Source organism: Psammomys obesus, unplaced genomic scaffold, assembly GCF_907164565.1.
Source record: "Psammomys obesus unplaced genomic scaffold, mPsaObe1.curated_primary_1811, whole genome shotgun sequence".
In the NCBI taxonomy this organism is placed as follows: domain Eukaryota; kingdom Metazoa; phylum Chordata; class Mammalia; order Rodentia; family Muridae; genus Psammomys; species Psammomys obesus.
In genome coordinates, this window is record NW_026585895.1 from 18,009,768 (window position 1) to 18,081,856 (window position 72,089).

A 72,089-nucleotide genomic window follows, 5' to 3' on the forward strand; every position below is an offset into this window, starting at 1 on the left:
ACATGAGAAATAAATGGTAGCTATGGGCTAAGATAGTCTGATATCTGTGAAAAAAAGCAGACAGGGGAGGCAATACACAATATGCCTTCTAGGAAGACTAAAGAAGAAAGACTAGAAGACAGACAGGTGGTTGGCATGGCAGGGGAATGTCTGGACAAGAGAAAAAGAAAGAGGAGGAAGCCAAGAGAGATAGGAAGGATAAGAAGGCAGAGGAAGAGGCAGAGGGAAAAAAGAAGACAGTTTAAGCCAACTCAGAACTAGAGTAGAATCAAGGGTTTAGGGAGATGGGTTTCTCTTTGGCCACCAGATTGTCAATCTCTATTATAACTTCTGAAAACAGAGGCTGATCCACTCAAAAAGAGAGACCAACATCCTTACTCTTTAGAGTCCTTATTTTAAGAGCTGGGGAAATACTTTTTCTTCCCATTTTCCTACCTTGAGGGGAATCTCATAAAGTCTAATTTGAGGGCTTTAAAAAAATTTATATACCAAATGTCAAAGATTTCAGGTCATTGGTCTTCAAACTTAGGAAGATCAAAATCCCTAGGGTTGTTCCACTAGATTTAGCAATTAAAAATACAGCACTTGCTTATGTTTAACTGTCAAATCAAGAGCTAATAATTTTTACTATGTTTAAGTATTGCATGGGCCACACTAGATGTCATTCATTATTTATCTAAAATTCAAATTAATCTGGAAGTCTTTTATTTTATTTGGTATTCCTGTCTGGGGAGCTTGTTAAGATGCATGATCAGCCAAGCTGCTCATCACTGGCTGAATGGAAAAGAATGTGGCACATACATAGTAGGGTTTCATTTACCACAAGGAAGAATGAAATTATGTCATTGGTGGAAAAACAGAACTGAAAATTGCCATGGTGAGTGGAATAAGCTCATTTCACAAAAACAAGTATGGCACAGGTTTTCTCTCATATTTGGAATGAGTGAAAGAAACAGGAACATGGAATTAAAAGCAAAAAGACTAAGATGTGGAAGGGGAAATGAGTGGGACAAGAAGGAATAGTTGATCGAGAGTTGATAGGATCACAGTAACTGTATGGAAATGTTATAATGAAACCTCTTACTCCAAACACTTCCACATTTTGATTCTCTTCTTGGTTGAACAGGGGGAGGAGTAAGACTCTGGCTGATCAGAGTACAGCTTGTTCTCAGAAAACACTCGGATATTGGGTAAGCTTGGATAATGCTGATAGCAATGAGATTTCAGGACAGCAGGATACCTGGAGGAGGAGGGCTGCACAGCTGTGGTGAGCCTGAAGGAATGCCAGAGAGCTTGATGCTCAGATTAAAGTGAAGGGAACTCTAAATTCTGGACGCTACATGGAAACAGAAAACACACCCCCCTGAGGCTCACTGTCATTTACTCCTCTCAGTAGGGGCCAGATGAAGACAATCCTTAGGTCAGGAAACTTTCACTATTACTCTCATTTTAAATTGAGACTGTGTACAGTATGGTAAGCCCTCCAACATCATTTTTCTCACTAAGCATTCCTTTGGTTATTTGGGCTCTTTTTGCTTCCATTAAAAATTAGTATTATTTCCTTATTTCTGTAAGGAATGGAAGAGAGATTTTAATTGGGATTGCCATGAATATGTAAATTGCTTCTGTAAAAACAGTTATTTTCACAATATTAACTTTTCCAATCCATGAGATTGGAAGTATTTCTCAATATCTTTCTTCAGAGATTTTAATTTTACATTGTATAAGGCTCTTGCCTCCTTGGTTAGAGTTAGTCTCAGTTTTTTTTCTTATTGTTTTATTTTATTTTATTTTGGGCCATTGTGAACGAGATAGTTTTTCTGATTTCTTTCTCAGTGTATTTGTTATTGTTACATAGAAATGAAAGCCCAAGAGTTAATAAGCTTGACTGAAGTCATATGGGTAACACTTAGAGGAATTAGGGTTTGAGATAATGCCAATCACTTTCAAAACGGCATTCTCAACTAGTCCTATTCCATAAGAGAGTTGAAATTTTTCCAATAAAATATTTTCCTTTAAGTCAACAATTGATTGAAAACAGTCAAGGATCTGACATAGGCCCTCTAGAAGTGTTCAAAGACCTCTAAATTTTGATGTGTGTAATGATAGACAAAGAGACTGTGAGTTTGTAAGCAGCATGACCATATGAGATGAAGGGAAATTGGATGACAGAGCAGTGTAACACCTTGTTTAAGAAAAGCCTTTTCAGTCTAGAAGATTGATCCCTGCAAAAAGCCATCACCCTCAAATGGCTGTGTTAAAAGACACCCTCCTTTGGCAAACAAGCCTGTCTGTTCCCATATGGTAACACAAAACAACTGTAAAGGATCTGAAGTGAGACCACTAACTACAGTGAATAGGTCGGTAGAGTAAGGAGAGCCTTTAGGCTAGAGGAGAGACAGATCAAAGCAAGCATGGCTGGTCAGATTGCATAATATTTTCAGAGTTTGTAAAAAGAAGAGTTGATGAGGAAACACCACAGGTTGAATATAGTTAGGTAAGGATTTTGAAGATTATGCTATTCAAAGCAGCCTTGCTCTTTCTTTGGCTTGCCCTGACTCCTTGCCTCGCTTTCCTAGTGAGAGGATGTCAGGTGGCATGGGTTGGCACCGTGAAAGATGGAAACTTAAATGGCCACAAAGTGATTTCTAAATAACCTGACCTAAGACTGTGTATATTCTAGAAAGAGACTTTCTCCTCAGTGAGGATCTTAGACCAGAGTCAAGCGTTGCTGTCATAAGCACATAGCATAGCAGGAAAGAAGCCTTTCATGGTAGGTCCCTGACATTTTAAGAACACTTGTTACTGCAGAATGCCTGAGCCATCTTGAGTGGTCATTAGGAAAGAAATCTATAAATGTCAGAGTTGTACAGGGATGGAAAAAAGTCCAAGCTAGAGCTAGGAAACCAAGTATGGTCACAACCATTTTTGTTTTGCTTTCTTTTAAGTCTGGAAGAAAGGTGGGTTGAAATCTTGGATGCATGTTTGGACCTTAAGCTTTTTTCCCGTATCAGAGATTCTATGCCATATTAATAGGATGTGCAAGTAGATACAAAATAACGTCAATTTTTAACACCTGTACTCTAAAAATTACTGCAAGAGGAACAAGACAGTGTTACTTAGGATTCGCCTTAGCCTACTGTTCAAACTGATAGTATTAACCCAACCCCTATTTGAAAACAGGCTTCTGAAACATAACTCAAAGTTAAATATTTGTAAGGTTTGTCATTAACAACCAAAGGCCTTCAGGGCAGTTTAAGAACACAAGATTAGTGAAGAAAAGTAATTCAGTCACTGTCATGCCTTCCCAGGACTCTGCTAACTATTGATAGAGTGTACCAAGCCACCGACTTGGCTAGAGACCAGAGATGGCAGGGTCACAGCCCAGGATAATACTGTGCCAAAGGACTAAGAATACTAGAGATACACTTCATAATCCTCCCTTTTTGTCTTTTCTGTCTCTTATTTCTATAGTAGTCAATTCCTCTACCCTTTTATCTTAAATTCATCCCTCTTCATAACCTCATGTGGACGTAAGCAGTATTTCAACCCCATAACCAACATACCAAAAAATCAAAACAAGCAAACTTATCTGAGTGCTCAAAAAATCCAATCTTGTTTTTTTTTTCTACCCATTTATCAAAAGTCACCAGTGAGAAATCTAGGAATAACGTGGGGGTAGGAGTGAAAATGAAGCAGAAGTGTAAAGTGAGGGAAGCTTTTATTTGCCCCCACAAATGGAATCCGTGAGCCTGCAGCCGTACGTGTTATGTGCAAACATGACATACGCTGAATAGAGAAGAGTTCTGCTCCGAACTGGAGCTCCACGTCTGTCTTTGTTTGTTTGTTTGTTTTATGGCTTTTTCTCACTCTAGCTCAGACTGGCTTGAAACTCACCATGTAATTCACGTTGCCCATGAATCCTTCTGCCTTGGCCTCCTAGTTCTGAGGCTCAGCTTTCAGTTTTCCTATTCACAGTCTAGAGCTCATGACTGGTTGGGTTGTGGGGGAAATTAAATAAAGTGGGTCATGTTGTCAGCATGCAATAGTCATCAGATAAAAGATTATCAGATAAAAGATTATCTTGGGTTGTAGCTACAACTGCTTCATCTCTTCTAAAACTGCACTAAAATGAGAACTATTTTCTGTTGTTATTTTTCCAACAGCATCTACAGCTTTGTTGCACAATGCACTTATATATTTCCATATTATTTTTTGGTTATACTACATATTATGGACTATGGGTATAGGTCTTCAGGAATTGATAAGGTTTAAACTATGAAATGTGGATGGAATTGGATTTGAGTAAGAGAGCTCAGAGTAATTCTTCTGCACTTTGTGTCCAACAGCAGGATGCATGCTGCAATCTCCATAGAGGAACCCATCAAAACTGTAATCTGTCTCTGGAATGAGGAAAAATTTCTGCTGTTTAAGTTATCCAGGATGCACTGTTTTGCTAAAGCATGCTATGCTGAGCTGAGTAATAAAGAATATATGTCTGTCTATCTATCTATCTATCTATCTATCTATCTATCTATCTATCTATCTATCTATCTATCTACCTACCTACCTACCTATCTGTAGCCATATGGTTACCCTCTGGTTTTGTATATAACCTCTCACATTTGTACAACTGGGTGAGATTCGAGGATATTCCCCTGGTACGACTACAGTCCTGTATATAAGGAAGATAATAAATGCAATCCTAATCTTTAAATTTTTTACACTCAGGAGGCAGGCAGAGCTCTGAGTTAAAGGCCAGCATGGCCTACAGAGTGAATTCCAGGACAACCAGGGCTACACAGAGAAATGCTATCTTTAAAAAAAAACTTTTTATTTTTGTTTTTTTTAAGTTAGCATACAGAGTAATGGGTTTCATTATACCATTTTCATACTGTGTCATTATGCTTTGTTCTCATTAATTTCTCTCCCCACCCACATCCTCCCTTGTGCATCCTTTCCCTTCCATCTGGTTCCTTTGTTATCTCCAGTCCACCCTATCTTCTGCTTTCCCAAGAACAGATCTACCCCTCCCCCATAATCCCCTTTATATTTCTTTCACACACATATGTGTATATATTTAAATTTAGGTTTTGCATATGAGAAAAACATGAGTCTTTTCTTTTTGAGTCATGTTTATTTATTTAAACATAGTGATTTCATGTTGCTCCTAGTTTCCTGCAAATGCCATGATTTTGCATTTCTTTAAGACTGCAGGCATGTTCATTGTGTATATGTTGCATGTTTTTATTCATATATCTGCCGATAGGCATGCAAGCTAGAGATATGTTTCTTGCTTCCCTGGGCTCCTCTGAAGGCTGTGGTGACCTTAGGGTAAGGATATCGTTGAGGAAAAGTGGGGAAGTGTATTTTATTTATGGGATTAAAAGACAGATGTGACTAACAGTCTACACAGCTTCCCTTTACTGGGCAGGCAAGTATTGCTGCCTGTAATTTGTGTTTCTGATATGACAACCACGGGCTGGAGATGTGGTTCAGCAGTAGAATAGTTATGGGACATGCAAAAAGCCTTGTTCAGTCCTCAGCCTGGGGAACTGAAGAAGAAGAAGATAGTCTGTCTGACAGGCATCTGGTAGGAAAGAGCCAGCACCCTTAATACAAAGAGGTAGAAATACAGAAAAAGAAGTAAAGCCACAGATCATACTGGCACTGCCTAGTAATGGAAGCGACAGCAGAAGCTGCACAGAGTTGTTACATGAGAAAATAAACCCCTATTTGTATCAATATTTGTGGTCATTTTTTTTTTTTTACCAAATACACTCCGAACTAACATCAGGTAACTGGGTTTGTAAGAACAGTGAAATTTTAAGATAAAAAGGAATAGGATATTGAATATCACTGACATGGAGATGGCAGAAATGAGAAGTTTTTCTCAGAAGCTTTTTCTGGTTAAGGAAAAAAAAAGCACTATTTTATCAAATAAAAACACAAAGAGAGCTGTAGAGTTGTTTATAGGAGAAAATCTTGACCCTCAAGAAGTTGCTTTTCGAGACATGGTGTTGCTATGTAGATCACAGACAGGTGCCTGTCTCCGTTCCCCCGGTTCTGAAATTAAGTGTGTGCTACCAGTATGCCCAGCTCAAGAGCACATAGATTAGGAAACACAAAATTCTGTATTTTAATTCTAAAACGAGATACATTTAAATGAAACAAAAAGCAAAGTGATAGTGTTATGTGGCCCTCTAATGAAAATCGAGTTATCTGGGGAAACTTTTACAGGAATTGTTGGTTCTGTGAGGCTGGTGATGAATGCATACATTTTACCAGCTCTCTCTACACCTTCTCATACCGTACACTGAGCCACTAAAGCAAAGTAAGCATTGGTACATCCCACTTAATCCTTTTTTAACTGACTGTAGTCTCATTTTTTTTTCCCTTTCTGACTAATTACTCTCTTTCTTCCTGTAAGCTGTCTCTATGCCAACTGGATTGTTTTAAAGCACTTCCCTTACTGTTAATTTCTACTGAGACAATAGTATTCTCAGAAATAATAATTCAGCACTCTACATTTTTTTTGTTTTATAAATACCCATGCTTTTTATTTCCAGGCCTTAAAGAAATCTTGCCAGTTTGCAGTTTTTGATCCGGGGTGCAGCTGTACAATTAAAGCTGGACAGTTCGTTTTGAGTTCCTTCTCTTGTGAGTTCCTTTTAGACTGGACTTTCTACACTTCTAATATTTATTATTTGCTCACTAGAAAATTTTCTAATTCCCCTACCATTTTAATCTGTTATATTTGGAGATACCAGAGCGGAACTCAAATGAACCAAACACATCTCTCAATATGTGTGTATTTAGTCATGGCAGCAGTTCGGATTGTGCAAATACACGTGTAAAACTGTTTGCCTTTCTGAAATTTGACTGACAAGAATTCTGACACGGACTCATGTTTTAAAGAGTAAGTATATTGAATTGACTCATTGGTTAATTATTTTGTCCTCATAGAGAATGTAGATTATTAAGGGAAAGTGAAAAGAAAGCAAAGCAAAGCAAAACAAAAACCTCCTGAGAGTGGGAGGGGCCTGAGGGAAGAAATACTGTTATTAATGTTTGCTAAGGTTTAAACCCAGAGCCTGTGTATGCCAAGCATATACTATGCCAGTGACCTCAAGCTCAATCCCCCAACGAGCAATTCTAATTGAGACTGAGATAAATTTTCTAACTCATCATTATCAGAAAACACTGTCAATCTTTTTGAATATTGTAAATATGACTAAGTTCAGATTCATTATTAGAGTCTCTGAATAAAAAAAATACAGTACATTGTTTTAAAGTAAGCTTAAAATAGTAATAGAATCTAAAACTATTCCGAAACAAAACCGGCTTAGGGTTATTTTTGGATTATAATTACAATATTTGGCCCTTCTTTTTCCTCCATCCAAATACTCCCATGTGCCCCAACTTGCTCTCTTTCAAATTCATGGCTTCTTTTTCTGTTAATTGTTGTTATATACATAAGTATCCCTAAGTACAACCTGCTTGGTATGTCTAATGTTACTTATATGTATGTTTTCAGGTCTGACCTGAAATTGGCCACTTGGATGTACTGGACAAGCAATTCGTGTGCTCTTCCCTAGGAAAGATTTTTTTCTCTCACTCTGAGCATTCCTTAGTTGCTTGTAGTTCTTTGTGTAGGGTTGAAGCGTTGTGGGTTTTTTCCCTTCCACTTTGGCATGCTTACTGGTCTCATCCTTAAGTGTTTAGTTCTTAAACGAGGTTGATTTAAGAAACATTGGGCAATGCGCCACGTGTTTTTCTAATCTAGGTTTTGCTCCTGGTTGATACATGGCTATCACTTTCGCAGGAATAGAAAATCTGATTTATTCTTCCATCACCAACCTATACCAGTTACAAAAGGAAGCAGAACAGACTGGCTTGTTTCCCCCAGTTCCATCATTTATCATAACATCTGGCTTATGACAGCCACCACATAAATATTTGTTAAATGAAAGATATTGGTGTTTTCAAACCTCAACTAATTCCTCACTCTCTAATATTTAGCCACAGGTTCTTTCCTTTAACCTCCATCTAAATCCTCTTCTAGCTCAAACAGAACTATGAGAGCCAAACCGATGAAATAAAACCCTTCCCCCATCCCTGCTTTTTAATGAAAGACATGCCTGCTACACAATCTTGACTCTTCCTCCCCTCTCCTGAAAATCATATACCTGTCTTTATGTAGACTAATCCCTTTAGCCACTGGGAGACGTGTCCTTTGCACACTGATTTAGCATGTCCTCTATGGCACTTGCCACATTTTCTTTTTTATTACATATATTTGCATTTATGTACTGTCCCTTAATCTGCAGTGTGATCTTCTTGGGGAAAAAGATAACGAATGGCTTCCTTGTGCAGTGCACACAGTAGGCATTTTACCGTGGTTTAGGGGTGTTTATGCTGGGTGCTTAGAGTTTGTACCACAGGAGATCCTGGCTGTGAGAAGGCACGCAGTAATGCAAGGCATATCTTATTGAAGTTGCTGGGTGTGGTTATGGACACAGTCTTCTGCAGCACTCTTCATGAGGTGGATTCTCGCTAGCCTGTTCATTGGCTTTGCACCTTTGCAAAGTTGCCTCATTTTCTAAGCCTCATCTGTAGCATGATACAATATTACCTACCATCAAGGACTTTATTAAAATTATGGAATAACATAACTTAAAAATTCTTAGTATTCATGAAAAGCAATCCTTAATATTCACTCACTGTCATGATTATTTGGGTTTAAGATGTTTGAAGTTTTAATGGCTGACATCCTTGCTTTGCAATACTGGATGGTGGAAACCATCTCTGCTTTGAGTAGCTCTCCTGAAGCAAATTAATAACAACCACCCAATAATGTAGGATCCAATATACTCTGCTTTGAAAATTCAGAAATATTCTGTGATTCTCCGTTTAGTTAGCAGTAGAGGTCTGTGGTATATTTCTATCTAAAACTCAATAAATACTTCACTAGGTTAATAGCAATGATCGTAAGTATTTCTGGTTACTTATCTGCCACTTATAAAGCACATTAGTGAATGCACTGCCCTGTTGAACTGAGCATACGATGAAATACCTGCTCCTAATGCAGCAGACCATAAAAGGCACAGACGTTAATCAGAAAAGCATGAGAGCTGGTATGAACCACTCCAGGAAATTTCAAAATATTACCGTTTGCGCTGTTCTAATTAAACAATTTGGAGTTCTTATAACATTGGGAAGCCTTGGAAAATGGTGTGCTTACCCAAAGGGAGCATAATAGGAGCCCCTCCCCCATACTGCATTTTGCCAAATGTTCTCTTTTTTTTTTTTTTAAACATATAACACTTTTCTTTTTAGTGTGCACTGATTAAAAAAAAACTTAGCTATAAATGAGCGGTGCGGACTTCTGACAGTGCTCTATCCAGAGGATTTGAGTTAAGTAAAGTCTACAGCCTTAGGATATTTGAAATATACCCAATAGTGCAGTTCGTGGGTCTTCTATCAACTTAAAGTGTGTAATTATTATAGTAGAAAATGAAAATGTATTAAGCTGTCTTCCAGGGTTCTGATTCTGATTTTTTTTTAGGAGTTATGACTGAAGAACAAGCTATTCCTGAAACTGATTTCTTGTTCAACACATAGATTTGAATTCTCTAACCAGCCTTTGGATCTTTAAAAGACCAAGAGCCAGTATTGAGAAAGGAGCAAATGCCTATTCTAGTTTCTGAAATGAAGACATCCACAGAGTGATGGAAGGCAAATGAAAGATAAATGCATTTGTTTTTCCATCTGTTAAGACACAATGAAAACATTCCTCCCATTTTTCCCTTAATATTTTGTTCCCTGGCAACAAATGACAAAAATTCCCAATCAACCACAGCTTTCACAATGTTTGGTTATTTTAAAAGGCTGCTCTGGTGCTATTCTCTAGATTTCTGGACTATAAAACCCGTTTATACAAAAGGATATGTTTCTCATAGACATATATGTATGTATGCCATCCAGGCAACAAATCAGTAAAGAGTATACGGTTAAGACTATAAGGATATAATATGTGAGCATGTGGGAAAACAACTGGGCATCATCTGATAACTCAGCAATTTTAACCCGACGTATTTGTCCAAGAGGGCTCTTTTGCGTGCTTTGTAACACACTCTTCGTCTTTTTCTTGCAATCACATGTAACAAACTTCTTTGATATTCATTAAAAGCAGAATCATGCAGAAGAACACAGAAAATGGCAGAAGTGTAATTAGCCACAGCTACCTGTAACAGCGTGTGTAACTCTTGTATCTACTGAGGAGAAATACTACATGTAGAGTGCATGTGACTAACGGACTAAGTTCTAAAGCGCATGGAATCAGCTCACATATTTTAAGTACAGATGTGGCCAAATTCTGAAGGAAGGCAATGAGAATGAATAACACAGCACTCAGAATCGGAAGTGGTCACAGAAGAGAGCAAAAGTCATTGTCTAAACAGGTCATATGTCTTCATTTTGCCTTGATTTTTCCTATAGTGAATGTGTTTGATGAATGTTCCTTAGGAAAAGCTTCATCTTAAGTAAAAGTATAAAAAGAAACTGTTGCCATTCTTGTATCTAAGAAAAATGCTTTTGAAGTAACACAGCCTTTAAATTACTGGGGCCAGAGAACTGGCTCAGCAGTTAAGAGCACTGGCTTCTCTTCCAGAGGTGCTGGGTTCAAGTCCCAGCACCCACATGGCAGCTCACAATTGTCTGTGACTTCAGTTCCAGGGGATCCAAGATCCTCACACAGATGTATATTCAGGCAAAACACCAATGCACAGAAAATAAAAATAAATAACTTTGAAAACTTTCCTAAGCTCTCATTTCATGACTTCTATGAGGTGATAGAGATGTTTAATTACCGGAAGAGAAAGGGAAAGGTCAAATGAAAACTAGCAAATCCTGTTTGTTGTGGTTTGTGATACCATAAGAGATCACATTCCACAAAGCTAACTGACAGGTTGTCACAAGTCTTCAGTGTCTGACAATCTTTAGACAACAAATATTACTACTTTCTAGTTTCGTCCACATCACCATTTTTATACTATATACTTGTAGAATCATTCCACAAATGCAATCCAGCCTCTGAAATTCTACAAATTTAGTATTTTTGTATTTGTTACAATATAATTAAATTCTAAAACTCACAACTTCATTTAGATATCAATGGAATTTATCATCTTACTTTAATTTGGCTGCTGTCAAGAATACTTTTTTCTAACAGTTGTTCTTTCTCACCCACAGCTTATGTATTACTTAATACTTAACATAAAGAGTATTTTTACATCAAAATATAAGTTGTAAATTTGTATTTATATTATACATCAGCTTTAACTAAATGTGCAAAAATATGCTCCTGAACATCATAAAGCATTACTTTGTAACATTTCATGTGTTAAATACATTGCAAACTGCCCTGCCAAACCATTATACAAAACTGTATGTGTAAGTCCTCATTTTTATGTATATATAGATATATAATTACATATATACACAAATATATTTATAAGTATTGATAATGTTTCTGTGTCTCTCTCTCTGTCTCTGTCTCTGTCTCTCTCTCTCTCGTGTGTGTGTGTGTGTGTGTGTGTGTGTGTGTGCGTGTGTATAGCTAGGAGTCAAATCTAGGTCCTTGTATATTCTAAGGAAGCACTCCACTACTGAGCTGTATTTTTATCCCTTCAGGTTAATTTAATGTACAAAAAGAAACAAACTATCAAATGGAGTATTATATTGACATACTTTTCAACTTCCTTTTACATCTCTGGATCCTCTGTTCTTTAATAATTTCAGTGTGGAAAGTATTCTTTAATACTTTTAGTGTATTTGTTTTTTGTATATTATATTTTGTGACATATTACCCTTAATGTAATAACCTTAGGGAAAAAAAAAGGTGCTTTGTGTTTGATAATTAATTTGCTCCCCAAGGTCAGCTTACTGTCTTTTATGAAGACTCTCATGTACCCCAAAATGATGTTTGTAACCTTGCCTAAAAATTTATTCCTGTTTGACTAATAAAAAGCCTACACACCTATGCAGGCCAAATGGGTAGGCATGGCTAAGGATGGAGGGCTTTGGGGACAGGAGAGGATCACAGGAAGGAGGAGAAACGTGGAGGAGGAAGGAGAAAGCAGAGTTGCCGTGGGATAGAAAAAGAACCACGTGGTCCAGGAGGAAGGACTCAAAGGACGGCATGGAAACAAACAGTCCAGATGAAGAAATGAGCAAGTAGTTTGAGATTATCGATGGAAAGTAGTCCATTTAGTAATGGTTAAAGCAGATGACATGGGATGGGGGCTGGGAGATAGTGAGATAGTGTGGGTGGAAGGTGAGATAAGGCACATCTAAAATCTAACACACGTCTCTCTGTGTCTTTATTGATTATGATAGTGGGTTAGATAATGCCACCATAATAACTACAGGACAAATATTAAATATTATTAGCCTGATACCTTCTATTTTCTGCTACAATTTTGGTTTAATATGCTTAAATGTATTGTAAAAGTATATGTGAAAATAAACTTAGATAGTTTCCCTTTCCAATCTATTCTTACTGGAATGAATAAAGTAGAAATTGGGGGAAACAGAAACTTCAAGGAATGTTGAGATGACTGTTCTTGGTTGCCAACTTGACACACATATGATGAGGGAACCACACATGAAGAATTTGCCTCCATTTGACTGGCTTGTGGGCGTGTTGTGGAGCATGGCTTGATGGGTAACTAAGGAAGGAGAGCCTAGCCCACTGTGGCAGTGCCATTCCTGAGAGAGTAGTATGGGATTGTATAAGAAAGCAGACTGTATCATGACTGTCATCTGAGAGCCTTCCCCCAGCAACTGATGGAAACAGATGCAGAGACCCACAGCTAAACATTAGGTGGAGCTTGGAGAATCTTGTGGGAGAGGGAGAGGAAAAATTGAAGGAGCCAGAAAGGTCAAGGACACCACAAAAAACCGTAGAGAACCATCTAATCTGTGCCATAGTGGCTCACAGAGACTGAACCACCAACTAGAGTGCATACATGGGACACACCTAGGCCCTCTGCAGCCTAGATGTAATAGATGTGCAGCTTGGTCTTCATGTGGGACCTCTAACAGCAGGAGCAGGTGATGTCTCTGACGCAGTTGCTTGACTTTAAATCCCTTTCCCCTAGCCTCAATAGAAGATGTGCCTAGTCTCACTGTAACTTGATATGCCAAGGGGGAGGCCTCCCCTTTTCTGAGGAGAAAGGGAGGAGGAGTAAATGGGGAGAGAATGGAGTGAGAGGAAAGGAGGGAGGGCAAGCTGTAATCATAATATAAAGTAAATAAATAATTAATCAAAGGAAAAAGAGAATTTGGAAAGATAGCTCAGTAGTTAAGAGCACCGTCTGCTCTTCCAGAGGTCCTCAGTTCAATTTCCAGCAACCACATTGTGGCTCACAACCATTCATAACATGACCTGACATCCTCTTCTGGCATGCAAGTATCCATGCAGATAGAGTACTCATATACATTATAAAAATAAATAACTCTTTAAAAGAAAAAGAAAGAAAGCAGGCTTAACAAACTATGAAAAAGCAATCCAGTAACCACATTCCTCTGTGGTTTCTGCCTCAAGCACCTGCCTTGCTTTTCCTCAATAACGGACTATAACTGCTAAGATGAAATAAACCCTTTCTTTCCCAAGATGCTTTTGATCAGTGTTCTGTCATAGCAACAGAAAGCACACTAGAACAGAACCCTAAGCATAAGCTAAAGGTGCCAGTGCGTTTACAACGCTCTCACTTCACCACGATGTTAGTTCTGTGTCTCTGACAATGTCTCTGCACCTCCTCACCTGAAAAATTACACGTAATAATTGCAGGGGCAATATAAGACAATGGAGAGATAATTCCTGGTGCAGTGTCAGTTTTCCGCAGATAGTCTGCTTTTTCTCACACCGTAGTTCAAAGTAAGAAGTAAAATTTTCTTGGAACATGAGGATATGGCAAAATATTACACGCCATTTCTTTATCCTCTAAGGAACTTTAACAGTGTTATTTTAAGCAACGCACCTCAGACTTCAAGATCCTTGAACTACTGTCTCTTACCTTAAAGTTGTCTTCCCATGCAGCAGTCTCCTTTACCTTTGGCATTTGGTAAATGAGAGAGGCGATAACTGTATCAAGAAAGGATAAAAGCACACAAGTGTGTTGTCATCATTGGGGCCGGAATACCACTGGCCAAAGCTCATGTGTGTGAGCTAAGCCTAATCTTCCTATCCTTATAGCATGCCAGTGCTCTCCTACAGCATGGAGACTAACTATTCCACATGCATTTCTTTTGCATCAGTTTTTTTATTTCTCACTGAGATAGTCATCAGGGGCACACAACTCTAAAGACAGAACCAGATATAGGAAACTTAATGTAGCATTATTTTTGTGTCTGTTTTTGCATGTGTGTGAGAACATGTTCATGTGTGCTGTGTATGAATGTGCCTGTAAGATGTATGTGCAAGCCAGAAGTTAACATCAAGTGTCTTCCTCAGTTGCTCTCAATCTTCTATTTTGAGACAGAGTCTCATTCGGTGATTCAGCAAACCCCAGAGATCTTCCTGTCTCTGCCTCTCCAGTAGTGGGATTAGAAGTGCAAACAGATGCTCTGGGATTTGTTGTTGTTTTTAAGGTGGATGTTGGGAATTCAACTCAAGTCCTCATGTTTGGACAGCACAGCAAGCACTTTACTGGTTGAACATCTCTAAAGCTGTCTATGTCTATTCTTAAGGATTATTATTTTTCCTCACATCCTTCCCTACTACACCATGTAGTAATCAAATCCCAGCAACTACACTTCATAAATCCTCCCTAGTGTGAGTTATACAAGGAGAGTGATGGGTACTTGAAGCCATCACGGGCATCCAAGATGTCATGCTTTGGCTCTGGTCCTGCTGTGGCTTTGGTCAGGTTTACATAGTTTATTTTGTTTTGTGTTATCACATGAGATGCACGTTTTCTCAGTTTCCTGTGTTTCTTCTAAACCAAAGAGTTTTCAAGGTGCAGATAGTAAATATCTTAGACTTTGCAGATCATGTGGTCTCTGTCATAATTGCTTAAAACTGTCACTGTAACACCAGAATAGCTCTAGACAACAGATAAATGAACGGACAGGACTCTCTTTCGATGAAACCTATTTTGCAAAAATAATTTTGCCTGAAACTGGATACATTTGGGAAGCATGGTAGGTCTTTCGGGGGCACATTGTGTTGTTATACTATCAGATGCTCTCTGTTCTTATTCAGCATTAGGCAATGTGAAACATTATGGGCTCACTTCTTGCCATAGCAGGGTCAATGAAATCAACTTCTCTTTTTGTCTCTCTCAGCATCCTCTTGTCAATCTGGTTTCAAAGGCCAGATTCATTTTACTGATCATCTTGGTCTATGCAAGCAGTGCTGTAGGCAGTTGAGTGTGATACTCTGAAACTGTGAGGTGTTACAGGCATGCTTTCAATGTTGTCCCTCCTCTCCTTCTAATAACGCCAGTCTTCTGCCCCTTAGGAGCTTTCTGTTTGTGTCTGTTGAAATATCAACCATAAGTACTTAAAATGAACCCCCAAATGGGCTGGCTTAAACCAGCAACAAATTAACATTTCTCATGACTTTCTAAGCTGCTCAAATGGTTCTTCTGTAAGTAATAGCCTAGAGTGATTCACTAGGTTGTACTCAGCTGGCACTTGGCAGGGGGGCTATGTTCAATTAGAACTTATAGGATAGAGGGGGTCTCTCTCCCCCATCTCTCCTTCTCTCCATGTCCTTCTCGACCTCTTTTATCCCTGCCCTCCCTCCCCCAACATGTTCTTTCACTCCACACTGTTTGGGGCATAGCCAACTCAGGAGTACATTCCAAGGAACATAATGAAAAAGGTAAAATGTTTCTCTTATGTTCTGCAATTCATAAAAGTACTTTCACCACATTTTATTGGTTGAGGTAATTATACAGATACTGAAAGGTCAATAGTAAAGACAATGAGTTGCATCTCTTGGTGGAAGGAATAGTAAAGTTAAAGTGTGAAGACTGTGCTTACATATTGGAGCATGAAGAATTTGTATTAAATTTGCCATCTTACACACATTCAAAGGCAAAGCTTTAGGTTACTTTTTATCCCAGGAGAGATGGCTATTGGTGGAAGAAGTAAATACTTAATGGGACAGGATATTACACTGTATGAGGAGAATGTATCTTATAAGAGGAAGAATGGGTTTGAAAGGTAACCCAGGTTCCCTTCAGTCAGCTGAATCCTCTGGATCACTTCTGGTAAGGGAAGGTGGTCATTCACTTGCCAAATCCTGGATCCACATGTGACCTTTATGTTTTTCATGACTTTTCTTGGGGAAATGAAGGGATATGTCCATTCATTCTAGATACAACACCAACAAACTAAAGAAACAACTTCTTACAAGTCAAGCTTGGGAAAACCAATAAGTTACTTATAAAAGCATTGGTGAGAAATTACTTACAAGACATTGGGTAACTAATTCTTGGTCAGGTTCATGGCCAAAATTCAACTTAGCATAGGGGAACACTCGTGAAAGTTCCAATAGTAGAGTCTAGTCAACACTCCATTTTCTATATATTCTAGCACTTCTCAAGACAACATACAGTGTTATGTCTGGCTGGAGAGAAGCTCAGGAATGTAGCCAGGCTGGTTCTTGTGAAGTTCCAGATTGAATCATCACAATTACTCTGATTTCAAGACAATAATGGCTGTATCGTTCCCTTGGAGGATGGAGTTCCACAATACACACTGATGACATTTTTCTAAGACACATATAAGACCATTCAGGCAATGACATTAGTTGCTTATCATGCTGCCTGTTAAAAGCAAGTTAAGAAAGTAAAGGAGGGGGGGATGGGTTTATTTTGGCTCAAAGTTTTAGGGACTATAGTCCACTCTGGCAAAGGCACCATAGCTGCAGAAGCAGGAAAAGAGCCGAGGAATGAATACTGTTTCTTCTCTTTGTTCACAAAAGTTCAGGAGTCCGGCCCATAGAATGACACTGCTTACATTACGGTAGGCCACTCTATCTCAATCAACCTAATCTAGAAAAGCCCTCACAGGCATTTCCAAAGGACTTGTTACCATGGTTACTATCAATTCCACCAAACTGCTAATCAAAGTTAACCATCAAAGCCACACAGGCCTTGTTGGCTGCTGTATTAGTCATTACTGTAAAGAGATATCATGACCATGTAAAAGAATCATTTAATTGGAATTTTCTTATAGTTTCAATGGTTTATCATTATCATCATGGCCGCATGCAGGCAGACATGGTGCTCAGAGATCAACCGAGAGTTCTATATCCAGATCCACAGGCAGCAGAAAGCAAAAGACTCTAGGTTAGGAAGGGGTTTTTTTTGAAACCTCACAGTCCACTCCCAGTGATACACTTCCTTCAACAAGGCCACACCCATTAATACTTTCAAATAGTGCCACTCCCTGACCAAGCATTCAAATCTATGAGCCTATGGGGACCATTCTCTTTCAAAGGATCACAGATACCATCTTTCCATGAACCAAACACATCAGAGTCCAGTGAAGCCTGAGATCCTGACTACAAAGTTGAGGTAACTGCATCAAGTCTTTACCGAGTTGAAGAAATCTGATATCACTCCTGGCTTAGCTCTTTTCCAGTATACTTTCTGAAATGACACCTCTTTGACTAGCCCTTGGTGTGGAAAGTGTCTCACAAGTCCACCTCTGTCTTTCCGAGAATAAAGTCTTTGTGCTTTACTCTTCAACTTCTTAGTTATAATCTAAAGTCCTCAGTATCTTTCCCACTATACCATCCAATCCTCATACTCTTTTTGTGGTACCCACCAGCTGTCTTAATAGAACTGTCTGAAAAGGCAAAGTTTGCAAGCAACCTTCACTGTACGACAATAATTGACAGACAGAACCAGAAAAAGAGATATGGGACAGCCACTTGAAACGATATCAAAATGAATTTATTGATTCAGGAAGTTACATTAAAGAAAAGAATTGTGGCTGCAGAACAAATCCCCACGTTATCTCGCCTTTTTATTTAACATGATTTTTTTTCTATATTCATTGTTCTACTTTCACAATGTCTTCAATAATAAAACACCTGGAAATTAATTTAATAGAAAATGGCTGAAGAGACATGAGTGGTAGAGCAGTTGTTGCCTGTTATGGGAAGAGGCCCTGAACTCAATATCCAGCACACATACAAACACACACACACACACACACATGCATCTTACTATGAACAATTTTTAATATTTTAAAAAAGTAGCTTCTCTTAGCTTTAAAAAAAATCTTTCTAAAGTGAGTATGAACTCTTTTGCAATGAAGAATACTCACTGAAAAAGAAAGGTCAGTCTAGAAGAAGTATAAGCCAGGAATACCTGGAATAGATCTCAGAGGTCAACATCATGCAAGGCCATTATCATATTTTTCTATGAAGTGTCCTTTTGTGCCACCATCGGAATTCAGAGCTAGCTAGATCAAATATTAGTCTGACTCAGCACAGCACTTCTTTTTGCTTTTATGCTAATGCTTAAAAGCCTGAAACTCTGCTCTTTATTCAATATATTTCATCAAATATTTATTGAGCACCTACTATGTGCCAATCATCAAGGAAACAAGATTAACTAGATAGTTCTGCTGATATTTAAGTCAATAAATGGCTCCATGGAAGAGTCTATATTTTTTTTCAAAATGGGATAGTCATTCTGATAATTTTCTCAAGTCAGAAAATGCATACAGTAAGAATTCCAAAGGTCCAAAGATGAATAATGTACTTCTGATGATTTCATCGTGTTGACTAGTACAATATCAGATTATACTGCTTTATTATTTTTAAAATGCTCATACATTTGTGTCACTTTGCTGACATACCACCACTGTTCTCTTCAATAGGATTTCAGCTCTTTTATTCCTTTTGGTAGAAATTACTTCAATCTGTTTGGTCTTTGAGCCAAATCTCTCAGTTAGACATTGAGCTCAGAAGGAGGATTCCATGAGGTAAAACTGTTCTAAAGTCTAAGCCAAGGCATATGTTTCAAACTACAGTGAATAAGTCCTGTTGAATCAGCAATTAAACAATTAACAAGCTAAAAAATACAGCATGTTGGGCACAAGTTCCCCATTTTATTTATTAAACCATACTATTTTTAGAATTAATTTTTACTAATTTAATTTTTATTTAAATTATTTCAATTTTTTCTTCCTTGTCCATTATTTTATGTAAGTTTTTTTTTTTCATGATGACTCTCACAGTATGGCATTTAGACGAATTTGACTGTAAAAGAATTTTGAACATACTCACATTTCACATTGCAGAAAGGAATGTGTCCTGTGGGAGTAGAAGGTGCTTTACATAGTGTCTTATAAAAGAAAGGTGTCTGAACAGTGGACGTTTTTCAAACCATGTTTCAAACTAACCAGTGGGTTAGTTTACCAACCCACTACTTTTTCTTGCCCAGGATTGCTTCTCTATATGTGATATTAAGCCAGCCATTCCTTGCATCTATATTGTAGTCAAGATGCCTTACGCATTTTTTTTCATGGTATTAGAGTGGCTTTTTCAGTTAGCACATATTTCCTGAGAAGCTACTACACATCAAACATTGATCTTGGTAACAGAAATGGTTAAACACTAGTCACAAACTACAGAGACATATGTATACACTAGTCCTCCTGAATTTTATTTTATGATGAAATGTTAATTTTGCTTCTATGAAATAAATGCTTCATTTCATAATTTTGAATAGACTGGTATTCCAAGATTCTTTTAGCTTAGACTTAGGATGTTAAACATTGTGGAAAAATAATAGTTTTTTTTTTTCTTGGCCTGTAGCATTTTAATTTTAGTGTGAGGAAGAAAATTTTTTAATTAATTTTAAGACTTTGCTTTCAGAGGGACATGAAACAATAGTTCAGATACTGTGTGAGGTGGAATATGCTAGATTCAGAAATACTGATGGCTTAGCCACCATCTCTGTCACTGTAAACTGGCAGTGAGTTTCTTCCTGTAGGTTGGGGACACCTTTCACATCTTTTCTGCCCACTCACCTCGCAACTCTGGACCTCATCCTAATTTGGTCAACCAGCCCTAGACATTCTTCCCAGTTGCTTTCTGATATGACTAGTCTTTACATCACTGCATCTCGACCTGTGACTATAGATTCCCATCCAATACCGTCTTTTCTGGTTCTGCTCTTCTCATTGGAAATCGTCACTCTGATCCTCCTGGTGAGGAATGAGAGTTCTGCCTCATTGAGGGTGGACAGGGCACAGCAAGGGGATAGGAATGTGTGGTTATATGCTTAGGATTTCTTCCTAACCCACCCAAAGGTGAGCACCAGTCTCTCTCCGTTGAAATACAAACAGCAAAAGAAGTTGCAGACCCAACAAAGGAAAACAAATTCAGGAAATTAATGTGTTTAGTTCTGGGCCTATGGAAACACAACAGAAAGTTAGCATGGTAATATACACAGTATTATACACATGTCTCTTAAATCTTTCAGGTGGGAGGGGAAGGAAGGAGGAACTTAAAAAATGCTTTGAAATGCTAATGTTAAAATGTCTCACAAAAAGTCCCGGATGCCTATAAAACAATCAGAAATATGCAAAACAAGGGGTTATCTTATAGATGTGAAACTATAAAATGGTACTGTACTAAAACGAATGTTGCACATAAGCCAAGTAAAACTAACACCTGTTGATGCTGTTACTAATGATTTTGAACCTTCGTCCCAGGTCACACGCAAGCTAGAAAATAAGCTCTCTGAGTGTCAGAACGTAGGAGGAAGGCCTCTGTTACTCTTCATGGGAAACCTATCACTACACGGTCATACACGTTGCCCGACAGTCTTCAGCTGTTTTCCCAGTCCCCTGCATACTTTCGAGAATAGTCAAATAACAAGTTCATAGAAATGTGTAAAAGCAACTTGAAGTCCCGGTTTTGGGTGTCAACGTCCCAAGAACAGAAGGTACAGTGAAAATGAAAGGGGGGAAAACACGGTTTAAGCACCTTAAACACCCTGACAAAACCTAACATGTTTTCAGAGTGTCGGTTCTCACCTTGCAGAACAGATGTTAGGCTTTTAAACCACTCTTCAGCGAAAACAATTCCTCTCCAGGAAACCACAAACTCTCTCTCCAAACCCTGGCAGAGGGATTCTCCCGAGGCCGCCGCTGCTAACCCCTCTCCTGTAGCTACTGGTTTGCTTGCAATAGATCGCAACCTAGGAGGGAGTGGTGCTGGACCTCAAATCGGCGAAGCTTGACCAAGCACCAGAAGCTCTACTTTGGAAGAGGGAGGCGCCTCCTTGGGACGAGAGGCTTCCCTACCCTAGCGCCCGCGGCCAGAAACGGAAACCACTAGCTGCGCTCAAGTGAGTGGAGTGATGAAATCAAGGCTATAGGGGAAGGAAGCTCAGCGACCTAACTGGTGACAAGCTGCTGAGCCCCAGCGAGGAAGCCTCACGGTCCCACCGTGGTCCCGGGGGGGAGGGGGTCGGGGGAGGGTCGCATCCCCGGGTTTGGACCACGCGAAGAGGGGGGGGAGCCAGGGGGGGGGGGGGGAGTGCGGCTCAGATTCCGCGGGGTCCCCCGCCTGCGGGTTCTGGGTACCAGGTAGCCGCCGCGCGGGGCAGCGCAGGCTCGGCGGCCGCGGGGCTCGGCAGGAGGGCGGCGCGCGGGCCGCGGAGGGGTTGCCCCGGCGCGCGGCCGGCCGGTCCGCGGCTCACCTGGAGCGCACAGGTAGGACCGGGGCGGGGCGCGGGGCTGGCGCGCAGGCGCGGGATCCGGCCTCGCCCCTGCCGACGTCGCCGGCGGGAGCTCACCTGGGAGACTCGCCGGGGAAGAGGAGCCTCGGCGCGGCCTCGCTCGGCGACGCGGGAGGCCCGGCGGGAGGGCAGGAAGCGGCGGCGGAGGAGGAGTGGAACCGAGCGGCCGAGGTGACCACGGCCACCGGAGTCGCCGGCGCCGCCACCTGCACTTGGCTCCGGGCCGGCGGGCAGAGCCCCGGGCTCGGCCACCGCTTCCCGCCCGCCCTGCCCCTGCCCACCTGCCAGGTAAGCCCGCGTCCAGCCGGTCGGGGTCCCGGCGAGGGGCAGGGTGCGGGGCCGCCCCGGAGCTGCCCGCGGCCGGTTGGACGCGGTCTCGAGAGCGGGTTTCAGTTGCCCCCCTCGGGGACACGGGTCGCGCCTGTCGCCGGTGCGCCCCCGCAGTCCCCGGGGCGAGGCTCCAGCCGGAGTCCCACAAAGTCCCCCTGGTCCCCCGGCCGGTCCTCGGGAGGGCGGGTCTCCCGCGGAGGCGCTGCGCAAGGCTCGCCAACTTGGGCGAGCAGGTTGTCTGCCCGCTCCCGGGTACCGAATGGGCCAAACCGGCGATAGGGGAGGGCTGTGGCTGGGCCGGGCAACTTTCCCCGCCGAGCCCAGACGGTGCTAGGCTGGAAACCGCGGCGGCCGAGCCCTCTCGAAGCTTTCCGGCTGGTTTGGAAGGCGCTCGGTGGTCGGGACGCGGGCATCCCGCGCTCTGCACTTTTCCGGGTGCACTCCCGGAGCCGGAGCTGCGCCCACTTTCCGGCTGAAGGTGGCAGAGTTCAGGACTTCGTGGCAGGAGGAAATAGAGCTGCGGTTCACCAGCTGCACACCCTCCTGTTTGAGGACCTGTTGACTTAAGGACTAGTGTATCTCGGATCTGGTGTGCCTGTGGCATATGACTCAAAGGTTAAAAAAAAAAAAAAAAAAAAAAAAAAAAAAAAAAAAAAACTTTGTTTCAGCATCCTGCCACGTCTGAACCTGGGAGTGCCAAGCCCAAATTCCTGTCTACCTAATTAAGATTTTCAGAAGCCCAAGAATTAAGGTTGAAAATACTCTTACCATAGACTTAATTCCTTTCTGCTGTTTTGGGAACTCCATCAAGTTGCTCCCCCCCCCCCCCCTCTTTTTTTTTTTTTTTTTTTTTTCTTTTTTTTTCTTTTAAAGAAAATGTTAGTAAGTTATGACTTGCTGTTGAAGTTACACTACGTAAGGAACTAGAATTCTTTTTGTGAAAATTCAGGAAGTTACAACATTTGAATTTGAGAGTTTCTGGTGGTGAGAAAAATCTGAACTTTTATCATCTAACTTTGAGTTTGTTGCTTAGAGACATGAGTTCAGAACCGCACCCTATAATTATTATTTTTTTTCCCTTTAACATTAACTGAAACATAACATACATGCTAGTTGAAACATTCTGGGCAGTGTATTCCTACCAAGCATTTTTTAAAATACAGTTTTAACCAACACATTTTCTCATAGACAAATTTAATAATAGATAGTAAGTCCAGTCCCTATGTGTGTTTAGTTTTACCTTTGTCCATTTAACTTAAAATGCTTTAGGCGGTACATCTTTTTAAAAATGAGTTGCAATTAAAATCTAAAAACAAGCAAACAAGCAAAAATTGTACACAGACAATTCAAGCAAGGTCTTTCAAGAGCCTCACTTGCCCTCTTAGTCTTACTGAGAAACTGATGTGCTAAGTGCTGTTTGAATACCAAGCAGGTGTTACCCCCTAAATTTTGAATATTAGTTTTCACTGGCCATTGGGCAGGTATCGTCAGGCCATCTTAACTTTAACCTCTAGTTACCTGCTCTTGTTAGTTGTGATAACAAAGGTGCTTTGGTTTCTATCTGGAAAAGATTGGGGGGGGGGCGTTTTCCCACACTAGGATAATGAAGCCTTGAGAACATTAGAATATCCTCTAGGGCTAGAATATCTTCTTGCACTCCCCTTCCAGCCTTGGCCACCTAGTCAACCCATCCCAATTGGATGGCAGCAGCCCAGAAGGACGATCTAACTGCAGTTTGCAAGAGAGATAGCATTATTGTGGTGGGTTCACTGAGGGCTTACATATAATTGTTTATCACCGCTCTCATTCTCACTTATCACAAGATGGCTATCTTCCTTCCTTTCATGTAGCTTGTAAGGACTTTGTAGTTATAGGCTAGCCAATTGTTCTCTGTCCAGCTCTAGTTTGGTCCGATTTCCACCTTGCTTTGTGGAGGCTCATTGAGGCCCATCATGCTTTCCCCTGGCTGAGGATTTTCACTTGCATACTGATGGTCCCATGTGGACTGAGACTTACTTTTAATCCCCTTTTGGTATTTCAGAGACACAGTTTTGTTTTTTTTTTTTTTTTGTTTTGTTTTGTTTTGTTTTGTTTTTGAGCCAATTTGGATGACATTAGTCTGTTCTGATCTTTTATTATATTGGCTTAAGCCATATTTTATAAGGCATAGACCCAATGTCTTCCATCCACTTGCAATAATCTAGACATTTGGTTTCAAGCACACTTCCTTAATACCAGTGCTGTAAAAACTTTTTTTTTTAAACCCACAATCCTCTAATTTGAAATATTCTCTTTCAACTCAATTCATGCTGCTAAGGGTGTATGTGCAGAAATGAAATGAGTTTCATAAAATAGTATTGCTAGTAAGGGTGTATGTACATTAATGAAACGAGTTTCACAAAACAATGTCTAACCTTAGGACATAGATGCTCTTTTTTTTTTTTTTTTTTGCCTTAATATGCTAGATTCATTTCATGTCAGCTAATGGCTGGTACCTGTAATGCTACGGTGTTGCTCTCCTGTGAATGTACATGCTTTCAAGCCTTATTGTTCTAAAAGCTTACACACATATTCTAAAAGATACACACAAATAAAATATTTTATAAAATCATATTGAACTCCTACTTAAGCATTTGACTCTACAGTATTGACACTAGATTAATCTCTCAAACATCAGGGGCTATACAAAATCTCATTGTGTATTATTATACTTTAAAAGGGTTCTGATGCTCTAGTGTATTTAGGAACAGGAAAAAAAATAGAAATGTTTCTGTGAGATTTTAATGATAACAATTATAAAGTTATTCTGCTTTTTTCCCTCCACCCCCACCTCAGTACTAATTTTATTATAACTTTTATACCTGAGTTATAATTCTGTTGGGGATTATGAAAAAAGTTTGTTAGGGAATGTATATCCTAATTTTTATATATACATATATATAATATATATATGTTCTGTAAATATGTATATATATTCTGTTAACATTTTTACCTTTATTATGAAACAGGTATAAGAGATGAATTACAGGAATCACTTCCTCTCTCCCGTAAGATACTTGATTCACAAATTAGACTAAAATGCTGAATTGCGGCTTGATAGTTAAGAGCATGGGCTGTTCTTCCAGAAAATCGTCAGTTCCTAGCCCCCGCACGTTGCTCCCAGCAGTTTCACCAGTTGCAGGGAATCTGATGCCCTCTCCTGGCCTCTGTGGCACCACCTACTTGTGGTGCAAACACACATGCAGGCAAAACACCTATATGCATAACACATAAACACATCTATTGAAATAAATCAGTAGATTAGATTAGGCTTGGTGCACACTTTTAACCCAAGCACTTGGGAGGCAGAGGCAGAGGCAGAGGCAGCGGCAGCGGCAGCTATGTTTGAGGCTAATAGAGTCTACATAGTGGTTTCCAGGACAACCAGAGCTATGTAGCTGAGACCCCATATTTAAAACAAATAAACAAAAATTAGATCCTTAAGTGATTTGTGGGAATATAGTCTTGAAAACTCTAATTGGGGATAATTAACATTTTCAGGGCCACTTTTAACGTTAACCTGCCTTCACATTTTTGGTGGAAGGAAATTTTCTCTTGAAGAAAATATTGCTGTATTTTATATTTTGAAAATGGTTAATACCAAAATCATCTAGATAGATTGAGTTCTTTAGTATATAAAGTATACTAATACATTTGGAATAAACAGACCATTTATTAGTCTAAAAGCTGATCAAGAAGAAAAGAGTATTTTCTGTTACCTATCCGTTATGCCTCTGGTTAATTCAGGACAATTGGTATTATAGAGTTTGGGTAATTTAAACATAATTAATATAGTGTGGATGATAACATTAAATTTCAATTGGTTCCAGCAATGGCAGGGTGAAAAGTACATTAATTTATGGTAAAACACAGGCACGTGAGAATTAGAATTCCAGGTCATAAATAGCTACTGATAACTGGACCAAACCTTCCTGAATCATTCTCTGGACTTAGAATTCTGTAACTTTTTCCTCTATCCTTGTTTGAATTTCAAACTATGTAAACTAATTTGTTTAACTATAGGATTGCCTGCTGGGTATGTTTAACTTATGATAATAACTGGAGATTACACATGTGTAAACCAGGACCTTCATCACTCAACAAGCAAAAAAAAAAAAAAAAAAGTTTCACTTCCTGTAGTCTATCTATAGATGCTAGAAATTTTACCATGTCTTACCCACAAAAATTGGGTGATTCATTTGTTAGCAAAACTTGAGCTCATTTGGAGTAAAATGTGAGTGAGCTGTCAGGAAACTGCTGTCTATACCACTGATCTAGTGTTTCTTGCTACAGAAACAGTGCTGGTTTTTTAAAAATTAAATTAATTCATCCAATTTACATCCCAATAGAAACCCCCTCCCTCCTCTCCTTCTGATCCCATCCTCTTTCCTCTTGTCTGCCTCCTCTTCTCCTTAGAAAAGGGAAGCCCCTCCTCACCAACCCACTCTGGCATGTTTGTTTGTGTCAGGACTGAATGCATCCTCTTCCACTTAGGCCAGACAAGGTAGCCCAGGTAGGGGAAAGAGGTCCAAAGGCAAACAGTAGAGTCCTTGTCAGAGACAGCCCCAACTCCACTTGCTAGGGAACCCACATGAGGACCAATCTGCTTATCAGCTACATATATGTTGGGGACCTAGGTCCAGTCCATGCCTGCTCTTTGTTTGGTGCTTCAGTCTCTGAAAGCCCCCATGGGCCTAGGGTAGTTGACTCTGTTGGTCTCCTTGTGGATTTCTTGTCTCCTCCAGTTCCTTCCACCTTCTCCACCCACTCTTCCACAAGACTCCCTGAGTTCTGCCTAATGTTGGCTGTAGGTCTCAGAATCTTTTATTGCATAATACTGCCTTAGGCCCGGATGGATTAGGTATCTGACTCATGCATGTCACTATCCAAATGTCTAAAAAAATAGGTAGATAGATACTATACTATAGTATAGGATTATCTATAGTATTATCTGGGTATCAGGCCACAAATACAGAGGCTGTTTTTAACTTTGATTTATCGGCTTCTAACATAGTTACCGCCTGAGTATCTGTGTCCCTCCAAAGTACATTTATGGAAATCTAGTTCCATGTGTGTTGGCAGTAAGACATAAGAGCTTGGTGTGCACACATTTAGTCCTGGCATCCTGGGACCAGAGACGAGCGGATCTCTGAGTTTAATGGCAGGCTCTCTTACATAGCAATCTGCAGGCTAACCAAGGCTGCATAGTTTAAACTATCTGAAACAAACAAAATGATCCTGTGGAAGGTGACTGGGTCATGAGGGCTCTGCCATCATTTGAGCTAGGACCGTTGGAGAGCTGGTAGCTTTTTGCAGTTCCGCTCTGTGGGGTATACTGTGTCCTTTATGGGAATGGGCCCTCTGTGCATGGGATCTGCCAGCGCCTTATCCTCCAGAATGTCAGCAGTTGGTTTTTGTCTACAAATTAGCCTGAGCAGAGAGAGTACTTTGTCATGGCCAGGTAAGACAGGCTAACATAGCAACCATCAGCCGGCTCTCTCTGTCTGCTTCACATATAACTGTTTCACCGTCATTACAAATCCCTCTCCCATTTCTCCTCTTTATCAGTGTTAACAACTCTTCTCTAGGGCAGCATACTCACTTCCTGTCTGACTTCTTAATACGTTGTCTTGTCACCTTCAAATCCATCCTCGGCAGAACCCCAGGGGCGGTAAACTGGAACTGCTTTCTCCCCTGAGCCGAGCTCATCCAAGGTTTTCTGTAGTGCTCAGTTCTACCCAGGGGGGAGCTCTTGGGTGAGTTAGCTTCCGTACATGCACAGACACTTGGATGGTTTGCATAGTAAGCAAGCATTTTCTGCCAGCCAGTTCTGTAGTATGAAAGAGTGAAGTGATGTAGCTTAGCTTAGGGGTAGAACTTCGCTGGCCTCTCATGCTGGAGGCCCTGTGTTTGATCCCCAGTACCGGTTTCCAAAATAAGGGGAGTGGGGCACAGGTGATGGGAAAGCATTAGGAAATGACCAAGGACAGGGGTGGGGGGGGAGGGGAAGCGTTTCATTGAATTTGCCCATTTAACTTAGACTGCTGTTACACCCATCTCATTCCTTTGAATTCTATTATTTTGGGACTTTTGTATTCACATTAGATTCATTTTTCACAAGTGGAAAGTTAACTTTGTGCCTGAAAGGCCATGCAGCTTCTGTTTGTAAATATTCCTCAGTAGAGGACTTTACTCCGGTGAGAAACTATGAGAGGGCAGGTTTTGCTTGAGTATAGTGTAATTAGACTAAACCAGAAGTGGGGGGTCAGGAACAGAAAGTAGAGAAAAAGAGAACTTGACATTAGCTATTTTCCTTTAAAATTTCTTACTAGTCCATGACCAAACCCTCTGTATCTTATCTCTTAATCTAACGTCCTCCAAATCTATACATTTTTCTCCAGGCGCATTAAGACCGTCACTGCTCTCCTGGACTTTTGTGATGGCCAGCCTTTCTGAACCGTTTCTGATTTCTTTCTGGTTTGTTCTTCACACACTATCCAGAACGAGACTTTTCAAAATACTTGGCCACACTGACCCCTTCTCAAAGTCCTTCCACGCCCTTAGGGTAAGACAAACCCTTTAATGTGGCCTAAAGTCTGGGCCTGACTCAGCTGCTGCCACCCCACGCACTCCTGCCTGAGCTCTGGCAACCTCTTTTACTGCCAGGTTCTTCTTGCCCCTAGGTCATTGCCAAGTGTCTTTCTGCCTGTAAAAGCACCTCCCTGCCTTTGGGCCTGTCAGCTAATACTCAGCCTTCAAGTTCCAGTCTGAGCCCCTTCATTTTTACCTCTCACCGTGACTGAAATTTCTCAGCACTCTCTCCACGACCCTCACTTCCAACCATGCACTGAACTTTAGCCTCCTAAAGGAAGAATGAGCTACTTGGCACTCAGGTTTGCACCAACCTTTAAAACTAATTTCCTCTCAGAGAGGGTGGCTAGCTTTAATAGTTACCCCACATGCTAACCCATGTTTTTGTTTACCGATAGCTATTATATTTTATCATGGAATAATTCATATTTATGTAGTAATTATTTATCCCCATTTACTTTTGCTCATTCACCTTAAGCAACTTGCTTGTAACATTTAAATTTTCACAGCAACTTGTGAAGTATATACTATTTTCTCTTTCCCTCTCGTATTTTTAGAAAAAAGAAAAAAAGTGAGAGGTTAGTTTCATTCTGTTACTTCCATCTAGAAGGTTCTTGAGATCTCAGAACTAAGACACAGAGCCATGAAAGTCTGATTATGGATCAGTGCTTCCGTCCACCTTATCTGTAAAGAAAATTAAACGGGACTGCTAAATGAATCACAACTGTAAGAACACATCTCCAGTCTCTTGTCCACCCTCTCTTTAGACACCTCTAACAGTGTTCATCTTTGGAATAGTATGTTTAGAATGTCCTTTGTCATGTCGTTATTTGGCGTTGTCTGCTGACTTCTCATTACTGCAGGTAAATATTTATCTCTTTCACTCACACATACACCTCTCGCTATTCCTTCCTCAACACAGAAGTCTCATTCTTTATGTGCACCCTAATATTTATTTATTATAATTATGTAGATATTGCTCGCTACAAATCCAAACCAGCCTTTGGAGGTTGTTTTGTTTGGTGTGGCCTAGCACTCACTGTGTAGTCCAGGATTTTTCAGTATTCCCTTTCCTCGGGCTTCTGAGGGTTCTGACTGCAATTTTGTACCACCACACTCAGCCAAGTCTTTAAGTGTCATTTTTTTCATTGAGATGGAGTCTTCTTGCTCTATCGGCCAGGCTGGTCTCAACTGCTTCTGACACAAGTAAGCTTTATCCTTCACCCTCCAAATAGTTAATACTACCAGCATATGCCATATGTCTAGCTTAGAGAGTGCTTTTAACTCTGGGGTTAGGATTTAACCAGTTTAAGGAAAATTACTAGCCCAGGTTTCCCATGTATTAGTTGGAATCCAATTTCTTTGTATTCCGGGATCTCCATAGTTTTACATAGTCTAAGCATCAGATTATTGTTCCCCTCTATCTACCCTCTGGTTCTGCTTTGAGCCATTGCTGTATGTATGGTCCTGCTCTGGATCCTCTGTTCATAATGTCCCTCTGATGATATCCCTGAGTTGCTATTTTTCAGATGCTGTGAACCTTCCTGCTTATTCCTTCTATTGTTCTGTGTAACATAGCTTCCTGGGAAATGGTTTGTGGAGTTAAGAAAGTCATTATGTAATACTGCATTATGAAAATCATTACTACCTTCACACATTTTCTTCAGGGTTTATTTTTATTGCAACTCTTTTCATGACAGTCACCATTCTTAAAAATAGCCTACAGTAAGTTTTTCTGTAATTGTCACTATGACACAATTTTCCTTCTAGAACTGAGTTCGTTAGCGAGTTCCTTTCACCAAGCTGAGACTCATCCTCAGCTCAGACTGACTCTCTCAGACTCCTTGTCAACTGATTGTCTGAGTTCAGCTCAAATCTCTTACCAAGCCTCCATACCTCTTTTATTCATCTCTTGCTCAAATTATTTTTAATAATCCCATAACTGCCTCTACCCTCCTATCTGACCTCCTCTTCCTCCAAAAATAATTTATATCCGGTACAATTTTCAAGGCTAATCATTTTAACTTTCAGTTTTCGTTACCATACTGCATAAAATCCACCAGGGCCTCACCCATTGCTTGAGGAATTAAGTTTATATCCTACTGGAACACAGTTCCATCCCTACCCTGCTCGGAAGTTGGCATTCAGCACAGAGATACACAGACTCACTCTATGACAACGGCCTGCACATGGTCTTAAGGAAAATGACCCTGTGTGAGGTCAGCTGTTGGAGGAACAGTTAAGTTCTAGCCTGAGACTGGTTTACGTCCAACATAAACTTGTAACGAAGGAAGCTTCTGATTGCTTAACCACCAGGAGAGGGTAATGCAGGGACACCAGAGATAATTGGAGCAGTTGGCGCCATGTTATGTTTCATATTAGGCACCTTTGCACCTGATCTTAAAAATGCTATGAATGATTTGAAGTATTGGATTTGATTATGTAACACAGCTTGGTCGGTCAAACTAGGGAAGGGCTAATGGGAAAACTTACTAGGTAGAAATTCAGGTCTTGTAGGATTTTTAGAGCAAGAGTCAGCAAAGTTCAGCCCCTGGGCCAAATTTGTTGCATAGACTGGTTTTGAACAAAAAACAAACACAATCCAACAAAACAAAACAAAAAAGAAAACCAAATAAACAAACCAGTTTAGTATGAATACAGATATACTTACTCATTTATGCATTTTTAACTCTCTCTCCTCTCCTTTCCTCTCCTTTCCTTCCCTCTCCTCCCTTCCCTCCCCTTCCCCTCCTCTCCCCTTCCCCTCCTCTCCCCTCCCCTCTCTCCTCTCCTTTCCTCTCCTCCCTTCACTCCTCCCTCCCCTTCTCCTCCTCTCCTTCCCTCCCCTCTCTTCTCCTCCCCTCTCCTCTCCTCTCCTCCCCTTCTCTCTCCTCTCCTCCCTTCTCCTCTCCTCTCTCTCCTCCTCTCTCTCTCATTGAGAAGTTACAATATGACCCTCTCCTCCTCTCTCTCCTCCTCTCTCTCCTCCTCTCTTTCCTCGCTCTCTCATTGAGAAGTTACAATAGAGGTCATACAGTCTTCAACCCAAAAGAAAGGAAGTGAGCTGGGGAGGAAGGGATTGACTAGGAAAAGTTTACGTCCACTCCTACAGGCTGGTGGGCACTGAGAGGTGTAGCATGAGGTCTAGGAAGGAGTGGAGGGTATGGCTGGAGAATGATGAAAGAAGCTGAACAAGAAATCTTACTGTTAAACCTCTTGGGCCTTCAAAGGAAGAATGAATGGACCGAAATGACCTTTTGCTTAGGAGCCTTTCTACCCCTCCATAAATAAAATGGCTGATTCCCTTTCTTCTTCGTGACCAGGCGCATCTTGGACACTCACCCTGCAGCTGCATTCCATAGGGTCAGTCAACATTCCTTTCCGGAGGTGTTGTGAAAGCCCACAAGCTCTGCACCTGTGACAAAGGAGTGTGCTGTTGCTCCTTTTCGGTCATTGAGATCAGCTTCCTGATTTCAGTGGAGTCAGTGCAGCACAAACAATGAGGCAATAAAGATCCAAGACAAAGTAGATTCACCTTCCATAGTGGAAGGCAGGGTATAGAGACATCAGAAAGCATTGTCCTCCATGTCACCTCTGGTAGCTGAGATGTTTTTGGCAGATTTCTCGAGGTCATGAGCAAATGAAGCAGATGGGCAAGATTTGCTTTTCAGAACTGAGAGTTATAGTTTCAGCCATTTTCCAAACCTGAGTCAGTTCATAGACCCAGAGTTCTTCCCCAGCTGGACCAACAGCCCTTTGCTAGAGAGTATCCTTTGGAGAAGAGAAGTTACTCGGACTTCTGCACCAATTCCTAGAAGCCGAAACTATCAAGTTAGCAACTTAGCTGATCAAGTAACAGATGGAGTTCCACTTACGTTAGGCTTAGCTTCTTCAGGATTCTTCCTCCTCTGAATGGGGGTGAGGGCAGGGAAGCCTTTTGGGTGACACTGTCCCAAACCATATCACTGTGTCTTCAGCCCATACCTAGGACTTCTTGGGGGAGGAGGGGTTCTTAGATAGAGAGAAAAAAATAAAACCTCAAACCTGATTTACAGATGAGTTTGCAGTGATCTGTAGCACTGAAAAAGGACATTTGTGTAATTTAGGCCTTCCGTTGTCAGTTGTGAAATGTACCAAAAAAAAAAAAAAGTTAATTTTTCTTCTAAGTAAGAATTGTATTTGTCCACTGTGTTTACGATGAGAGGATGAGAGGTGGCTGGGACTATAGATCTTTATTAATTGACTGGAGGTTACTAATGGTTTTATATGGCCAGTGCCTTGAAACACTTGAGCCTTGAAGACTAGTATTGCTGGTGGATATATATTTAAGGATATATATTTAAGCCTTTCCGAAGGAGCAGGACCCCGAAAAGGTTTGTCTCACCTAAATCCACCAAAAGACTTTGACTTCAAGAGAAAGCTTTTAATGATCACGGGGATAAAATGACACTCCCGTGGACGCCAGCCAGCAGCCCTCTCCGAGTGTCTCTCCCGTGGCTGTGAATAGTGGGCCCAGTGTACAGGAATTGGGCTTGTGTACACATGGGCTTTCCAGCGTGGCTGCAGCACCAGATCTACTGCGGTGCTTCTAATCTACAGAGACCAACAGCGAGCCCTGTAGTGGATGGGGAAGGCCGAATAGTGGAAAGGATAGCCTTCACGCCTTACCAGTTTATTGTCTGTGTGCTTTGATTCTTAGCCTGGTCTGACAAATTGGAGCAGACCCTCCTAAGCGTTTCTCCTGTGCCAAATGGCACAGTGCTCATCCCCATCGGTAAAGTGCTTCAAGAACACTGAGGATAACAGGGGCTTCCCTTCGGGCTTCAGGCCTCTTCATGAACACACTTGTTCCATTGCTAAACTCTTGGCATGGCTTTCTCCAGTATTAGGTCCCTACAGGGAACAGCTTTTCTAGAGTTGGCTTCTCCCCACTCCATCCTTTTTCCGGAACTTGACTATGTCCTTCCAGCCTAAGTCTCTGTTCCCCAAACTCTTCCCCCAGACTTACACAGGGGCTTGAAACAATTGGCCCTTTGTGGAAGCAGCTCTCTACCCTTTGTCCCAGGCAACCAGCACAAAAGATATCTTGGCCTCAGCTGCACATTTAAATAAATAAATAAATAAATAAATAAATAAATAAAAGGGCACTTGACTTCAGAAGCCAGTACTGTTCCTCAGCACCTAGCCAGTCCCGGAAACTTTTTCCTTTTCCTTTGTGAACAGCCTAATCCAGGATGCCCAAAGGCAGGTTCCTGCAAATCTCAGGACTGTTGCCTGTCTCTATTAAGTCTATCACTGTAGCCACCTGGCTCCTAGTGTTCTCTTACCAAATGCTCATGAGCAGTCCTGTTGCTGCACCCCTTAATATGACTCTCTACAGGTGCCTGCCTCTGTTGCTGTCGCCTTTGCTAGCTGGGTTTCCTACTACATAAGATTGCTTATTATCGTCCCTCAGAATCGTCAGCCCCTAAAACAATGAGAAAGGGGTGAGTTCCAGATTCCCTAGAAGAAGTGCAGACGCTCTGTGGCCCTGTCTCTACCTGGTGTCGCTGTCGCTGTCTCACCTGCCGTTTCCCACCTGTGCTTCCCTCCTATCTGTCCTTGGCCCAGGCCATGGCCTTTCTTACTTCTAAGCCTCAGAGAAGCCATTCTAGCTCTCATCTGTCTGCCTTGTCAATCCATCAAAGATTGACAAGATTCTTGCAAGATTCTGTTCAGCCACATCAGTCATTCCTGAGCACTTCCCCCTGAGAGTCCTGTAAATCCTGCTGTCTCAGTGTCCTCCTAGCACAGGTGCCCCTGTTCTCTCTGCCTGTCGTCTTACCCTATATTACCTTGACCCTGCTCAGACTGTGTTTCCCGAGGGTGAAGGTTATCTGGAATGTTGTGGCCAAACCTAGAACAATATTTGGCACATAGGAAATTATACAACTAGATGAAGTTTCTAACGAAAAGTGAAAGCCTGCCAGGTCACTCTATTTGAACATGAAGCTCCTAGAGCTAGAAATGCCCAGATTTATTGGAATCTCACTTTTATAGGCAATCGACATCATCCTTGAGGTATCTATCTTTTGGGGCCAAAGTTAACTTGTTTTTCTTATTCTAAATTTTATAATAACTTAGGAAAAATACTGAATAAAGTGTCCAAGCTAGTTTTTACTATTATAAATGGCATTTTTAAAAAATATTTTGTAGAGGTGGGGACAACTGGCAATTTTTCCTTCCTCACCCCTACTGATGATTTGGCTATAAATGATGCATGGCATGGAGTCATATACTGAGCCCATTCAACGTTACACATTTTATAGCACCATGAAGAAAATCAACTTCCAGCCTGATTCAAGCTGTCATCAACTCACATTGGCTCACATTAGGCCCTCGTGAAGCTGGTGTTCTTTTCTCATGCTTAATTGAAAACAGTCCTTCATCAAGCCAACTTCTTCCTTTTAAACCCTGGAGGCCAGAGACACCTCAAGTAAAGCTTGTTGTGCTGTTAGACGTTGTATTTGTGGGAGCTATTGAAATAACTGCCGAAAACAGTAACTTAAACACTCTCGCTTTTCTTGCTGAGTGATTCCACCATGACTCACAGTACTGTCACGTGAGCATATCTGGAAGAGAATGCCAGCTGCCTTGGTGGTAAAGTGGCTTGAGCGGCTGCTTAGCTGGAGTCATGGTTATTCACTGGTTAACGCCCAGTACAAGAAAACGTCACTGTTGAGGATGTTTTGCAGTCCATGCTAGCATTACTTTACTCTCCTATGAATTTGTCCTATTTATTATGTGCTTAGTGAAGTCCTTTGACTCCTTGGTTCAAGTTAAATCTTAACTATTCAAGTTAAGATTTTTTTTTGAGTCTGAAAATATATTTATAATATAGTATTTTGTGTATATCACATAGTAGTTATTGAGAGAGTTAACAAAGTGTGGGGTTTTGTTTTCCCCTGGCAAGAAAGTTTATTCTAAGCCTGGCGCAGTGGTATATGCCTGTAAGTCATCCCAGTACCCAGGGAAGCAGGGGCAGGCAGATCACTGTGAGTTTGAGGCCAGCCTGGTCAGCAAAGCAAGTCCAGAACAGCCAAGGTCATGCAGAGAAACCTTGTCTCAAAAAACAAAACAACAAAAGAGTATTATTCCTTCAGTGGCCCAGTAGATGAGAGTCAAGTACCATAACTATTTTCTAATTTTCCTGAGGGTAAGATGTCTGTGTGTTATTGAAGCTGTAAGAGTGCTTTGCAGTTGATGTGCAGTCGTTGGTTGAAGTAATGAATTGTTCCCTGAGTAAAAGAAAGAATCCCTGCTAATACCACCTATCGTCTCTGTTATAGGTATTACCACTTAAAGAAACCTTTCTACCGGCAAATCTATGATAAAAAGTACAAGTAACAAAGGAAAACATAACTATTACCTGTCAAGTCACAAGCTTTTAATGTCAGAATGGCTCACCTAAAACGACTAGTAAAATTGCACATCAAGAGACACTACCATAAAAAGTTCTGGAAGTTTGGTGCAGTCATCTTTTTCTTTTTAGTGGTTTTGATTTTAATGCAAAGAGAAGTAAGTGTTCAATATTCCAAGGAGGAATCAAAGATGGAGAGAAGCTTGAAGAACAAGAACAAAATGTTTGACTTTATGCTCGAAGCTGTAAACAATATTAAGGATGCAATGCCAAAGATGCAGATCGGAGCGCCGGTCAAGCAGAGCCTCAGTATCCCCGAGAGGCCCTGTTTGCCAGGGTACTACACGGCGGCGGAGTTGAAACCTGTTCTCGACCGCCCACCTCAGGATTCTAACGCCCCGGGGGCCTCCGGCAAGCCCTTCAAGATGCCGCACCTCAGCCCGGAGGAGCAGAAGGAGAAAGAGCGCGGGGAAACGAAGCACTGTTTCAACGCCTTTGCAAGTGACAGGATTTCTTTACACCGCGACCTTGGACCTGACACCCGACCGCCTGAGTAGGTTGAAGAATATTCATTTACTGTTTTGTCAGCAGGGTTATCACGGAAGAGGCACTAACCCGGGCTTATTCCGCAGGCGCTGGGAAGCGGAGTATCAGCCAGTGCTGGTCATTGGGTATTTCCTTTGTTTTTATTTGTAATTATTGAGGTCGAGTAGCCGTAGCTCTCACTGGTCTGGCAGTGAAGACATGAAATGTACCTTCCAAATTAGAAAGCTGAATTCTAGGTTTGATGTTTACTCGGGGAAATTACCCCCCCCCCCCCATGGTATAATTTCCTTATCTATTTAGGAACATTTGGATGGTTTTTATAGAAAATGTAGGAGGTGAAGGGGTTGTTTTCATTTCTCTGATTTGCTGTGGAGTAGAAATGTTTTCTAATATGTGCCAAGGTTTTAAAGCTCTTAGGTAGTTTATTGGTTTGTAAAGTGTGCTGCTCACTTTGTGAGTTCTGCCAAGACATGACTGTATCTCAGTATGTCCCGTGTTTTGTACACTTTCTTTTAAGAGTGTGTGTTGGCTCCACTGACGCTTGCTCCAAAGTTCTGCTGATGCATCCTCGTCGCACCTGTAGAATTAGCCCCCGAGACTACCAAGAGACAGACATTCCTTATTATTAAGTGGTGTCATTTACATACTTGTCTCGACTGGACAGAATGTTTATCTGTGCCTTTAATTAATCATTTTGCTACCTGTAAAGTGACAAATGCTATGTTTGACTTGCAAAAGGTGAGATGAATTCTGGGACTCTTGAGCCATCCAAGAATTTTTGAGAGCACAAGGGAGGAACTGGTACCTACTGTGTATTTTGTTTTCTGGGTCTAACAGATCACATTTGGCATTGAATCAAAAAACAAAAACAAAAACAAAACAAAACAAAAAAAAACTAAAACCAGACTTTTGTAAATGGGTTTATTCTTTTTCTCAGATTTTTCCAGATCTGTGCTTGTGAGCTCCTGCTCTTGAGTATGTGCATCCCTGCATGCTGAAATTGCAGGCGCGCATCTAAGTAACTGTTCTGGCTGATGTGGCTCAGGCCCATTGCTTCAAAGTAAATGTGAGAAGATGCAGTTGCTCTAGGAGATATCCTCGTGTCACAGAGGTCCTCTCATGTGTCAGTAGATTCAGATGCAGCACCTCGTTTACCAATTCCGGGAGAATTCATGACTGAAAAGCAATCTGCATAAAAACTCATTAAGCATAATTTTTATTCATTGAGATGTCAGTTACTATCAGCTGAAGATGAGCATTTTAATTCTAGCATTAGCAAACTTCAATAGTGTTCAGTAATTTAATTACCAAAGAAGAGAAAATCAGTTGAGCATATTAACAGCAGTTATTTTTGGGGAGATGGAGATCTGTTTCTCAACTGCTTTCTGGATAGCGTTTTGTGGATGTGGGAGGGGTGGGGGGTTGCTAAAGGCCATTGGATCTTGCTTTGAATATAACCCGTATTAACACAATCTCATTTTCTGAAAAACTCACTGGCATGTTTTTAAGGCTCATCAGTCATGTGGGCCCAGTGTCCCCCAAAGCCAAGCGATGAACAGATTGATAATTTAAGCAGTTTTTAAATGCAGAATTTTACAAATTACCTTACAGTAAATACAGAGTCTCTGTGGCAGGTTCTTTGATTGCACTATTTTAAGTGATGTGAATTGGTGTTTAGCATGAATTTACTATGTACATTATTTCACAATGATTGCAGTTTATAAAGTCATACTGAGAAATTTTATTGCTTCCATTAATGATAGAACCAACACTTTGCTGTACTCTTTTGCTATCATTTTTACTAATTCACATAAATGGTTACCTGTTAGGCAAATAAATCCTAGCTTACTTAAACAGAGGGCAAAGCTTCACGATTAAATTGATAAGGTATTACTCGTATATGTGTGTGTGTGTGTGTGTGTGTGTGCAGTTTTGTACGTTACATTTTAATATTATATAACTCTTAATTAATATTGTATTAATTGACTACATAGCAAATAAAGGTATGTAAAAATCTTTAATCCCCAAATTCTCTTCCCTGTATATAATATAGGAAAATACCATGCCATAGAGTTTTTCCAGAAGTCTTACTTCTCATTCATGTTGATTTATAAACTATTATGTATTAAAATATTAATGTATATTTAGTAATTTATTTCTGTCATTATGATAAAGTGTGTCTGTGTGTATGTATGTGTTTTGTTTTTACTCGGTAGTGTATTCAAATTTCATATTGCAAAAAGTAACTAGCTGTAGTTGTACGCAGCATTCTTCCTCCAGTAGCGCATTTTAGCTTTCCCTTCAGCTTTGCTGACACGTCCTCTTCACAGGTTCCTCTGATCCAATGGTTGTAAAGGCCTTCCATGACAGCGCTTGATTTGTTTGCGGGACCCGCTGCCACGCTGGCGTTGGTGCACTGGCCACTCAAAGCAGCTGAAGCCTGTTGGGTCTCGTCTCCACAAGCGAATGTTTTACTTCGCTTTGAGTTTGAGCAGCGGTGCTTGTTCGCATACTGTTTTTAATAGGGTGGAAAAATGATGTCGTCTGCTGCCAAGAAGATACAGCCATGTTACCGCATTTGTGAGACCTTATAGAGGCTGTTGCCTGGCCAGCTTATCTTCTGCAGAGACCACACACGGCTAACTTTATGCCCTGGTGTTGTAAAGCCCTCAGTCTTTCCTCACCTCACTCCAAAGGCTGGTGACTGTGGTCATCTTGGCATCTCAAGGGCTGGAGGCTGGGCTAAGTCACTGTCACCCCGCTGTCTTAATTATTTTAGAAATAGCATTTGCTTTGAGGAGGGCAACGTTACAAGAATGAATTTGGTAACAATCTGTGACTAATGTTTTTGGGCAGTTAATGGTGGCACTAATTAGCCAAGTCAGGACCACTTAGGAGTCCTTTCCTTGTGTACATCAATGTAACAGATGGTTATATGTGCAATACTTTATTTTTTTTAAGACAGGGTCTCATTATTGTAGCCGTGACTGGCCTGGAATTTACTATGAAGACCAGATTTAGCCCAAGCTCACAGAGATTCACCTGCCTCTGCCATCCAAGTGCTGGTACTGAGGCATGTACTATCATGACTGGGCCTGGCCCAGCAAGAACCTTTTAACATGAATATACAGGTATTTAAATTTCTAAACGTATCGTGTTAAAAGACAACTTGAAGAGGACAGGTCTTAATTAAACACCAAAGCACATTTTCAGAGTGATCTCTGTAGCTCAGATGGATAAGCAGTCCTGAGCATGTGATGGTCCTAAGAACTAGCTTTTATGGTGAGCTTGTTTCCCATTGAGTCCATATATAAAGTAATTTGATTAAATACCTTGGGAAATACTTAGGAAACACACATCCTAGGCTCACATCTAAGTTAAAATAATTTCTACAAAATTGAGTATTTGCTTAATGAAGTTATTAATTTTAAATCAAAAATAATGATTAAACAGTAGTTAGAAAATTTGGTTTTTGTCTGTTGCTTCATTTATAGGTTGTATTTATTTCTAAAATCTGGCTGTTCAGAAAACTCAACTCTTGTCATCCGTATCAATGGACGTAATTAGGGTGAACGAGCTGCTTGTAGAGCTTTGCTTTAACCTAGTTATATTTATAATCCATTAAGATCATTCCATACAGGAAGAAACCCAGTTGCTGCCATTGGGGGTGAGAATGATTCAATGGTGACAGTCTTAGCAATGGTGTAGAAATGGTGTCTCAACGGTGAAATAAATCAATGGGAGTCATGATTGTTCTCCTACCTCTTTGGCTTTTTTCTAGATGTATTGAGCAAAAATTTAAGCGCTGCCCTCCCCTGCCTACCACTAGTGTTATAATAGTCTTTCACAACGAAGCGTGGTCCACGCTGCTTAGAACTGTCCACAGTGTGCTCTACTCTTCGCCTGCCATACTGCTGAAGGAAGTCATTCTGGTGGACGATGCCAGCGTGGACGGTAAGAAAGCGTGTGCCTATCAGTAAACCCGTGCCATCCTGGCCAGTGTCTACCTGGCTTATAGCCCGTTAGATCACACGTTCCTCTGATCTAATTCCTTTCCTCTTCCATAAACATTCCGCCCTGTTGACCTGCTTTTGGTAAAGAATCCCAAACACCTTGCTACCGTGCTATGGTTGTAAAGGCTTTCCATGACAGCGCTTGATTAATGTTCGCGGGCCCAGCTGCCACGCCGGCGATGGTGCCCTGGCCACTCAAAGCCACAGGTGGCCCTGTGCACCACCTCAGAACCTGGAGGGGTGAGATGGCGTGTGATGAAGGGTGCAGTTTGGCCCTTGGGGTGCCATATCTGAAAATTTGGGTTTGTGGGACGTTCCGGACAGTTACTCACAACTGTGGTTCTGGATTTGTGGCTTCCACTCTCAAGCCCAGATGTGAGCCTGAGGTAAGCTGTCTGAGCTGGAGCCCCAGCCCTGGTCCTAGCCAGCTGTGTGAAACTGATAAGTTACTTACTCTCCAGCCTCAGTTTCTCTATTGATAAAATGGAGATAGTGCTGCATCAAATTTAAATGACATCATTACCTTATAAACCACTGAAAAGGAAAAGTACAGTGAGTTTAATTAATATGCTGTTGATGATAGGAAGCATCGTGTTGTATGATCTAGAACTGTTTTTAAACATGAAGGAAACAATGTAAGTACCATAGTTAGTAGGTGACGTTCATAAGTACCTGATGCCACAGTGTCACTCTATTCTGTAGTATCTGGGCATTTCCCCCCATTGTCGTGCTGAAGATCTAATACAGGCCTCATGTATGGCAGGCAACTTCTATACAAATGAAGTATGACCCCGGGCTTAAAAAAAAAAAATCAGTATTGTTTTTAAATTTATCTTTGTTCTTTAAATCACTGTTTCTACTTAAAATCATAAATCAGATACTGTTAGATATTTTGAATTGGAATCAAAAGCCTTAACAAATATTCTGATTTCTAATTTTTCAAAAATCACAATTATTTTAAGTACAACACAATTTATTTCAGTGATTAAGAAATTTCCTCTTGAGTAAACACAGGTTTGGAGTTATATTCCCAGGGGCTTAACCCTGACTTTTCCTTGTTTCTTCCTTTGTAAAATGGGTACAACACGCCCTCATCAGATCCAAAACATTGTTATGCACACCATCATTTTATATACACAAGAACAGAAAAAGGCAGGTACCCATTAGGTTACATTTCTTGTGTTCCTATTCCAGATATGGGAATAAGTGGATATAAAATGAAATTGTTAGCCTTTCACATCTGCATACAATTCTAATATTTCTATGGCTTCCACTTAAGCATTGTGATCAAAGTGAGGTTGTATTCTCAATATGGAAAAGCACTGGGCAGGAAAAAAAAAAAGAAAAGAAAGAAAGGCTGCCCAATTCAGAGAATGTTGACATGAGTGTGAGACCTAGTCTCTAAGTTAGGAAGTGCTTATAATTGATGTCTTTCTGAATTCAAGTTAGACTCCCCATAAGTGTGATATGGTGTTTGCACACCTGTAACACCAGCTGTTGCCTGGGGCTACAGCAAACAAACAAATAGAAAAAAAAGCAGAATGGGCTAAGGGAAGGAAGGGGTAGCGGAGTTACACACAATGTAGAACTTTGGATTTCTAATATCCTTTTCTATTACTTTAGCACTTAATTGTAGCTAACTGGTATTTTGCTGCTTAATCCAATTGTGTGGTTCTTTCTGTCTCCTTGGACAGCAGCCAGTGGGCTTTAAGTCATGCTGGATTAAGATCTGTGTTCCCTATAAGTTTACCTGAGGAAAAGCCAGTAGCGTAGTCTTAGAAATGGTTTCCTCGCCCCTTTTGATTTTCTGACTCTCTTTTCTTAGGTTGTTTTTACTTTTGCTTGATTGTACCAAGTAGTGAGACAACGGGGCCTGGCACATTTACTTCAAGTAGGCATTCAGTCGAAAACTGCATCTTTATTTAAAAGCTCAAGCAAGCATTAAATTAAAGGACACAGGAATGGAAGTCTAACCTATTCATCTTCCTCCTTTTCTAGCCACTCTTTTTGTTATCTTTCCTGTTCACGTTCAAAATAAGCATAAGGCTTACCTACTTACATTCATCACACCAATTTAAAGTTTAATGTTTTCACGTAACACTGCGATTAACGCCCCCTTTCTACCTTCAGAAATTCTGCTGGATGAGCTAGGCCTTTCCCCAGTGGCTCATCTTGCCTTTCCCCACAGTGTCCTTGCATGTCATGCAGCAGTGAGTGTTGTCTAGGAACTTGAGTCTGTCGACCGACCTCGCCCTTCACCTCTATGTAACGGTAGAGAAGGAGAGCTGCTTGGCTGAAGGACCTGCTCGCTTTTACAGTCACAAGAAGCACCTGACAATAAATTTTATGCTTGAATGCTAGTGTAGTTTGTCTCCTTGGATCCGTATGAAATGTATACAGTGAGCACCCATCTGGGAAATATGGCCCTCTTTGCTGTAAGGAGCCTGTGAAAAGCCGTGAAGAGTGGTGTGTGCCTGTGATCCCAGCACTCAGAGGCAGATGCGATAGGCTACGGAGCTCAAAGCTAGGCAAGGATACACATACCTGTGTATGCATGCACAGCTGTGAAGTAAAAACTAGTCTCCAGTGCCAGTTTATTTAGGAAAAGTAGCATGAAGATGTGCATAATCAGGTACCAATAAAATAGTTAAATCCTAGTGACAGCAAAACCAAAGATAGCATCTTTCAGGGTACTGCCACCTGGTAGGCCCTGTGTTCTCTTGTCCAGGAGTGGGCCATCTCATTCTCACAGTAGTCACCTGTGCTGCTAATTCTGTCATGTCCTCCTTATAGAGAAGGGATCTGAAGTATACAAAAGTAGAATAACTTGTCTAAGGCCAATCGGTTAAAAAGAAATGTTCCTCTAACTCAGGATCCCTGATTTGATGTAATTTTGTACTTACGATCTCAAAAAGGAATGTGGGTTGGATAAAATTTAGGGAGTAGATAAGAATTTGAACATATTTCAGATTTTTTTTTAAAAAAAAGGATTTCCCCATTTTTTTTCTTTTTTTTTTTTTTAGTGTGGGTGTTGTACTCGCATGTATGTATGTACACCACTTACATGCAGTGTTCAAGGAGGCTAGAGGTGTCAGATACTCCTTAGAAGTTATAGACAGTTAAGAGCTAGAATGTGTATTATGGGCACTAAATTCAGGTCCTCTGGAAGAACAGCCAATTCTCTTAACTTCTGAGCCATCTCTCCATCCCCCCTCTTTTTTTTTTTTTTTTTTAAGATTTATTTATTACGTATACAGTGTTCTGCCTGCATGTAAACCTATATGCCAGAAGAGGGCACCAGATCTCATTATAGATGGTTGTGGGCCACCATGTGGTTGCTGGGAATTGAACTCAGGACCTCTGGAAGCGCAGCCAATGCTCTCAACCTCTGAGCCATCTCTCCAGCCCATCTCCAGCCCCTTTTAAAAAGGAGGGAATGCATATTAAAGGGATCTGTAGGAACGTCAATGAATAAACCCACATGGGCACCTTTTTGAAATTTACAAGTCACTTAAAAGTATTTTATGATTTTTGCAGGTTGACATATTACAGTCTTGCATGCATTTAGTAGACTATCCCTGCTATCCCTGAGGTTCCTTCAGGGAGTTAAGATGTTAAGTCAATAGTCTTCTTCCTGGTCTCATCCCCGTAATGAATGCTTAACCTTTATGCATCAGCAACACTTCCGTTTGCATCACTGAAGACACCTAAAAGCTAAAGCCAAACTCTCCTGCACTTGCCTCTGAAAGGTGACAGGAGCAAACATACTCTTCAGGGTGTTACCTTTTCCGTATTTCCCATGTATTTGAGGCTGCGTTCTAGGCCTAACAAGGTCACTTAAACTGAATGTTATACTAATAAGAATTCAAGAATTTAATGGCAAGCTGTGTTGATATAAGCCTGTAGTCTCATCAACTCTGTAAGCTGAGGCAGGAGGATCAGACATTTTATTCTAGGCAAGACCATGTCTGAAACAAACAACAAAACAAAACACCCCCCTCCCCCAACAAAAATGATTTAATGGCAGAAGAGTAGACTGAAGATGCTTAAAAATATGAAGAGCACTTCCTTGATTTGATTCGGAGTTCTTTCATCTGTTGTCTCTGCTTTTGCTTCTTACCTATCTCACCCAGACTCAGATGTTTAGGACCTTAAATTAGATCTGTTGCTATAGGTTTGTCTGTTTTCAACTACCTGATTTGCATGATCATTTTTAGTTCTGCATTTTATTGGGGAAGAAATCAAGAGAAACCTAAAGTATGCTGATGGTACAAGTGTCCCCAACCTACTACAACTCTGAGCACCCCCTACCTGCCTTTTTCTTGACCTCTGGGTGTTCCACTACTGAACTGTCCTGATGGCCTGGAATTTCTCGTTACGGTTCTCAAATGTGGGTGCCAGTTTAAACATTCGTTGGTTATTTTTTTTTTTTCAATTACAGTCTGTTTTCTGACTCCCATAGTCACTCACTCAGCTCTCTCTCTGAGCTTTCTAAACTCCTGGGGTGCGCTCTGTGCAAGCTTTGCACGTAACCCCTGACACACTGCATGTATGTGTGTGAAGTAGACAGAATAAGTGTAAGCTATTACATTAGGTAATACGGGAGTTATGATTTGTATACGTAGTCTCATTTTCCTCAAAGAGTTATAGGTAATGTAGTGCTTTTTTAACTGAATGAGCAAATGTTTTCATGAATTTAGAAGGGTCAGTGGCTGGTGATTTCGTTAGCTTTCAGATGTTATATATGAAAATAAATTTCAATAAAAGTTAATTCTACTTTTTTTTCTGCTTTACAGACTACTTGCACGAAAAACTAGAGGAATATGTAAAACAGTTTTCTATAGTGAAAATAGTCCGACAGAAAGAAAGAAAAGGCCTCATCACGGCTCGGTTGCTCGGGGCGGCAGTAGCAGCTGCAGAGACACTCACGTTTTTAGACGCTCACTGTAAGTGCTTGTGTACAGATGGCTCGCAGTGTTCCCTCTGCTCCCCCTCATTTGAAGTTAATTTTCTCTACATGTCTCATTGCATTCTCCTAAACAGCATGTTTAACTGACGCTGCCGTGGCATCAGCTAGCGGCTCGGCATAGAAGCGTCATGGCTCCTATCTCCCCAGTCTCTGTACTACTCGACTCTCCCTGGGGCCAGTTCTTACTTAGGAACACCCTGCCCCAGTTGTTCTTCACTCTGCTCAAAGCAAAAGGAAGAGCAAGAGGAATTTTTCCTTGCCATTTCTCATTCCTACGCGGTGATATTTAACTTTTTTAATATATAATTTTATTTTATTTTTTTTATTAATTACACTTTATTCACTTTGTATCCCCCCATAAGCCCCATCCTCCTCCCCTTCTGGTCCCACCCTCCCCCCTTCTTCACGCATGTCCCTCCCCAAGTCCACTGATAGGGGAGGTCCTTCTCTCCTTCCTTCTGATCTTCGTCTATTAGATCACATCAGGAGTGGCTGCATTGTCATCTTCGTAGGAAGTGGGAAATAGTAAGACCTGGAGAGGACAGGAACCCCACAAGGAGAGCAACAGAACTAGAAAATTTGAACACAGCGAACTTCCCAGAGACTCATACTCCAACCAAGTACCAGGCATGGAGATAACCTAGAACCCCTGCACAGATGTAGTCCATGGCAGTTCAGTGTCCACGTGGGTTCCATAGTGATGGGAGGAGGGACTGCCTCTGACATAATCCGATTGGCCTGCTCGTTGACCCCCTCCCCCTGAGGGGGAGCAGCCTCAGCAGGCCACAGAGGACATTAAACTTTTATCTAAACGTGATCAGCACTGTCGTTAAGCTTCGTCTCAACACCGTCAAGTTTAACTTTCATAATTTCCCCTGCTGAAGAGTTGTTGACTCTGTTCTGCCCAGTAAAGGGCATCCTGGTAGCTTCTCCATGACTATTTCAGGATTTGCTAGTTTCATTACTGTTGGGGTGTCTGTGCTTTCAGCAGCATTGTTCTATAGTTTTAGAAAGTCCTTTGGAAACAGTGTGCAATAGTGATAGCAAACTTTGATTCGTCCCTGGAACTGTAAGCTTTGAGAGTTTTACTCTTCATATGAATGTTTGACCTTGAACTGCCTGGCTCTTAGGATACACTTCACCCAAGATGTGGCTGAAACATACACTGATTATTAAAGACAGGCTTTTGGATTTGGTTTTTGGTGAGAATGATTGTCTCTGATATTCTCTTAATCTGGCATTTGAAAAATTATTAGAGATCTGGAGGTCTCTTTTCAAAGGAAAAGTCCACTCTCTAGTATTTCTTTTTCTGACCCAAAATTGCAGTAAGGTCTGATTTGAAGTTCTTCCCCTCCTGGGCAATTGTCCTTCTGGGCCATGACTGCCAAATTTAATTTAAGGAAGGTCTCACCTGTGTGATGTGCTGCAGTGTGGCCCAAGACCATGATTTTGACCACTGTGGGACCTCCCTGCCCCAATCCCACTTCTATCAGGACTACAGCAGCTTCAAATGATTTTTTTCTCTGGCCACTAAACTCAGAATATTCTAACCTGATGACTTTCTTCTAAGACCCAGGAAGAGTAAGCTTTCAACTACTGTGTGTCCATCGTGGGGAGAAAAACCAAATTTAAATAAGTTAGAATATATTTTAGGGTTAAAAACAAATGTTATTTTGATTCCTAGCCCTTTCTTTGGGGAAAAGGGCTTTCCTTTCAAGGGTAGCAAATTCATTAGTGTCCATCTGCCATTCTAGGAGAAAAAAGGTCATCCATCCATCTTTAGAAGAATTTCCCTCATTTTAATTTTCCTTTTTAATCCTGTTCTCTTCATGAGAGCCATTAAGCTGTCGCTCCTTTTAGAGTTGTGTTGTACAGCATGGTGGCTATAGTTCTCAATGTGCTGTGTACATTAAAATGTCTAAAACCAACCTCATGCATCTCCCTCTCCTGCCATGCACACACACACACACGCACATGAGGTTATGGATAGATGTCTTAATTAACTTAATTTAACAGTGTGTTCATTTTAGTGTGTGTGTATCAAGACACACTGTGTACTATAAATACATCTTTTTTTTTTTTTGCCTATCACGACCAGTAAAGATGAAAGAAATTACCAATGTATATATATTGAAAACACAGACGACCTTTTCCCTTCTAATTTCTCTACAAGAATTTCATGTAATGTCAAAGAAAGTCTGAGCATTTCCGTCAAGTTGACAGTAGCCTCTGCTCTGTGCAGGTGAGTGCTTCTATGGTTGGTTGGAACCTTTGCTGGCCAGAATAGCTGAGAACTACACTGCAGTGGTGAGTCCAGACATCGCATCCATAGACCTGAACACATTTGAGTTCAACAAGCCTTCTCCGTATGGAAGCAACCATAACCGTGGAAATTTTGACTGGAGCCTCTCCTTTGGCTGGGAGTCACTTCCTGATCATGAGAAGCAAAGAAGGAAAGATGAAACCTACCCAATTAAGTAAGCTGCCTGCTCCCATGCCTTACGTTCGCACCACAGCACCAAATGCTGCGCACACGCTCCCGTGTTCGCAGTCGTTGTTTGTGTGATAACTCCTAAGAACAGGAAAAAAACACGTTCTGTTTATGGACTTGTAATGTACTAGGGTCTTTTGCGTGGCATCACTGAGCAGCCAGTAAGAGGAGGCTAATTCTCACGCCGGTCTAATCGTAGTTTGAGAACGTTAAAACAAGTTAAGGAGAGACACAGTAATAATGGAAGATGATATTTTTTTTAATATTTTTCCTCAAAAACCTTAACTTTGAAAAATTTTTAGTTATTCGTTATCTACATAAGATTTTAAATGTAATATCTCCTTACCTGTAATGTCAACTTGGTTCTTGAAATGGCCTCTTTCATCTTGTTTCATTTCTATAAGAAATTATAGAAGTTTGATCTATTTCTTTTCAGGACCCCCACCTTTGCAGGAGGCCTTTTTTCTATATCAAAAGACTATTTTGAGTATATTGGAAGTTACGATGAAGAAATGGAAATCTGGGGAGGTGAAAATATAGAAATGTCATTCCGAGTAAGTTTATGGATATTAAACATAGCATACCTGTCAAACAGTGTGATGTATTGTGTTCTGACCAGCTCATACACACTATTGCAGATGTGTGCTGGCTTTATGTACTTAGTTAGTGCCTTCTATAATGTAGTTGCTGGAAAATTGGCAATGAGGCTATTCCTGTTGAAGCTGTAACTTGATATATTTATCCATGGTTGCCAGTGTAACAAGAAGCATCAGCTAAACTCCTGTGTCCAGGCAATAGCACCAATTAATGCACTTGTAGCTACTGAATCCCAGCCAAGATAAATATAATTAAACCTAGTGCTTCAGGAAATGAGTTGATTATCAAGGGAGTCAGTATGGAAAACATTTATTTATAACTGTAAAGGACACTAGACTAAATTCTTTGCATCATGCGAGCTGCTCTCCTTCTTTTCATAATGCGTAAGTTAATAAAAACAAAACCGGGATTTGGTAGTCATGACACGTGCTTAATATATTCTGTTTCACCAGTTCATTTTTGTGGTGACCACGTCACTCACTTTCTGTCCTCTAGACTGGAATGCAGTGGGGGAGAGAACTGGGAGTTAGAAGGTTTTATATTTTGTCTCAGGCTCCCCTTAATGCTGGCAGTGGTGGTCTCAGCCACTCCTGAACTGCTGCCCGGCAGGGGTGTTTCCAGTGACTATCACCTACTGGCCCTCGGTACGGTTTTCCTAACTGAACTTCTGAGCCATCTCATTTGTTTAAGGGGGGGAATGATGAGGTTTGCCCACCCATTTCAGCTGTAGCACCCACTGCTGGGCGTGGCTTCATCTTAGGTCTTTTACTTGCTGATTGGTTGCTGGCAGAACTAATCCTTAAGACATTTTGCTTAGAACTACTGCAGACTTTCAGATGACACAGTCCAGATCGGTGTAGACCTTTATTTAATATGATGAGCAACTCCTTTGAAACTATAATGGGTTACATTTTGGCAGCAATGGCTTTCTTGAATGGTTTTCTTTGATACCAAACTGTGTATCCAAGGAATAGAGTCTGGGTCCTTTTGTACCCAGAAGGCTACCTTATTTCTTAGAAGAAAAGAGTGTAGTTTCAGCAAGTGACCATGTGTTTAATGGGGAAGTTAGCTACACTGAGCCTTGTTTTTCTCTGCATGTTAGATCACGTGGATAATTATTGGCCAAAAAGAAAACCTGGAATTAGTTTTTATGGAGGACTCAGACTCATGACTTTATACATCTACTTTCTGAAGATGTACGTTTTGTTGTCTGTTTCTCACTGCATTTAATAAAACGATTGCTTACATTTATAGAACATAAATTGAACTGGCATAGAGACTATGACATACTAATAAATCTCTATATTTTGTATTTATTGATATCTTAAAGGTAAACTTAAAGCAACAGTTTTTTTTTCCCCCAAATACTGTAAATTTAAACAAATATCATTAATTATCAGGTGTGGCAATGTGGTGGGCAGTTGGAGATTATGCCTTGCTCTGTTGTTGGACATGTTTTTCGCAGCAAAAGCCCTCATACCTTCCCAAAAGGCACGCAGGTGATTGCACGCAACCAAGTTCGCCTTGCAGAAGTCTGGATGGACGAATACAAGGATATATTTTATAGGAGAAACACAGATGCAGCAAAAATCGTTAAACAGGTAAGTGGGGGCTAAATTATGAAGTGACCGTTAAAAGCTATTCCAGGTTCATTCGCCTTTGTGCTTGAATCACCTCATGTTAAAAAAAAAATAAAAATAAAAAGTATGTTTGAAAGTAAGCTTTTACATTATAAGCCTTAAAATAAGTAACTCTGGACCATCAAGGTGGTTTAATGGGTAAAAGTGCTTGTCACCAATCCTGATGGCCGCAATCCAATCCCTTAGGCCCATGCCTTGGAAGGAGATCCCACATGTGTTTGCCATGGTACATGTACATACACACACACACATGTACACACACACACATTTCTACTGCTGATGACGGTAAAATAGTAACAGTAAATGTATAACTTATTGATATTAGCTTGCTCTCAGAAAAGAAAAAAAACCAAACAGCTTTATGAAATTCAGGCATTTACTTTTAATATGGAAAGTATATTTGTGACTGCCTCCAAATATTATTTGATTAAGTGGAACTGCCTTTAACCATTCTCAGTAGGCGTGAATGATCTTAAATAGAAATCCTATGTGGTGGCATTTTGACTAGAACGTACAGATGGGGCCTTAATGCAGCCTAACAATGAACCGGAAGTACCAAAGCTTTTATTCCTCAAATCCCAGCTCCCTGCAGGAGATGCATCAGGCAGCCCCCCTTTAACAATGCAAGGGGGGGGGCATTGCTCTTCACAGTGTGATTGCCAGGAGCCCAGGCTCTAGTTTGTGGTGCCTGCCCTTCCTTTCTCCTTCCCTGTCTCCAGAGACACAACATATGTCCTGCCTGATCCCCAGAGGGGCGAGGAAATAGGGCCGTGATGAGTACTAACAGACTTAGGATGCTCTTTGCATGTGAGCATGCACTTGTGAAGTGTGTAATTGCACATGCCTGGGTAACCCCTGCCATCATTTCTCACGTGCCATCCGCATTTTGTTTTTCTTTTGGAGACAGGGTCACTGTTTGCTCTAAGAGTAATGCTAGCTTGTCAGGCCACGCAGACCTGCAGGGATCCTCCTGTCTTCACATCTCCAGCATTGGGATTAAAGCTCGTACCACAGTGTGTGGCTTTTTAATAACGCATGTTCTGGGGACTGAACTCAGGTCTTCGTGTGAGTGCGTGTGTGCGTGTGTGTGTGTGTGTGCGTGTGTGTGTGTGTGTGTGTGTGTGTGTGTGTGTGTGTGTGTGTGTGTAATCTATCATACACAGCTCCTAAACATACTCTTACTGTTGATGTTTCGTAGATTCTAGTTGGCAGACTCCTGGCCCTTAATACATTAGAACTGAGTTCCGGCAGCTTTGTATGGGGGACGATGAATTTTAAGCAACAGTTTGAAGACATGTCTATAGGAAGCAGTGGTAACTTTGAGAAGGCATCCGCGCATTGACTGCTAGGGTCAAGAAAGACTGTTTTCACCTAATTCTTTGGTCCCCAGTATCTCCCTACAAGTTAGTAGAGTGGACTACTCCACATTGGAGTGCTTTTAACCAAAGGTGACTAAGACAAGTTGAACGTACCTGAACTATGTGGCTGAGCAGGAAGCGGGTGCTAAATAAAGCCTAAGCTCTGCTTCTCACCCTTCAGAGAAGCTATGAAGTGAGCCAGCCAATCCCTGTCCCCTTACAGGACACATGAGCTAACTGTCCATAGGAGTCATTCTGTTTTGCTAAAATGCCTGAGTTCAGGATACTGAGATTGGCATAAAGTATTTTCCTCCATTGGACTCATAAACTTCATTATTTCTGCTTTCATCCATTTAGGTATCAAATGCAATTTTCCTCTAAAATGTTTCCTATAAACCAAATATTTTTCAGTTTAGTGTATTTTTAATTGTATTCCTTGCCCTTTAGAATAAAAGAAAATAAAATACAATTAACTCAAAATTGCCTTTTTCAACCCAAGGTCCAGTTGGGAAATTTTTTTTTTTTAAATTAAAACACTTAAATTAGAAAAGAAAACACCCAACTGTGCAGTTTTGGGGGTATTGGTTTTTTTTTGTTTTTTGTTTTTGTTTTTGTTTTTTTTTGCAATTTGACTACAAAGAGATAATTGATTTTATTGAGTCTTAGTGCTGTTTCTGTGCAGCGTGTTTCCTCGTGCCTCACGGTACAGGCCATTCCGAACCCTCCCACAGCCAGCCCAGGGTGTACAGATGAAGTGTATGGCAGCCTCTGGCCGGCTCCCCAGTGTGAGTTGATTCTGAAACCACTCGTGATCCGGCAGGCAGCACACCTGTCGCTTGGATGAGTGGCATGCGTTTGGAGTCCACCTTGTGCTTGCATCCAGAGCTTCACTTACTGCCAAAGTGCAAATGCAAATAGCGCCATCTGAGTATTTATCAGAGCCGACCTGACTAAGCATTCCCTTCACTCTCTCCTCTATTTCTAGAAATCATTTGGTGATCTTTCCAAAAGATTTGAAATAAAGAAACGCCTTCAGTGTAAAAATTTTACATGGTACCTGAACACTGTTTACCCAGAGGTGTACGTACCAGACCTTAACCCTGTTATATCTGGATATGTGAGTATTTTTTTATGTTCCCATTTTTTCTTGATAAACTCCCTCCCACACATTTTGATTTATTCCTTTTTAAGTTTCACATTGTTAATGCCACTTCCCTAAAACTGATTTAAACAAATGAAAGCCCTACGGTTTAATGTTTTATGATTTAAATCTTTTACTTAGATAAAGAGTGTTGGTCAACCTCTGTGTCTGGATGTTGGTGAAAATAACCAGGGAGGCAAACCGTTGATTCTGTACACGTGCCATGGACTCGGAGGAAACCAGGTGAGCAACGCTTGGGGAGGCCTTCCATCTCTGAGTGCTTTCAGACACAGTCAGGTGCTGTGTGCATCTCAGAAGTCACAGCTCAGCTTGATGCTGAGGTAAACTGGTGTGGAGATGGTTTTAAGCTAAATATGGTAAGATGGAGGATGTTGAGTATTTTTTTTTTTCACTTTGGCTCTGAAAATAATCTGACGTTACCCACTTGGTCAACAGAAAGAAGAGTGGAGAAAAAAAACACAGAAAAATGTCATTTGATATTCTGTGTGTGTTTAATGTCAATCTTTTTTAAATGCTGGTGTGACTGTTGGTATTGTATGGAGGTTTTGTGAGCCTCCAGGTGAAGACCATATTCAATGTAATAGCAAATTGCATCCACTGTTAATGCTGACACAGCTGCAATGTAAGGTCCTTTGGGGACAGAGATACTTTTCAGTACCCTGCATCCAAATGATATGTTTTTCTTTTCTTTCTTTTTTATTATTAATGACATCCTTGTTTTTACTTTATTTTTCCAATTAAGCCTACTAAAGATGTAGAAAATATTAAGTTTCTGGGCTTTAGCTTATTTTTACGTTAGCATTTGCAAGTCAACTCGCAGAAGGATCAGACTTTCTCCAGTTAGCCAGCAAGTTCCCCGACGGAGCCCCGAGTGCTACCTCTGCTGGGCTTAGTCTGTTTGGCCCCTCGCTCCCTCAGGAAACACCCGTACTGCAGAGCCAGCATCTATAGTCAGTGTGACATAAGGTCTTGAGTAAAGAATGCAGGGTGCCACATGGGTACACAAAACTGCATCAGAACTAGATGAGGTACTCATGGATTTCCTGAGAAAGATAGCATTTTTTTTTTACTTTATTGAGAAGAGAGTGAAGACCGAGAGATGTTTGGTGGGAATAGTAATGCAATGAGAAGAGTGTGAGGAAATACAAAGAAAAACATTCAGAACTTTTTCCTTTCTGGGAATTGCCTGTATTTTTGGTATAGGATTTTCACAGCAGTACATAATTTGGGCTGTCTTGTATGTGCTTTGACAAGGCTTCAAAAGCATCAGAATTAGGAAGAAAGGATCGCTGTAGCTCCTGGGCAGTCTACTACTTCCTAGTCCTTAAACTCAGCTTAGTTTAGCTTCAGTCGTTACTTGCCTAAAGCCATCAAACTACGTGTACATAACAGAAGCCAGAGCTGGCGAAGGATCTTTACACAGACAACGAATTCTAAAATGGGATGGGTGCATATAGACATACATACACATACATATATATTTATGTACATATGTATCTGTTTTAATGAGTGTGGGAAAGAGAACACACACACACACATACGTGGAAGGCTGAGCGAGAGCAGCCAGGTAGCAGAGGTTCACAGAGGACATAGATGGCCAGTGCAGCCAACACAGAGCGGTTTAGGCAAGGAGCAAAGGAAATGAGGTCAGGGATTTTGATAAGGAACCCAGTTGTGTAGGGATCTGCAGACCCATTAAGGGAGATGGATTTAATTCTGAATTCACCAGAAGCCATCAAGAGCTTTCTGAGCAAGAAAATAATGTCTGGTTTATATTTTAAGATGACTCTGGCTTCTGTCATCCTAACACAGTTACTGATTATATCTTTTACTTGTTAGGTTCTTTTTTTTTTTTTCACATTATAATATAACCTTAACATTTTTCCTGTTCTTTACTGCCCTCCCTTATACACCTCTCCATGCGCTTTCAAGTTCATGGCCTCTATTTTCACTAATTGCAATCACATGCGTATATATATGTATATGCATATACATACATACATATACACACGTATGTATATATACATGCATATATATATATATATATATGTATATATGACTATTTAGTCTGTAGAATGTTTCTTGTATGTGTTTGGCTCTGAACAACCAAACAGTGTGCTCTTCTCTGAGAAAGGCCCCCTCTCCTGCTCCCAGCTTTCCTCAGTTACCTGTAGTTATCTGTGTAGTGTTGAGGCCTCATGGTGTTTTCCCTGTCCACTTTGGCATGTTCATTGGTGTCATCCTTGTTCAGCTAACATTTGAACAGTCATATTCATTTTAATCAATTATTTCCTTCAACTGCTTTGTTTATTTTAGTTCCTTGAGAGCTCAAATTCAGAAGTCTCATTTAACTTGAGCATTTCTTTCCATTTTTAATCATTTAATGGTGTTTTATGACATATAACCCTTATATATATATATAACCCATATATAACAGTATGACAGTGTTTCTGAATGCAAAGCAAAGTAACTTTTTTATTATGTGGCTGGATTTGAGAATATTATGGTCTAATGCAGTTTGGCATTAGAGCCTTATGACAGCTTCATGAACAACCTCCTCCAGAGCATGTGTCTAGGTTCTGAGTGACATTGCTCTCATATTTTCTGCTGATTAATAATACACTTTGTTATTGTTGCCAAAGTATTTTCAACTATTTTCATTTCCTTCCAAGTTTCATCTTAGTGACTTTTTAATCATAGTGATGTAAAATACTGGATAGCGTTTCTTACCATCTTTGAGTTCTTAAGGTTTACCTTAGTTTAAATTAGTTAGGTGTAGGTAGAATGCTGTTTTTTTCTCCTTCTTAAGCTGTTTTTTTTTTTACAATGCTTCCACCTGAAAAACTGGTTACAAAATCACTGTTTTACTTGCAGGAGATGAGAAATTAAGCATGAGACCAGGTCTCAAAGAACATGCGATCGAGGCTCTGAATTCTGCTGGTGTTTATGGAGTATTTGCTCTAGCATAGCACCTGCCTAGCACATAGAAAAAGGTTCCATAAATATTAGTGTTCACAGGAGTTATTGCATTATTGAAAATCAATTATGTTAAATCACTTTATCCTTAGACTGCCAACATTATTAAATATTTGCTTTATTATGGGGCCGGGAAAGTAGTTCAGTTAGTATAGTGCCTGCCGTGCCAGTAAGTATGAATATTATTAGTTGATACAGTGCTTAGCTTTGGCTCAAAGAGAATCCAACTAGCTACACGTACAGTTCTGGTAGTATAGAATATGCTACCTCTGGTGTCCTACAAAAGACTTGAAAATTACAATTTTCCAGCAAGGGGAAAAATTGAGGAAAGATAAATAGGTGAAGTGATACTTGATTTAGCTCTTAAAGGATGAAGAAGAGTTAACAAAGCAGGGAGGGGTCACAGGCTGTTCTGAGCAGCAGCCTGGCAATAAAGTGAACTCTCCGGCTAGCCTGTAGAGGTAGATTTGTGTTAAAGGAGCATGGTCTACTCTACACTGTAGCTGAGGCAGTGGCTGCTGGAAGAATGTGTCCTAAACATTGCAGGTCTAGGGAGCAGCTTTGAGCAACAGGGGTAAGTTTTGTTAAGCTTAAAGGAGCTAACAAACAGCTGACGGGATTGCAGCATTATAGGGTCAAAAGCTGGCATTGCAGCATAAATTAAGAGGTCATCCAGTCAAAGAAGTGAGGGTAGAGGAGAAAGCATGGATGAGAAAACATCAGAGAAGAAATTTCAGCAGGACTAAGAGACTGGTCATTTAGATGTGAAGAGAGGGTGATACGTCAGTAAAGAGCCACAATGTACCAAGTGATGACCACGTGTTGGTCTTTGCTGAAAGTGCTCTGAACCTCTCAACTCATTCACTTTGGTGCTTTTAGGGATCCTGTGGTCAGGGACCTATCTCACTGGGGTGGGGAATAGAGGGAGGCAGAAACAGGCTCCTAGAGTCCATTGTAGTTTCTAGAATGCCTTGGTTGAGATGAGTAAGAGGATTATTCTGAGGGGCAGAGAAGAAGCTAGCTAACTCCTTAAGGGGACTTTCCAGGCGGCTTTCCGTAGTACACCTGCGGGAGTATCCACTCCGGCTTGTAGTTTCCAGTCCCTCATTAGGAAAGGGAAGAACACCACATTAGAAAGCTATCACTGCTTCTAAGGGACAGAAGCAAGACCTTGGCATCTCCTGTCCTAGTGACACAGCTCACACTTCCTCTGTTTTTTACTGTGTTTGTTTGCTTACTATTTATTGGGGAACTGGTTGTTTTGCACCTTGTTTTATTCTGCAACTGAGCATACGGCATACCTTCGTCAATCATGACCCTCTCTTTCCCACCCCCACCCCCCTGCAGTACTTTGAGTACTCTGCTCAGCGTGAGATCCGGCACAACATCCAGAAGGAGTTATGTCTTCATGCCACTCATGGTATCGCCCAGCTGAAGGCATGTGTCTATAAAGGTCACAGGACAGTCGCCCCCGGAGAACAGATATGGGAGATTCAAAAGGTGACTGGCTGCGGTTCATTCATCCATTCACTAGGCAACTTTGAATAGCTCTAATTGCCTTACTATGCTATATTTATAATATACATATGTATAATATATATATATATATATCAGAATTTCTTCACCTTTAATAACTCCGCTCTTATTACATGCCTCCCTGTGTGATAAGAGAATATATCTAGGGATTAAGTTCCGATGGGAACAACTAATCATAAAACTGAAGCTTGGCGTATGCAAGTGAAAAACTTCTATAAATTATTAATTTCTAGCCTATTTTTGACTTTTTAAAAGTTTTACAATAGATTTTGAAAATCATGGGTTTTTTTTTTCCTTCCTTGGGACTAAAACTGTGTTTTTCATAAAAAATTACTAATTAGGTCTTTTTCCATCTTAGCACATTTTTAATTAATCTAGAATTGAGAGAATATACAACAGATTGCCTGTTCTTAAAAATGCTTGATCATTTTAATTGTTATCTAAAACTAGTTTTGTGTGATAGTTATATACCATAAGGCTGGCTTTTCTGATTTTGAAGTTGATCAGAATACCAGTAGAAGGCTTCTTGCTTGAAAAGGCGCTTCAGGTTTTGTTCTCTTTTCCTTCTTCATCCTTGATGCGTCTTGCGTTGACTGAATAGCAGTAACATGATTACAGTGTCATAATCGGAGGTCATCACTATTTTATCAACCTTGGTTGAGCTTAGATTTAAAATTAAGAATCAGATACATTAGTTAGACAAATCTCTCTTTACCTTTAGTGAAACCGTGAGGTCATTTTTATATTAGCTTTTAACTGTGATTCTTGAAACTTAATGTCTGTTGTGTGTTTTCTTTTTTCTTGTTCCGCCCCCAGGACCAACTTCTATATAATCCATTATTTAAAATGTGCCTTTCAGCAAGTGGAGAGCATCCAAACTTAGTGCCATGCAACCCGACAGATCTACACCAAAAATGGATTTTTAACCGAAATGAATAAGTGTTCCTTAAAATTAAGGAGTTGAAAAGGACATATTCTTCCTCATAAAACTGTGACTAGGCGTACACTGTAGTTGTTGAAAATTATGCAAAAGCAGCTAATTGTAACTTATTCCAAGTGCATTTTCCTTATTTATATCTTAAGATGTCTATGTAGTGCTGCCGCAGAAGTCCTGGGGGTTTCTGTCTAAAAGCACAGCAACTAGAAATACCAAAGACCATTCTGAAATGTCCAGATGTAGAAGAGAGGTGTTTACAGGCTGAAGAGAATAATTCTCTCCTGGTGAAGTGAAGTGTGTTGGTACACTTGGGGATAGGCATACCTACATCCGCACATTCACAGCTTAAAATACTTCCCCTAATTTTAGGGGGGATATAAAAATATTTGATACTGTATTTTTATAACCATATAGAAATGGATCAATGAAGGTCAGTTGTTGGCCTTTCTGTACAAACCAGGAAATTTTTATAGGTCTAGAACTTATTGTTTTAAAATCCAGGTAAACTTTTGTTGTCTTTTGTTTACTTGTCTGTCAAGTATTTCCTTAAACATAAAGATGAATAAAGAGAGGACTATTTTTAACACTTAAATTTTTGGAAAATTTACAAATATATTTTAGTCTGAAGCCTATTCCACTTGCTGTACACACATCTTTCCCAAATGGCTTTTCTGACATAACTACACTGTGTGTTTTCCCAGAGTCCTTTTTAAATGAATAAGTAAACTTTATAAATTATTAGCTGTTTAGAAGGGTTCCTTTTTCCTTTCTAGTAGTCTTATTTTCTTAGAAAAATTTACTAATCTTGAATATTTATGATACTGAATTCAAATGCAGTATACTTGACTCAATAATAAATGTCATTATTGATTCATTATATAAAGTGTCTTTGTAATGGATTACTCATCATATTTTTTTAAAAAGCCTTTTCTCTATGTTGGAAACAATAATAATAATAATAATAATAATAATAATAATAATAATAATAATAATAAAAGAACCCTAAACACTATTGCAAACCTTTGTTTCAGTTTTGTCCAATTTGGGGTAAGATTTGTAATTATTGGTGGGTAGAGGAAGCACTCGCTGTTTTTTTATTCTAGGTTTTAGTCACCTGCTGTTTGTGGAGCCCCAGATCCTTTTAAGGAAAAAGCAGACGGTGACAGTGGTGTGACACAGGAATGAAGATGCTGGTGGATATGTGAATCCCCGATAATGTCCTTCAATGACCTCCTAAAATTATCTTTTGAAGTCACCATTTCCTCTTTGGCCATTTTATAGAGCAGGGTCTTTTATTATTTCAGAAGCAAAATATAATTTCCTTTAACTTTTAAAACGAGTAGGGTCTCAGTTACATAAAACATTTCCTGGTATTTTTTTTCATTTCCTAGTATTATAGATTTAATTAAGAAATAAAGCATCCACTGAATTAAAAGGTTTGAATTAAAAATTCCATATCCTCTAGCCAGTTGCTTTGCATATTTTTATTTCAGTTCCTTAAACTGAAATAAAAAAGTTCCTAACTTTGTATAAGAAGTTACCAAGGATGTAAGACTTTTCCATTCATCTGTCTCCCTTACGGTAAAGAAGTAAGGAACACCATTTTGAAACAGGATGCTACTATGTTGTATTCATGTGACTGAGATGACTTTCTACCTGCTAAGTTTGATACTTCATTAAGAATAAATGTTTCTCCAGTATTGCAGCTGACAATGATACAATTGTAAGCATACTGCATCGGCCACTTACATGTGCAATTTCTGTTCCTCACTTTGCTCCACTAGACTTGAGTGATCATGAGCAAAAGCTGTTCTCAATGCTTGTCTTATCTCTAAAAACAATACAAAACAAAGCATTTTTCAACGATGCTCTATAAATGAACTTGAGACCAATATTCGGACCCTCACGAGGAGTCATATGTTGATGCCTTGTTTTCCATGTAAAGTCTTTTCGATTGGGTTGATTATGTTGTAGCTACACCCACAGGGACGGTCTTTACCTTCTACCACAGCCTGAGGCTATTATCAAATGTCATAGCAGTAGTTTGACTGGGAACTGGCCCTTGGAGGTGGGCGATTCCCTCTTAACTGTCTTGAGTTCTGGAACAGACTTAACAGAAATTCATGGAGCCTGGCTGTCATCCACCTGCATGATTTGCCTGCACTCAAGTGTGAAATTGTGGACTCTTGCTCAATTTGAAGCTGCCAGGGCAAATGGTGTGGTTCCTACTGAAGACCTGGCATGCTGCCTTCATTCCACAGGACCAGCCCAGAGCCCATCGGAACTGAGTCTAGTAGTCTGCAATACTCCAGGTCAATCCCATGAGCAGGCTCACCAAAAGTTAAGAAGCACCTACTTAGCCACAGGAGAAAATAAGGAATGCACCAAAACTGCCTGTCGATTATGATGCATTTTGTATTTTCAGAGAAAGCATATATGTACTTTATCAAAACATACATGAAGGACTAGGTATGCAGCTCAGTTGGTAGAGTACTTGCCTAGCATGCCCTGGCTTAAATTCCACATTAAAAACACACATTAGCACCTGCCTATACTCCCAGCACTTGGGAGATAGAGGCAGGAAGATCAGAAGCTTGAAGTCATCCTCAGCTACATAGACTATTTAAGGACTGATTATGTCAAAGGAGACCTTGTTCAATAAAACAAAATAAACATAAATAGGGAAAAATATTATTTCTGGGAAAGCAATGTTGAATTCTTAGGAGAAATTCGATTTCATTGTCTTAAGTAAGTTGTGAACTTACAGTTCATTTTAATAACAGCAAATAAATTTCCTTAGGTCACTGGGGTTGCTGTGTAGCTTATGTGAAGAAAGATACTCAGAGCTCTGGGAACCTTGTTCATACTTCGATAAATGCCTTGGCCCTGCAGCAACATATGTGGGAGGGAATTGGTATGCAGAAAATAGAAACGTGTATGTATGTGTATGAACATGTGTGTTTTCAATTAAAGTATTTTATACGCTTTCTAAAATGAATTTATCAACTGTTTTCCTCCAGTCATCTAACCTCAGCACAGTTTCTTGCACACAGAGGACTAGGGTTTGGTTTGGAAGTCCCCGAGGGTCATGTGTTGAAAGGCATCATCACTGAGGTATGGCCTTAGTAGGAGGTGATAGAACTGTCCACAGGTGGGGTATGATGGAAGAAAATGATGTTGCTGGGGCTGTGTGTGCACTTGAAAGGGGTATTGGTCGCTTAGCCTCCCTCTTGTTCCCTGGATGCCCCAAGGTAAGCATCTGTGTTCCAACATGTGGTTGCTACATACTGAAAGCAATGGAGCCGACACCCACCCATCTGAGACCTCTGCACTATGAGTCGGAATAGGGCGTTCTGCCTTTAAGTTGGTTTTCTCAGGATTTTGCCACAGGGAAAAATGTATTTTAACTTTGCTCTCTAGTTTCAACAAAATGTATGAAACATCTTTTCTGATTTATTGCCCATTATCAAGCATTAGGTACTAACAACATGCAATAATGTCCCCATCTTATGAAGATTATAATCTAGTAGTGTGGACATCCCATGATCACGGCATCACAGCACAAGGAAGTTCAATGAGCCAAAAAAGTTCTCAAAGAAGTTGGCCCCATCAGCCAAAACCAGAAAACAGGCTCTGAAGTTTAATGATAATTAAGTGGCACTATTGTAACTGACCACTGGGCACAATGTCAAATTACCTGGGAAGATGGTCTCAGTGAGGGATTGTCTACACTGGGCCGCCTGTAGGCAGGCACTCAAGCTACTTTTCTGTTGCGATGGGTAGGAAAGAGTTTGTTTGGTGTACACTTTCATTGAAGAAAGCCCAGGCAGAAACTTGGAGAAAAGAACCACAGAGGAATTCTACTGCTGGCTCACTCACTGGCTTGCTCAGCTAGCTTCCTTACACAGCCCAAGCCCACCTGCCTTAGGGATATGCCACCCTCAGTGGGCTCTTCCCTCCCCTGTCAATTATCAATCAAGATAATCTCTCACATCAAAGGCCTCAGGACTGTAGGCCTTGTCAAAGTGACCCCTGAAGCTAATTAGGACAGGATGTCTCTGGGGGGTTGACTTAAGTTAACTGATATGGAGAAACCCGGCCCACCCTGGGTGGCAGCATTCTCTACGTAGAGAGTCCTGAGCTGTACAAGATTGGAGAAATCAAGCAAGGGAGCAAGGGAGCACGTAAGCTTTCATTACTCTGTTGTGGATGGTGGGCGTGATGTCACTAGCTGTTTGACATTCCTATCTTGACTCCCCCACAACAAAGGACTGTAACCTGGGATTATAAGCTTAATTAAGTAAACCCCTTTCTCTAAATTGCTTTTGTCAAGGTATGCTATCACGGCAACAGAAATGAACTAAAGAAGTGGATGTTACAGGACTTACACTCAAACCACCTTGGTGCCATCGCAATTCATAAAGCCTGGGCTTGAGCCTGTGATTCTGCATCTCCAGCATTCACAGGTGATGTCAGGGCTACCACTAAAACCACACTGAGTAAATGTCTTCCCCTGGACTCAGTGTCCATGCATCTTTGAGATTACCACAATGGCTCCATCATAGTTCACATCCTTATTACTCCAGGCATCACCAGATGTTAGCCTCTGTCTACCTGTTGCTATCACAATGGCTTCCTAGCTGTTCCTACCTCATTTTTCTCTTACTGATTTGATAACCTCGCTCCCTTCGGGGACCCTTTACTCTGCCAACTATTAAACATGTTCTTTATTCAGGAAACCAATTTATATGAAAACTATATTCCTTATCTTGCCTTGAGCATCTGCTAAGGATATATCTTTACCTTCTAGAAAGAAGTATTTCATTTTTGTATTATGCCCTTCCTTTTTGATTTTATGGCTAGAATTTAGAATAACTGCATTTTTTATTTGAAACCATGCCATCTGGATTTTTTGTCCTTTCCTCATTTTTCCTCCATTAGACATGAATCTATGGTCATTTTATTTAACTTATGCTATCCATCAATTGAATATTCTGGTTCCTGTTTGGTTGGTTGGTTTTGCTTTGCGCCACACCTACTTCTTCCTTACAGACAACTTCATAACGCATTTCCATGGTGAATTCTCTGTGCTAGACTACCATCTTTTCTTCCATCAGCCACACCCTCCCTTATTGCTAGTGACTGTTCTTCTCTAACTCTTGAATATTGTGGGGTTTCCACCTGATTAGACTGCTCGGACATGGGTTCATATGGCAATAAAAAGTCTTTATTATTAGCCAGCTGGTGACCAGACTGTGTATTTGGGATCCCAGTGTAGTAGCCCTGAGCCTTTCTCAGGATAAAAGCTAGAGTAAGTCCCCTCTATCTTTCTGCCTTTTTAAGCTTAACACACACACACACACACACACACACACACACACAAACATTCTGGTTGACATACTTCAGTTAGCCAGAAGCAGACCTACAGAAGCCAAAGACTTTTCCAAGAACTAGGGACTTTGATGGATTAGGTCTTTGGTTTTATTTTGGCAGGTGATGCTGTCTATGTGCTGAGTTGTATAGCCTGAATTGCACTTCCATCATGGAGTCAATTGTACTAAGGTCTGGGACCCTATTAGACTGAAGAACATAAATGCTGATTACAGGGTCCTCCCTGATTCACCTATACACCTCCATGATACTTTCCTCCATCAAGACCTCCAAACCATTGACCTTGCAATCTACTGCCCTCCTCCAGCTCTACATTTTTTCTGATTACTTATTTAAACTTAGTCAGTTTTGTTTGTTTGTTTGTTTGTTTGTTTGTTTGTTTGAGACAGGGTCTCAGTTATCACAGTCAGGCTTGGAACTTGCTATGTTGTTTAGACTAGCCTTAAAATCCTGATCCTTTAATCTCCCCAAATGCTGGGATGACACAGGTGTACAATCATGCCTGGCTATACTGTTCATCCCTATACAGAATGGTTTCAGTATTTCAATATTTCTCTTCCCTCAACTTCCATGTCCATTTTTCCATCACATGTAACACACAATTCCTAAACTCTCGATATATCAAAAATGCACTCACTTCCTATCCCTGCACCCAAGTGGTTGCTTTCCTTGGATGACACACTTACCTTTGCCTTGGTGTTGTACATTTTCTTTTATTTCATTTTTTTTCTCTTTGCCCTTTGATTTACTTTCTAATTTGAGAAAAGCTCATTTTAAAAAGTAATTTCTTTACTTATTCATTCTTCTCTTATATATGACATCCTGACCACACTTTTCTCTTTCTCCTCTTTTCCTTCCCTTCTCTCCCTCCCACTGCTCCTCTCCCTCAGCTCCACTCTTCCTCCATTTCCCTTAAGAAAGAGCAGGACTCCCAGGGATATCAGCCATGGCATAACAACTTACGATAAGACAAGACACCTACCCACATATCAAGGCTGGACAAGGCAACCCAATAAGAGGAAAGGGTCCCGAAAGCAGACAAGAGAGTCAGAGACAGCCCCCACTCCCACAGTTAGGTGCCACACGAGAACACCAAGTTATACAACCACAACACATGTGCAGAGGCCTTTTGTCAGACTCATACAGGTTGCTGCCTGATTCTCAGCTCAGTCTCTGTGAGGCCCTGTGAGTCCTGGTTAGTTGATTGTGTGGGATGTGTCTTTTGTGGTTCCTTGAACCCTCTGGCTCCTACAGTCCTTCCTTCCCCTCTTTCCCAGGATTCCCGGAGCTTCTTCCGACTAATATTTAGCTGTGGGTCTTTGCATCTGCTTTTATCAGTTGCTGGATGAATCCTCTCAGACAATGATGATGCTCAGTTCTGGTCTATGAAGATAGCAGGGTACCATCAGGGCAGTCATGCTTGGATCTAGCCTAGGTGTCTGGGCTATCAGCCTCTGGTTTCTGGTCCTCCAGTCAATGTCAGGCATTGTCTCCCTCACAGAGTGGGTCTCAAGTTGGATCCATCATTGGTTTTCCACTCCCACAAGTTCTGTGCCACCTTTACCTTAGCACATCTTGTAGTACATCTTGTAGAGGTTTTATTTCATCTTTTAAATCCTTGTATTAAATTTCTGAGTGTGTTTTGATTCTTGATCATTTATTAGTGGTCTTATTTTTCTCCTCTTTGAATGCATACTGATTTGTCTTTTCATTTGCCCCAGTGTCCTGAAGGCACTCTAATATGACTATGCATTCTGCTGTACCCTTTAAATACACACCTCCTTGAAAGTTTTCAAAATATTTCTTAATTATACAATCTTTTGTATTCTTGGTTTCTTTTTGGAAATATTATTCGACAGCCCTCATCTGCTGATTCACTAATCTATCTGCATAACCCTTTCCATTGGTGTCCCATACCATCACAAGAATAGAATACAGAGTATTTTATTTTCCAGTATGCCTTCCACTGCATTTCCATCTTAGTACTTTGAATGCTGCTTGTGCATAACTTAGTCGTTTTTAGGAATGTGACTTCAATTTTTTTTTTTTAATTTAACTTTAGATCAAACTCGGTCCTCAGACATGCTCTGCAAATATTACAAGCCCGGCCTTTATTTATTTATTTTTTTCTTTGTAGGATATTAACAGTGGTAGATTTTTAAAATTTTCATCTACTTCCACAATCTCTGTTCTTCATGCTCTCTTTCTCCCTGCTGGTTTTTACTTCCTTACTACCCAGTAGTGGCTTTCCTCAAATGTTCAGTGATTTTTACGGCAGGACTACCTCGGACCAGCCTGAGGTATAAATAAGGCACGGAGATTTCCGGATATAGTTTAGGCTTTCAGCGCTTCACCAGGGCAGTTTCCCAGCTACTTCTAACCTGACTCAAAACTTCCCGGCCTGTGTCCCAGCCATGTGGCTAGCTCTTTACCTCCCTACTCCACTTTGCTCTCCCTTCAGTGTCCTCGATTCTCCCTCTTCACCTTGCATCTCTCTGCATCACTCTCCTGGGGAGTTCCGCCCTCGTACTTCCTGCCCCAGATACAGGCCGACAGCTGTTTGTTACAACCAATCAGCAGCGAGACAACACTTGATCCTCTCTTAGATTTTCTCTGTGCATAGAGGAGTGGCTCACCTTCATGATTGTGAGCAGGTGTGGAAGGATAAGTATTGACAAATACAAAGCTGGTGACGGGCCGTAGAAATGACAATACATTAATTTAGACAAAGTAAGGAAGGTCACCCCAGGAGATTTCGACAATTGTCTGTCTTTATAAAAAAGTACTGGAAAGTTCTGCAGTGTGAACAGAGCTTGTTACTAGCCAGATTCCCAAGAAGAATCTTTTAGGACTTTACCCATATTGTGTACACATGCCTGCACCTAAGGAAAGAGCCTAGATGGCTGAAGTCCTCTACTGTTCTAGACACCCTCTGCTTACTTTGCAGAAAGTGGGTGCCTGAGTGCGGAAGAGGGCCCAGGGGTCTAACAGTCAGTGTACCTGTAGCCCATCTTCTTGCTCTCGACTGTAGTTTCCACAGACACTGGATATCACCAGTTACTTCGCAGTCTTTGCAGTGGCCATGGACTTACCTGTGTCCCTTGATGCTCCTGCTTTGCCTTTTAGTTTCCCAGGGCCCTGTGACTGAGACTCACCCTCTCTTACTCTTGCTTTTATGGATTTTATTTTTATAAATCTTCACTATCATTTTCTTGGGTGAGGACACTGGAATAAATCAGAAGGAAGCAAAAAATAGAATTTGATATTCTTAAAGAAAACACTTCCATGACCTTTTGCCAAACTGAAAACCCAGATCCTCCCTCATTTACTTAAAACAATGGATACACCTTCATTGTGAAACTAATTTACCAGTGTCTACAGCACCATGATCTTCCAGGTGTATGCCTCATGCCTGCTTCAGACTGTGAGTAGAGAGGATCTCCAGTGGTTGTGTAATTATGTTTCGACTTTTGGGCATTCTCTAGTTGATTTATTTTTTTCCCCCAGCAACTTGAGTTTTTTTGTTTTGTTTTGTTAAGACAAACACATTGGTCTGCTGTTTTTGGAAACTTCAGTGACGCCCTAACATTCTAAGAGCCATTTCGCTGCCGGGGCTATAGCGTACCTGGTCAGCTTGTGGCCATCAGTGCTTAATGTACTCTTACTTCCTCTCCTGTCATTTTTCTCAGCTTGTTGTACTCCAGGCTCAGCAGTGGCCTCCTCCCTGTGACATCCTCCGTCTGGTGTTTGAACCCGTTCTTCTTTTCCCTGGACTGTCTTCTTAACAGCATCCTTTACATCTTTCAGTTCTGAAGGAACATATGTCAGGACATATGACTCTGAGGTGCAAACATTTGGCTACCATGCTGAGGCCAGTGTTCATTTCACTGTCACCTAAACTCATTGCCTCCCTTTACGTGTGAACTTGCCTTTGTCTTCACGGAGGAATCATCTCCATGCAGGTGAGGTAAGAAAAGATGTGGTTCCACCTGGAAAGTTGGCTCAGCCAGTGCAAGCCTACCACCAAGCCTGAAAACTTGAATTTGCGTCCCACGACATACATAATAGAAAGAGAGAAGTGACTCCAAGTTTTCCGCTGGCCCCTCACACCAGTACCATGCCATGCACACCGATACACACACACACACACAATAAATATGCCCAATAAAAACAGTTCTAAAGAGAAAAGGTTGGGACACTGAGGGTGTCGTCACACTTTTTGAGTAATGACGCAGCAAATGTCAGCATTTCCTTAATTACTACACCAGTCACAGTGAGCTCCTTAGACGGTCATGAGTACATGTTGCTACATAGTAATATTATAATTTAAGGTGCACCTTTAAAATCTCAGCCATCTAGTACGTACATTATTATTAAGTCCATTTTTTCCAGGCTTTCAAAACTTACCTCATTAAAATGTGACATTAACTATAATATCTTTCTTTGAAAGTATGAATAGAATCCAAGATGCTACAAAAGAGCCACTTTTTTCCCCCCAGGAAATCCAGAACTTTCTACTTACTTGTAAAGTCTCATTAATGAGGAGGGAGTTCATGCCTATTTTTCTGTTAGAGCACCTGTTGTTTTGTTTTTCCATCAGAGTTCTTATTGCCAGCATCAAAATTAACTCTGGATGATTTACATGGAAAAGGAGCTTGCTGAAAGGATACTGAGTTGTTCACAGAATAACTTGGAACCCCAAAGGGAAGAACAGAAAGAATGGGCGGGCAGGATAAAGCCGAGTGGTTGGCTTTGAATCTTAAATGATGAGGATGTGGCTTCAAGCTGTCAAACACCAGATGAATGTTCTGCACTCATTCCTGGGCATTGCCCAGCTATCGCTGGCTCCTGGGTGTTGTCTCCCTACTCGTTTCAACTGTGGATGGATTCCAGAGTTAACTGATGCTAGAATGTGTTCTCTACCACCTCTCTATTTTCTCACTAGGTTCCAGATGAAGATAAAAGCTGAACAGTTTTGGAGGCTGAAAGTTATAGATGAGTGAGGCATGACTATCTGTTTAGCCACCAGTGAGGGTACCTGTAGCTGAGTGACAACATGATAAATAGATAAACAAACAAACAAACAAATAAATAAATAAGAAGGAAGCCTCAGTGGGATTCAGGAACCATTAACAACTCATTCTCATGAGCACTAACTCCATGAAACTAGAGTCAGTACCTTAAGAGAAAGCTGGCCCCAGTATCTAGTCAACATCCACCTCAAAATCTAAAAGGTGATGGGTCCTGCATATCTTATTGCTGCCATGTTGGGGACGGGCTCTTTATCACATGTGTGCTAGGCAGCAGCTGATACCACATTAGTGTTTCATTCACTTCCTGCAGATGTTTATGCTAAAAACAAAAAACAAAAATGTCTATAAAAATATGATTCATGTTTGCCAAAATACGCAGGTCTTAAGGATTCAACTTGATGAGCCTTCGCTTCTAAGATTTGTAACTGTCACTGAAATTGAATAGATAAGTTTTCATCCTGTCAGAACATTCCCTGTGTCTTCTTGGACTTGAAGAGGCGGTCCTCCCTACTTTGGGAATCCTTGGTCACCACTTCCTGCTGTTGTGGGAGTTTTGGTTTATGTTATGTAAACATGTTTTTGTTTTAACCCCAGGTGTGGGATACTGCGGGCTCCAAAAGGGGTTCTTCACCAGCTGCAGATGGTTTATTTCGGAGGACCCTGAGAGTGAGAGGGACTAGATGCCAGAGCCCAGAGAATGTTGAGGGTTCCAAGGAACACAGTGCCTAATTATCCTATGGGCAGCAGGAGGGAGAGTGTTACAGGGAACTGGGCCAAAGGCCATATTCCAGATATGGTAGAAGCATCTAGGCCTAGAGACACTCTCCAGATGAATTCAGGCAGACAGCAGGAAGCCCCACTGAGAAAGGAGTCCTCCATTTAGTGCTGAGTTCAGAGTTTTCCAGTTACGGTGGACTACAACCTGAGCAGCAGGGTTTCCCAAAAGAAAGACACTACTTTTGTGATGGCACTGGGCATGCATTTGTGTTTGTTATTTCTCTCACATAAAAATAAACATACATTTATAGTTTTATATCTCTTCTTTTGTTGTTATGGATTATAGTGCATTTGAGATTAATTATGAGGTTTTGCCTACCTGCAAACTTTCTTGTTTTTCATTGCTGAGTAATATTCCGCTTACACTTGTCCAAACTCTCTCAATTTTAACAATCCTTCATTGCATTGATAGATATTTCAGGGTTTTTTGTTTGCTTGTGTGTTTTCTTTTCCTTATTAAAAATGTTTTGAGCATAGGTAGTTAAGGACAAACCTTCTTGTGAATGTGGTTTCACAGTTTGATTTGTTGTTTGTGAGTCAGACGCTGTATGCAGAATATAGTCTGGTCTTAAATTCCCAGTTTTTCTCCTCCTACTTCTGAAGCACAGGGACGACAGTTCATGGCCAGCTTGCTTTCGTGTTTTTTAAGGTGCACCCCTCAGAACAGCCTCCTGGGCCACATGTACACTTAAATTTAAAAGGTCATTTCCATTTTTTTAATGGGTTAAGATAATCCACATTTTACCACCAATCCGTGGCAGCTTCTAGGTAGAGGTCCTAGACACTTGCAAACATTCAATATTCTCAGGTTTCATTTTTAGATATCCTAGTGGGTGTGGAATAATGATTTTGAGTAAATTTTCATTTTCGGTTTGGATATTTTTACATTTTTTATAAAGTGTCTAAGTTTTCTGTTAGCACTTTTGGAGAAATGGTCTTAGTATTGTAGGTGTTTACATATCCCGAATACAAGTCTTTTGTTGGACCTGTGCATTGCATAATGATCTAGGATTTGCCTGCCTATTTCCTAATGCCTGTCTCTGTCTGAAGCATCTTAATTTTCCATGAAAACCCATCCCATTTCTTTAGTATTCTGTGCTCATATGCGCTTTCTAGGAGATCTTTGTCTTTGTGCAGCATGTGAGACATTGCCCTTTGTTGCCTTCAGATGCTTTACCCTTGTAACCTCTATTTAGGGTCAGAGCCACATGTTGAAATAACCTTTACATTCAGTGATAAAGGGTGTTGAGATTTCCTTACTTAGTTTTTCATAAAGGCATCATATTTCCCAACACCATTTGTGAACTTCCCTGATGGGGCCATCTCTGAGAGTCAGTGGACTGTCTGTTCTGTCATCTGTTGTTTTAAGGAAAGAAAACCCCAATCATTCAATTTCCCCAATAAAGACTCAGGAGCCAGATATTGGAGCGAAAACCTACTAGCTCAGAGAGGCACAGGAAGCACCCAGCTGATCTTTCTATTCAGCGAAAGTCCCAGAAGAAAAAAAGTCTTTCTACTCAGTTCACATCCCACAAGGAAAAAGCCCCAAACCCCTTCCTCTCCACGCTGTCATAAATACCCTTCCACTCAAAGTCCCTCCTTTCTGTTTACTCCCTGTCAGCTGGTTACTTGATCCAACTCTTGATCTAGGGTTAACTTTATTTAATCCTGTTTTTAGAAAGCTCCTGGGTTAAAGTTGTGTGCTAGGGCTGAGCCACACCACAACCACCTTTTCACAATAAACAGAAAGTTCTCTGATTAAAGGCGTGTGTTAGGGCTGAGTGACTCTACAACTAGAAACAAGTTTTTACAGTTCACAGTCTTGGGGTTCACAGAGGGGTCAAATGTCCTGCAGCACTCAATACTCAGTGCCACACTGTCTTGATGAGCACTGGTCTGCAGGAAATCTGCCATGTGATGACGTTATGGTTTAGAGTTTACAAAGTGTAGGTTTTGTACTTCTTTTCTTTAAAATGATCAGCTTTAATACTTTCTGTCATAAATACAAGTGATGTTTTCTTAGTTTTGTTTTTGGAGTTCTCATTGCAGATGCAGAGAAATTAAAATGATTTTTACACCTTGACCAAACTTCTCCGTCCTTGCTGGGCTTATTAGTCCTGAGACTTTTTTAATGGAGATGCAAAGGTTTTTGTTGTTGTTGTTGTATTTTGTTTGTTTGAGACTGGGTTTTTCTGTGTGGTCCTGGCGGTCCTAGACCTGCTTTGTAGACCAGGCTGGCCTTGAGCTCACAGCAACCCACCTGCCTCTGCCTTCCTGAGTACAGGGATTACATGTATGCACCACCATGGCCCCAATTTCTATTCAGGGGTAGAGCACGGGTTGCTGATAGGCACTTAGGGAAGCACTCTGATCCACAGAATAGAAGGGTTATTCCTCAGCTGTTGTCTATTAGACCACACACTATTAACGGTTAGAATTCCAAGTACTAATTTTGCTTCTGTGCACAACTGGATCAAATTCTTCACTTTCTGTTTGTGCCATTCATTTCCCTCTGTTGGCGT

General features: G+C 40.7%; 2 protein-coding genes across 2 annotated transcripts; one reads left to right on the top strand and one right to left on the bottom strand.

Moving 5' to 3' along the window:
• Positions 1-20,435: 20,435 nt before the first annotated feature.
• On the bottom strand, positions 20,436-22,716 carry LOC129671073 (basic salivary proline-rich protein 2). Its single transcript, XM_055599710.1, has 2 exons — positions 21,628-22,716; positions 20,436-20,447 (listed from the first exon to the last, which is right to left on the bottom strand). The coding sequence occupies exons 1-2, from the start codon at positions 22,714-22,716 to the stop codon at positions 20,436-20,438; spliced, it is 1,101 nt and encodes a 366-aa protein (XP_055455685.1).
• Positions 21,789-59,269, top strand: Galnt3 (polypeptide N-acetylgalactosaminyltransferase 3). Its single transcript, XM_055600990.1, has 11 exons — positions 21,789-22,070; positions 36,071-36,694; positions 40,469-40,641; positions 45,497-45,646; positions 47,912-48,146; positions 48,597-48,714; positions 50,158-50,358; positions 52,741-52,872; positions 53,038-53,139; positions 57,241-57,393; positions 58,246-59,269. Exons 2-11 carry the CDS (start codon positions 36,180-36,182, stop codon positions 58,366-58,368), a joined length of 1,902 nt encoding a protein of 633 aa, XP_055456965.1. The 5' UTR covers positions 21,789-22,070; positions 36,071-36,179; the 3' UTR covers positions 58,369-59,269.
• Positions 59,270-72,089: the final 12,820 nt, after the last annotated feature.

Excerpts from the sequence above, each read along its gene's own strand:
- LOC129671073 (XM_055599710.1), bottom strand. The coding sequence starts at position 22,716 with ATGCCACAGGCACACCAGATCCGAGATACACTAGTCCTTAAGTCAACA.
- Galnt3 (XM_055600990.1), top strand. The coding sequence starts at position 36,180 with ATGGCTCACCTAAAACGACTAGTAAAATTGCACATCAAGAGACACTAC. Across the intron at positions 53,140-57,240 it reads ATGGACTCGGAGGAAACCAG|TACTTTGAGTACTCTGCTCA; the intron begins GTGAGCAACGCT and ends ACCCCCCTGCAG. Across the intron at positions 57,394-58,245 it reads AGATATGGGAGATTCAAAAG|GACCAACTTCTATATAATCC; the intron begins GTGACTGGCTGC and ends TTCCGCCCCCAG.